Below are 72,089 nucleotides of genomic sequence, written 5' to 3' on the forward strand. Positions count from 1 at the left end.
TCATGTCCACATCTGCTGGTGGCATCCAGCCGGCCCAAGCATGCGTCCTGCTCGACAACCGTGTCTTGTGGAGTGTGTGCCGCAGGACTTACACCGCGTCATGTGGAACAGAGCTCACATGGGTGACATGACAGTCAGCTCGCCCGCTGCGTGTTTTGATCTGATGGTCTATTTCAACCTGGGGGCAGCCTGTCCATGGGCTGCAGCGTGCACGTGCTCGCTCTCTGCAGCCTGTCACCACAGCAATATATTTATGTCCACATGACGACAGAAAACACACACACATCGCAGTGGCCAGTTGTTAGTCCATGTCCGTCCAAACACAGTACGTGTTGTCCAGCTGGGATGTCCAGATCAACAGTTCTCCACAGCCATTTCTGTCAGCGGCCACACCTACTGTCAGTTTAGCGCACACACCAAAGCCACACTCGTGGGACACTTAGACTGCCAGCACAACAGTGATTGTGTGCTGACTGTTGCCATGTTAATAGTACGAATGGCCACACATTTTCTAAATGCCAAACGAGTGGCATCATGCGTGTCACCTGGAATTTGGCCGACACCTGCCACGACAGGGATCAATGGGTTCGCACAGCTCACACTCTGTCTTTTAGCCGCTGGTGTGCACAATAGTTGTAGCAACAGGTGTACAGCTACGATTTTACATGCTTTGCACACAATTCCTGCTTCATGCGCACTTTATGTGCAGATCAACCAAATTCAGACTATGCATGAAGGGAGCCTTAATAATGTTTGCATTGTTGCTTAGGTTTTGCTTATGAATGAAAACACTGCAATCCTTGTTCATTCACTGGTGCTGTATTCTGTTTCAACACCAGAAGATGCAAATCAACTGAAATATTTCAAAGCAAACCATTGCTGATGAGACTCATTTAACTCATTGGCCAAACAAGTAGCTTTTTTCAATTAAGCTGGTCCATTAAAGTTAAGCACTGCCTAATGATGCCATCCTTTAATCTGATGAATTACAACATAGTATAATCACCAGTGTTAAATTAATACTGCCAGTGAACATATGGTCCCACTCTGACCAGAGTGTCTGACCAGAGTGGGACCATATGTACACTGGCAGTGTTAATTTAACATTGTCAGTGTCAGTTTTACGCTGGTGATTTTACTGTGAACTTGACAGCATTTTTTGTTTTTGACTTATTTACACAAAGCTGGAATGGCCTAAATTCACTGTACGCTATTGAAGACCTATTCTATCACCAGCACAGAGAAAGCAAGGACAGTTTAATGTTTTCTCTTTTATTAAGTGTATTTAAATACGTAAAGACACGCTTGTATATAGTAAAAATGGTTTTACACAAACTTAAAAAACAGCAAACAATCTTACCAAACAAGCACTATTTACATCAGAAAAATACTGTAATTCTCGTATGAAACAAGAACAAATACAAAATAAATCTGTAGGATTTCCAAAGGGAAACTTTAAAATCACAAATCATTGAAAGGCAATAAAGTATGAATGGTCATGGCATTAGCTTAATGCAAGTCCGATTCACTGATCGGGGCACTTGTGTAAAGCCTGCAAGGTTAAAACGTCTTTTCAATGTTTAGCAATTGCCCATCAATTGGCACAAATGACGATTTACTCCCTCTGAGAATATGTGAAAGCATAAATGTTCATGGTACAAATCCAGAGTCACTCAGATTCCCGTTTAAAAAAGAAAAAATCAAATCAGGAAAACTATGACATTATTCAAACCATTTTGATCCAATTTAAAACAGCAGTTAAAATGCTGTTTTACAGATAAATTTTAAAGACCATATACTTTATTCTTTATACATATTTGTACAGTATTATACAGTGTATGGCTTGGCAGAAACATCTATTTTCATATTGGGGAAAAAAAATAGAATGCAACCTGACAACCTGAACAAATTTGTTCCTTAAAGATGCACAGTACAACTCCAACACAAACATAGTTGTAGTATTTGTTTCCACATATTCATTTATGTGCCACTAAAAATATATATTTGATAGTTACAGTATTTTCTGGACACATTTAAAGCTTTCCTCTGAGAACTACAAGGCACTGTTGCAATTTAATGTTACAGTTTTTGGCAGTGATTTGTAACATTTTATCCCTTTGGACAGGGTTGGCTTCATATGAGGAGGTGAGATTATGTCATAACTGGTTTCTCAGTGACTTTTGTCCCATCAGAATGCACCATGTCAGTCATTTTTACAGACTGTGCATTCCTGTGTTTGTAAAGATTCCAGTAAATTTTACCTTCTGTAAAACAATCCATAGAGGATACTGAGTAACAACTCCTATTTCTGTCATTTATACCAAGATGTCTGAAACCGCGCAAATCTGTCATAAGTATACAGACGTTCTATGATAAAGTTACATTATTCCACTTCCCCATGTACAGTGCATCCCGAAGGTATTCACAGCGCTTCATTTTTTCCAGCAATCACATGTTCATAAGTATTCATAGCCTTTGCCATGAAACTCAGCATTGATTTAAGGTGCATCCTGTTACCGCTGATCATCCTTGAGATGTTTCTACAACTTCACTGGAGTCCACCTGAGGTAGACTGGACATGATTTGGAAAGGCACACACCTGTCTACATATAAGGTCCCGCAGTTGACAGTGCATCTCAGAGCACAAACCAAGCATGAAGTCAAAGGAATTGTCTGTAGACCTCAAGACAAATCTGAGGAAGTGTACAGAAACATTTCTGCTGCTTTGAAGGTCCCAGTGAGCACAGTGGTGCCCCATAATCTATAAATGGAAGAAGTTCAGATCCACCAGGACTCTATCTAGAGCTGGCCGCACATCTGAGTGATCAGGGGAGAAGGGCCTTAGTCAGGGAGGTGACCAAGAACATGATGGTCACTCTGTCAGAGCTCCAGCATTCCTCTGTGGAAGAGGAGACCTTCCATCATATTCAAGAAGTCTTGAGACTGTAATTGCTGCCAAAGGTGCATCAACAAGGTATTGAGCAAAGGATGTGAATACTCATGTACACGTGATTTCTTAGTTTTTTTTTATTTTGAATAAATTTGCAAAAATAAAAAAATAAAACATTTTTCATGTTGTCATTATGGGGTGTTTGTGAGTCAAATTTAGAGGGAAAAAATAAAATGAATTTACTCCATTTTGGAATAAGGCTGTAACATAAAATGTGGAAAAAGTGAAGTGGTGTGAATACTTTCCGGATGCACTGTAAAACTAATCCCATCTGAATACAGCTGTAGATGCACTGCAATAAGGCAAGTTTTCATATTTTGGCACATGTACTAATGAAAGATGTTTCATTTTAAAAGTCCAAATTCTTACAGTGCAAACAGTGTCTATATTTGTATTACCTATTTGTATGGCACAATAGAAAAAACAACAGAATATATTTTGTGAAGATTGGACAAAACCAACATGTTTCCAGTCAAACCTCTAAAGCAAAATGCTCTAAACACCACACAGATTTTACAGTGATCCTGAGGCACTACTTTTCAGGTTGTCTTCAGTCTTTTTTTTTCATTTGTTTTCTTGCTTAACTGGCTGCATGAGTCTCTTTCTCCAAGAGTAGTGGCACCTCTGATCCTTCCATCGACCCGGCTGCATTGTGACTTTCATCAGCTGGGGACGGGACTCTGGATTTCTGATCCTTAGGTTCCAGCTGTGCTTCATGACCCAGCGCTGTTTCTTGGGCTGCTGTCCTCATCCTCTCCTCTTCCTCTATCTTCATTCTTCGCTCCTCAGCCTCTATTTGCTCTGTGGTGGGAATGGAGTTCTTTTTGGGTCTCCCCTTGGGCTTGGTAGGAGCCTCGTGACCTCCTTTCAGCACCTATAATAATGCACACACAGAATGTTATGAATGGTGTCGGCTATTATAGTAATTAAGAGGAGAAATATCACCCTTGGCTGCTCTTTTTGCTCTCATTTATCTTCAGAGTTAACAATTTCAGGTCTCTCTCTCTCTCTCTCTCTCTCTGTCTCTCTCTTTTTTCTTTCTTTCTCTCTCTCTTTTCTTTTTCTTTTTTGTTCTCTAAGTTGTTGACCTGATGACAAAAGTGTTTCGTCTTGTTGACACCACCATCAGTCACACCTCACACTGACGTAGCTGACAGTGACAATATCAAAGTCACGCTACGGCTGTATTCCTTTGGCCCAATTTTATTTAACCATGACAGCAAAAGATAAAAGAAACGATAAAGGAAATGTGTTTTTCCTGTCCCTCTGTTCGATGATCATTGAACAAAGATACTATTGTAAGTATTTTTAATAAGCATTTAGGGCACATCATTCCACAGAGATTGTATTCACTAAAGTGGTGAACAGATTGTTGCAGCCTTTGATGCATCTGATCACTTGAGAATGACTTTAGATCTTACTTGTCAGATCAATCGCAGTGTGTGTTTTTATGACAACACTATAACTGAATACTCAATGACAAAATATGGGGTGCCTCAAGGTTCTCTTCCAGGTTTAGTGTTATTCTCTCTTTATGTAGCACCTCTTGTTCAGGTTATACATAGCTGTGGGATTGATTTTGTCTGTTATGCTGATGAGATACAGCTGTACATGCCTGTTTATGGAGGTAGTGCTTTTCATATTGCAAAAGTGAAAGTACAGTATTTTGTGCCTGAAATATACTCATCTTTTACTGTTGAACTAAGAGAAGAGTGGCTGGTTATTACTGGCCCTACTAGACAGAGACATTTGTATGGCAAATTAACAAAGTCACCGGGTGACTGTGTGATTCATCACAGTGAAAAAGTGAAAAATCTTTATCTAGGGAAGTCACCAAAATAAGATGTAAACTTCGTTTGGCAACTTCCTTTCTCTCAGCATAGCAAATCCACTATGATTATGCGTCTTGATTTGGCACAGGTTTCATACCCAGTGCCTCCAGATGTGTTTATATTCTGTAATTAGTGTTTTAATGATTGTTTTAATGACACTCTTATTATTATTATTATTATTATTATTATTATTATTATTATTATTATTATTATTATTATTATGTGGCATCCTTTGTATCAACACTTACCATTTTCTTCCATTTCATGCGTCGGTTTTGGTACCATGTCTTCACCTGAAGCTGTGTGAGTCCCAGTGACTGGGCCAGGTCTAACCTGCAAAATAACACAACACATTGTATGTCAGACTGTTTGCACCTTCTGCACTCAGGTTCTGTGAGTTCATAATGCACAACCATGGACCAAGACAACAAACACATCCCACCAAAATGAATGTACGAGGGCTGTCCATAAAGTATAGGTCCTTTTTATTTTTTTCAAAAACTATATGGATTTCATTCATATGTTTTTACGTCAGACATGCATGAACCCTCGTGCGCATGCGTGAGTTTTTCCACGCCTGTCGGTGACGTCATTCGCCTGTGAGCACTCCTTGTGGGAGGAGTCGTCCAGCCCCTCATCGGAATTCCTTTGTCTGAGAAGTTGCTGAGAGACTGGCGCTTTGTTTGATCAAAATTTTTTCTAAACCTGTGAGACACATCGAAGTGGACATGGTTCGAAAAATTAAGCTGGTTTTCAGTGAAAATTTTAACGGCTGATGAGAGATTTTGAGGTGATACTGTCGCTTTAAGGAGAGAACAGAGAAGTTTCAGAAGAAGTCGGTTTCAGCATTTTATCCGGATATTCCACTGTTAAAGGAGATTTTTTTAATGAAAGACGTGCGGACGGGTCCGCGCGTCGGCTCGCAGCCGCCGCGACGCTCCGCCACAGGAAAAACACCTCTGTTGGAAGCCTTAAGGACAAGTTGGAACATGTCCAGCTGTTAAACAATTTCTCATATACTCACTCCACTGAAAGCCATCAAAAGCCGCCTGGATTTTACAAATGGTTATCAACACGGAGGTGTTTTTCCTGTGCCGCCGCACCGCGCCGGCTGCGTCCCGACGCGCGGACCCGTCCGCACGACTTTCATTAAAAAAATCTCCTTTAACAGTGGAATATCCGGATAAAATGCTGAAACCGACTTCTTCTGAAACTTCTCTGTTCTCTCACGACGTCCTGGATCAATAGAGCCTGAAATGTGGAGGTTTTCAGCTTGAAACAGGCTGATGACGGCGCCTGAGAGCGCTGAGCGATGTCTCGCACTGTGGGAAGTCCTTAAAGCGACAGTATCACCTCAAAATCTCTCATCAGCCGTTAAAATTTTCACTGAAAACCAGCTTAATTTTTCGAACCATGTCCACTTCGATGTGTCTCACAGGTTTAGAAAAAATTTTGATCAAACAAAGCTCCAGTCTCTCAGCAACTTCTCAGACAAAGGAATTCCGACGAGGGGCTGGACGACTCCTCCCACAAGGAGTGCTCACAGGCGAATGACGTCACCGACAGGCGTGGAAAAACTCACGCATGCGCACGAGGGTTCAAGCATGTCTGACATAAAAACATATGAATGAAATCCATATAGTTTTTGAAAAAAATAAAAAGGACCTATACTTTATGGACAGACCTCGTATGTTGTAATTTGTCCATCCATGTGTGTTTCCATGCATGTTATACTGTATCTCAATAATGATTTGTTCAACTGTTAGAATTTTGATTATTTGCAAGATAAATGTTTGTATTGACTAAATTGAACATTTTGGCAGAAAATGTCTTGTCACCATGGTAACATCCAAAATATTCAAAGAATGCTCAGAACTCAGTAACCCATTAAGCTCACAAGACCCCAGATTTGAAATTGATTCAAAAGAAAAAAAAAAAATCCTGAAAATGACAGAAAATTCTGGTTTTATGTTTCAGTAACCATTAAGAGTAGAGAAGAAACTTTAGTGTAAATTACTTTGGAACTTCATCTTTCAAATCCAAATGAAATTTCCTGAAAATTACTGTGAATTTGTGCTTTGCCCTTTGACCCAGGTGAAATGACCCCATGATCCCATGTTTTTTTTAGGTCTGGGTCATTGAACTTGTTTCCCTGAAGGTATCACAATGCAGATTTGTTATTTATTCATTAAATGTTAGGATCAGTTTGATAGCAAATACAAAAATAGCAGCAGCTTGTGACACTTGGCAACTTGTGTGGGTTCTGTGCCACAGAAAAATGTTTTGACTTGTTTCTCAGTGCTCTTAAAGTAGCAGGAACAGCACTTTTCTTGAAAGCTAATCATTCAATCAACTTGTCATATTTTTTCTACTTTACAATAAAGCATCCATGAATAAAAAAATCAGTATGAAACAGTGCTGGCACTGACTCTTCTCATTTGTGCATTCACAACTGTTTATGTAAGTTACATAAATGGCCCAAGTTATAGTAGTTCAAATGTTTTCAGGAAAACAACTTTAATTTGATCTACAAAAACATGTGAATACAAATTACTTCATACAGTTACAATTAGGGGAGAACATTTGGGTACCCCAGGCAAATTTCATATTTACTTTTATGATGTCAAATGAGAGACTTTAATAAGCATACAGTTTGAATGCCAGTCCCCAGGCTAAAAAACTAAATGAAAAAAAAACAAAAACTGAGCAGGTAACCTCTTATTGAGCTCCTGTTATTTTAGGTGCTGACTTTACACTGTCAAACTCAAATGCTGTTTTAAGCTAAACTGAAAAACTGCTTATTTTCTTTCTGTTGTGATTAGTTATTTAAAGTCTTCCACACTACTGGTAAAATTACTATTATAATGCCACTTCCAGATTTATAGAGTTTGCTTGTTTGTTTATTTTCATGCAGGTTTAATTGTGTTTTCTTGCATTTTTATTTATTGCTACTGTTGTAGAGCTCTGACAGACATTCACTGTTACTGAGCCTTCCACAATATAGTTCAGTTTTATTTAATGCATTCAAAAAAAATCAGGCTTTGATTTCATAAATAATTAATAATAATTCTGTTCTTTAATCTCAATGTGAAATTAAATCTCTACAACATTATCTAAATATAAATTAAAAAAATAATAAAAATAATAGGTTATATAGGTAAACACTCATATAGCACAACCACACAAATAATCACTTTTGCAGCCAGCAGGTACTGGACAGATCATTTTTGACTTCAGTTAAATCAACCAATCAGAAAAGCACTTTGTTTTTATTTCATTCAGGTCATATCACAGCATTTGCCATAATGCCCCTGGCGGTTGCCTGTGTTTCCCAGAATGCACCACGGTGCCAGCAGAGTTCCACTGTCTCACAGTGCATGTAAACAATGACAAAGTGAGAATGTGGATGGTGTTAATTTAGTGAGTTCACGATTATGATGATCATACGCTCTCCCAAGTTGAGAGGGTTATCGAGAGGAGGTGGCACCTCTGCTGCTGCCTCCTGCTCTGCTCCACCCAGCGGTTGTGCTGGGGGACCGTACAGGGATTACTTCACCGTGGATGAGGTGAGGGCGGAGCTTCGAAAGGTGCATCCTTTTAAATCAGCTGGCCCTGATGGCATAGCGCCAGGGGTCCTGAAGGACTGTGCTGCAGAGCTGGCAGTGCCTCTGCAGGTGCTCTTCAACTGGAGCCTGCAGACGGGGCAGGTGCCGAGGCAGTTGAAGAACTCATGCATTGTGCCAGTGCCCAAGGTCGGGAGGCCGTCAGGGGTCAAAGACTACAGACCTGTGGTCCTGATGTCTGTAGTTATGAAGACCCTTGAGAGGCTCCTCCTTTGGCTTCTATCGGCCCCAACTACAGCCTGCACTAGACCCTTTACAGTTCGCCTATTGAGCGCACATAAGTGTAGAGGACGCCATACTGTACATGCTGCACGGGGTACTCTCCTTTCTTAATGGCTCAGGAGGGACAGGGGGTATGTGCGGCTTATGTTCTATGACTTCTCAAGTGCATTTAATGCCATCCATCCCTCTATTCTGAGGGATAAGCTTGAGAAGTTGATTGTGGAGCAAGCATTTATCTCCTGGATCAACAGCTACCTGACAGAGAGGCCACAGTACGTCAGGCTGGGGCAGGCAGTCTCTAGAAATGTGCTAACAAGCATTGGCATGCCCCATGGAATGGTCTTCTCCCCTTTTCTCTTCAAACTGTGTACATCTGACTTTGCCTACAGGATGAGAAGGAGTATAGGGCGGTTATTAGGGAGTTCACCAACTGAAGCAGGTGTAATGGACTGAGCTGAACACCAGCAAAACAAAGGAAATGATCGTGGACTTTGGCAGGAGGAAAGCACAACACCTACCAGTCAATATAGTAGACAATGTGTGCACTGAGGTGGTCCCCAAGTACTTCGGAGTCCACATTGACAATAGACTGGAATAGTCGGTGCAGGCAAATGCAGCATATAAAAAAGAAGAAAGCAGACTGTTCTTCCTCAGAAGACTGAAATCCTTTGATGTTTGTAACAATATGCTTTTCCTTTTTTGTCAGTCTGTTGTGGCCAGCGCTATACTGTTTGCTGTTGTGTGTTGGGGGGACAGCATATCTGTCAGGGACAGTAACACACCATTTTGTCAGGAAGTGTGTGTCAGTGATGGGGAGGAGGCGGTCTCTGTGGGTGAACTGATTATTAACAACAAATATCCTCTACACGACACTGTGGTTGCTCAGAAAAGCAACTGTAGTGACAGACTCCTCTCCATGAGATGCAGGACTGAGAGGTATAGAAGATCATTTGTCCCGGCTGCCATGAGATTGTTTAACCCCTCTTGTTAATGTATTTTTACTTCTAATGTGTTTTTATATTTGTCTTATTTATTGGTATTTTATTCAATGGATGCATTGTGTATGTTTGCTCACGGGCAGATGAATTTCCCCTAAGTGATGAACGAAGTATCTATCTATCTATCTGTCTGTCTGTCTGTCTGTCTATTTAGTAACATCCAAAAATAAATTAATATATGTTGTGATTGCTGTGTGGGCCGCCAGAAGAGGAGGTACTGCTGGCCCACCACCAGAGGGCGCCCTGTCTGGAGTGCGGGCTCCAGGCACCAGAGGGCGCAGCCGCCTCACAGGAGCAGCCAGGGTGACAGCTGTCACGCATCACCTGCAACAGCTGTTACCAATCATCTGATCGGCAGGAGTATATCAGCAGGACGACGTCTCCACCTCTTTGCCGAGATATCGTTCTACCTGGAAGGTAACGTGCTCAGCTGACTGGTTAACAGTGATCTTTTGTGACTTTTGTGAGTTGTTTAGCTGACTCCTTTTCCAACGAGCGGTGGAGGTAGTTTTCCTGCCGTGCGGATTCCTGGGTGCAGACGCACCCACATTTAATTGTTCTTTTGTTCCTCGCCAGCAGTACCAGGTCCGACACGCGAAGGCAGTGGCCACCTGGGAGTTCGGGACTTGGCGGCTCCAGTATTCCCGGGGTCTGGTGGCGGAGGAAATCGTGTGTGGTTCCGGTTCTGCTTTCGACAGGCATCTCCTATCTTCGAGCCTGCCCACACGACACCTTTATGAATTGACACCTGTCTATTGTTGTAATCTGTTGTATTTGTTGTGCACATTCACAACAGTAAAGTGTTGTTATTTGACCTACTCCATTGTCCGTTCATTTGCGCCCCCTGTTGTGGGTCCGTGTACCTACACTTTCCCAACAGGATATCTCGGCCATCGTCATGGATCCCGAGGGGCGTCAACCGGCTGTTGAACGGCCAATGGAAGAACAGGGCGCCAGGCATCCGCAGGAGGAATGATCGGTGAGTTGCAGCGGATCCTCACCGCTTTCACGGCTCGGTTGGATTTAATGACCGAGCAGAACGTCCTCCTTAACCGCAGGGTGGAGGCTCTCGCCGCGCAGGTGGAAGCGCGCCCTCAGGGCGCTGCTGCGGCTCTCCCTCCTGTCGACCCTGTGCGTAACAGTGACGTTCCACAGGTCGTTCAACGACCCCTCCCACCTTCCCCGGAAGCATACATAAGCCCTCCAGAGCCGTACGGAGGTTGTGTGGAGACGTGCGCGGACTTCCTTATGCAGTGTTCGCTCGTCTTCGCACAACGTCCTGTCATGTACGCAACTGATGCCAGCAAGATAGCTTATGTAATAAACCTGCTTCGCGGTGAGGCACGCGCTTGGGCTACAGCGCTCTGGGAGCAGAATTCATGGCTCCTTCAGACATATGATGGGTTTGTGAGGGAGTTCAGAACAGTGTTCGATCACCCAAATAGAGGAGAGACCGCTTCAGCCGTGCTGCTGTCAATGAGACAGGGGCGCCGGAGCGCAGCTGCCTATGCAGTCGACTTCCGCATCGCGGCTGCGAGGTCCGGCTGGAATAGCACTGCCCTCCGCGCTGCCTTTGTAAACGGACTGTCATTGGTTCTAAAGGAGCACCTGGTGGCTAAGGACGAACCGCGGGATTTAGATGGGCTTATTGATCTCGTCATATGATTAGACAATCGGTTAGAAGAACGCCGTCGGGAACGAGACGAAGGGCGTGGCCGGGCACGCGCCGTCCCTCTCCCTTCTGGTTCCGACCGCGTTCCGCCCTCCCCACGCTCCACGGCCCCTGCGCTCCGTGTGGTTACAGCTCCCCCTGCTGACGAAGCTATGGACACGAGCAGGGCCACATTTAGGGCACCAGATAGACAGAGGAGGCTGGCCCGCGGAGCGTGTTTTGTTTGTGGCTCGATAGAGCATCAGGTAAGAGACTGCCCCGAGCGGTTAAACACCAACGCCGCCCCTAGAAACTGGGCTAGGGGTGGGCCGAGACATTCACGTGGGACACACCCACATTGCCACACGACTCCCAGTTACAATCCTTTATGAGGATTTAACCCTGAAGGCCCCAGCACTGGTGGACACGGGCTCTGAAGGGAATCTGTTAGACAGCAGATGGGCCAGGGAGATAGGGTTCCCTCTGGTGGCACTTACCTCACCTGTGCAGGTGCGGGCACTAGATGGCTCCCTACTCCCTCCAATCACACATAAGACACCACCTGTAACTCTGGTGGTGTCAGGAAATCACCGGGAGGAGATCGAGTTTTTTGTGACTCCTGCTACCTCCCGTGTGATTTTAGGGTTCCCCTGGATGTTAAAACACAATCCCCGGATCGATTGGCCGTCTGGGGTAGTGGTTCAGTGGAGCGAGACCTGCCATCGGGTATGTTTAGGTTCCTCGGTTCCTCCCGGTTCCCAGGCTAAGGAGGAGGTCAGAGTCCCGCCCAATCTAGGAACGGTGCCGGTGGAGTACCACGACCTTGTAGACGTGTTCAGTAAGGATCTGGCGCTCACCCTTCCCCCCCACCGTCCGTACGATTGTGCCATTGATTTGGTTCCACGCGGTGAGTTCCCGTCCAGCAGGCTGTACAACCTCTCACGACCTGAGCGCGAATCAATGGAGACCTACATCCGGGACTCTTTAGCCGCCGGGTTGGTCCGGAATTCCACCTCCCCGATGGGTGCAGGTTTCTTTTTTGTGGGTAAAAAACATGGCGGACTTCGTCCATGCATTGATTATAGGGGACTGAACGAAATCACGGTTCGTAATCGATACCCGTTGCCCCTGTTGGATTCAGTGTTCACGCCCCTGCATGGAGCCCGAATATTCACTAAGCTAGATCTTAGAAATGCGTATCACCTGGTTCGGATCCGGAAGGGAGACGAGTGGAAGACGGCATTTAACACCCCCTTAGGTCACTTTGAGTACCTGGTCATGCCGTTCGGCCTCACAAACGCCCCCGCGACGTTCCAAGCTTTGGTTAATGATGTTTTGCGGGATTTCCTGCACCGATTCGTCTTCGTATATCTAGACGATATACTCATCTTTTCTCCGGATCCTGAGACTCATGTCCGGCATGTACATCAGGTCCTGCAGCGGTTGTTGGAGAACCGGCTGTTTGTGAAGGGCGAGAAGTGTGAGTTCCACCGCACATCTTTGTCCTTCCTGGGGTTTATCATCTCCCCCAACTCCGTCGCTCCTGATCCGGCCAAGGTTGCGGCGGTGAGAGACTGGCCCCAACCCACTAGCCGTAGGAAGCTGCAACAGTTCCTCGGCTTTGCTAATTTCTACAGGAGGTTCATTAAGGGCTACAGTCAGGTAGTTAGCCCCCTGACAGCCCTGACCTCACCAAAAGTCCCCTTCACCTGGTCGGATCGTTGTGATGCCGCGTTCAAGGAGTTGAAACGGCACTTCTCGTCTGCACCCGTTCTGGTGCAGCCCGATCCTAGTCGCCAGTTAGTGGTTGAAGTGGACGCCTCGGACTCAGGGATAGGAGCTGTGCTTTCCCAGAGCGGGAAGACCGATAAGGTCCTTCACCCGTGTGCCTATTTTTCCCGCAGGTTGACCCCGGCCGAACGGAACTATGACGTCGGCAATCGAGAACTCCTTGCGGTGAAAGAGTTTCTTGAAGAGTGGAGACATCTGTTGGAGGGAATGTCCGTGCCATTCACGGTTTTCACTGACCACCGGAACCTGGAGTATATCAGGACCGCCAAGCGGCTGAACCCCAGGCAAGCCCGCTGGTCACTGTTCTTCGGCCGTTTTGACTTCCGGATCACCTACCGTCCCGGGACCAAAAACCAGAGATCGGATGCCTTGTCCCGGGTACATGAAGATGAAGTCAAAACGGAGTTGTCGGATCCACCGGAACCCATCATCCCGGAGTCCACTATCGTGGCCACCCTCATCTGGGACGTAGAGAGAACCGTCCAGGAGGCCCTGGCACGAAGCCCGGACCCCGGAACTGGGCCGAAGAACAGACTCTACGTCCCACCAGAAGCTAGGGCTGCAGTCCTGGACTTCTGTCACGGCTCTAAGCTCTCCTGTCATCCAGGGGTGCGAAGAACCGTGGCAGTTGTCCGGCAGCGCTTCTGGTGGGCGTCCCTAGAGGCCGACGTCTGGGATTATATCCAGGCCTGCACCACCTGCGCCAGGGGCAAGGCTGACCATCGCAGGGCTTCGGGACTGCTCCAGCCGCTGCCCGTGCCCCATCGCCCCTGGTCCCACATCGGCCTGGATTTTGTCATGGGCCTCCCGCCGTCCCAGGGCAACACCACCATCCTCATGATAGTGGACCGATTCTCCAAGGCGGCCCACTTCGTGGCCCTCCCGAAGCTCCCGACGGCCCAGGAGACAGCGGACCTCCTGGTCCACAACGTCATCCGGTTGCATGGGATCCCAACAGACATCATCTCCGATCGCGGTCCCCAGTTCTCCTCGCAAGTCTGGAGGAGCTTCTGCCGGGAACTGGGGGCCACGGTGAGTCTCTCATCCGGGTATCATCCCCAGACCAACGGGCAAGCAGAACGGGCCAATCAGGAGGTGGAGCAGGCCCTGCGTTGCGTGACAGCCACGCACCCGGCGGCCTGGAGTACCCATCTGGCCTGGATCGAATATGCCCATAACAGCCAGGTGTCGTCAGCCACCGGCCTCTCCCCTTTCGAGGTGTGTCTGGGGTACCAACCTCCTTTGTTTCCGGTGGTTGAGGGAGAGGTCAGTGTGCCCTCGGTCCAGGCCCACCTACGGAAGTGCCGTTGGGTGTGGCGTGCCGCCCGTTCTGCCTTGCTGAGGGCCCGGATGAGGACGAAGGCCCATGCAGACCGTCAGCGGAACCCGGCCCCTACATACCGGCCAGGGCAGGCAGTGTGGTTGTCTACTAAGGACATACCCCTTCAAGTGGACTCCCCTAAACTGCAGGACCGGTATATCGGTCCGTTCAAGATCATCAAGGTCATCAGTCCAGCCGCAGTGAGGCTTCAGCTTCCGGCCTCACTGCGGATCCATCCCGTTTTCCACGTGTCCCGGATCAAGCCCCATCACACCTCACCCCTCTGTACTCCCGGTCCGGCACCACCTCCTGCCCGGATCATCGATGGCGAGCCGGCTTGGACTGTGCGCCGGCTCTTAGATGTCCGTAGGATGGGCCGGGGCTTCCAGTATTTGGTGGACTGGGAGGGGTACGGCCCTGAAGAACGCTCCTGGGTGAAGAGGAGCTTCATCCTGGATCCGGCCCTCCTGGCCGATTTCTACCACCGCCACCCGGACAAGCCTGGTCGGGCGCCAGGAGGCGCCCGTTGAGGGGGGGGTCCTGTTGTGTGGGCCGCCAGAAGAGGAGGTACTGCTGGCCCACCACCAGAGGGCGCCCTGTCTGGAGTGCGGGCTCCAGGCATCAGAGGGCGCAGCCGCCTCACAGGAGCAGCCAGGGTGACAGCTGTCACGCATCACCTGCAACAGCTGTTACCAATCATCTGATCGGCAGGAGTATATCAGCAGGACGACGTCTCCACCTCTTTGCCGAGATATCGTTCTACCTGGAAGGTAACGTACTCAGCTGACTGGTTAACAGTGATCTTTTGTGACTTTTGTGAGTTGTTTAGCTGACTCCTTTTCCAACGAGCGGTGGAGGTAGTTTTCCTGCCGTGCGGATTCCTGGGTGCAGACGCACCCACATTTAATTGTTCTTTTGTTCCTCGCCAGCAGTACCAGGTCCGACACGCGAAGGCAGTGGCCACCTGGGAGTTCGGGACTTGGCGGCTCCAGTATTCCCGGGGTCTGGTGGCGGAGGAAATCGTGTGTGGTTCCGGTTCTGCTTTGGACAGGCGTCTCCTATCTTCGAGCCTGCCCACACGACACCTTTGTGAATTGACACCTGTCTATTGTTGTAATCTGTTGTATTTGTTGTGCACATTCACAACAGTAAAGTGTTGTTATTTGACCTACTCCATTGTCCGTTCATTTGCGCCCCCTGTTGTGGGTCCGTGTACCTACACTTTCCCAACAGTGATTTTCACAATGGTATCAAACATTTGTACACAAATGTTCTGCTATTGCAACCACTCCCCACCCCCCTACCCCATTTCTTCTTGTTCATCAGATTTTACAAATGAATGGCTCATGAACATTGGATTAGTTCAATTATATCTTTGTTGTGGGATTGTTGCTAAATTCAGTTGAGTCATTATTCAGGCTTCTACCTCAGAACTACAAGTTGCATTATCAAAAGAAAGTCAGTCACCTCACAAAGAAAATTTCTGTACATAAAGAGCATAATGTTTGGCATCAAGGTTAAAACTGCATCAATTCAGTGGCGGCGCCAAGGGGGGGCTTAAGCCCCTCAATAATGAGCCAAGCCCCCCTCAGCCCCTCCAATAATTCTGACAATAATGTGAATAGTGACTGACATATTTGTGGATCTCAACTGCAGTTTTGTGCTTGGGCTAGATTGTATACAAACTTCATAAATAATCACTTTTTTGTATATTGTTTACTAACTACTAACTAAGTTTCTCAGGCTATATCTTTTGCTTACTTTCATCGAATGGTTATGACCTTGGTATTAAATTGGCAATAAATCTTTGATATAGATGATTTGTGTAAGGTTGATTCCATGCATTGTCTTGAGCACCATTTCAATGAATTCAGTTTGTATACCTATGTGCAAGTTTACTGAACTTGCAATCATTCTAAGTGATGTGTGTGTGCATTGATACCACATTTTAGAGGAGCACTGGTGACTAAAACATATACCTTGGTATTTATAAAGCATTCATTCATTCATCTTCTACCGCTTAGTCCAATTAAGAGTCGCGGGTGGCTGGAGCCTATGTCAACAGTCATAGAGCGCGAGGTGGGGTACACCCAGGACAGGACGCCAGTCTGTCGCAGGGCCACAAACAGACAAACAAACACAAACACACCCACACACACCCACACATGCCCACACACACACACCTATGGACAATTTGAAAGATTCCAATCCACCTGACCCACATGTCTTTGGATGTGGGAGGAAACCGGAGCACCCGGAGGAAACCCACGCAAACACGGGGAGAAGATGCAAACTCCACACAGAAAGGCCACAGGAATTGAACCCACGACCTTCTCGCTGTGAGGCAACAGTGCTAACCACTAATCCACCGTGCTGCCCAATTTATAAAGCAGTTTACTATATATTGTTCATTTTGATGACATTTTGTGGAGAGAACTTTTACCCCAGCCCCCCCTCAGCTCCCCCAACAAAAAGTTCCTGGCACCGCCACTGCATCAATTATCATGCAAAAGATGGTTGATGAGTGATGACACATTTCTTCATCCTGAATGACACCATCTGAGTAGGTGGGGCAGATTAAACATTATTGCTCAAGATAATTGCACTGAAGGAACTGTGCCAAATAAATGGCAACTAGGATGAAAATGTATCAGCTGTGAGAGATCACAAACATTGGATATGTGTAGGCTAAAGGTGGGTGGGGTACATCATATGAATGTAGTGAATTGGTGGGTGCAAAAGGTGACAAAGGTCAAGCTGATTCCATTTGCTTTCGGTTGTGTCCTGCCAACATATCCAGGATGGGGCCTGCATCTAAAACAGCCTCAGTTTACACTTATTGGATGTACTTTTAATGCTGACTGACTAAGCCAAATAATAATAATAATGCACCCCCACGGTGGCCCCGATGTGACTATGTGGTAGGGATAATTATGTTTATGAGAATTATTGAAATTATTATTATTATTATTAGATTTTTCTGGTGCACACTGTATGAACATGCATTTATGCCTAGTGGTTCACATCTTAATGTAGCGTAAGAAATTACTGTAATTTATTTTCATTCTGCTTTAAATGTCACATCACAGATGCCGTGCACCTGCAGCCAAAGCAGACAGTGTATAAAACATCTGCACCTAAATGGACAGTAATCCAATCACTGCATTTGTGACTGCATGAATGAGTCTGCCTCAGAAGGAAAAAAAAGTGAATGCGTCCACCACATGTGGTGATCCATGACAAATCGAAATATCGGTCTTTGCGTAATGTGACACCTCAGGAAGGGCCAGATGAAACGAACAAGGCATCCTTTTGGAAAGGAAAAGAGTAGTTATCATGTTTTTCTCTTCTGTTCTTTAAAAGCAGGGAAAAAGTGAGTCTCCACTGTCTGACTTTCATCTGGAGAGGAAAGTGGAGGCCGAGATGTGAAAAAGAGTGCAAAGAATGTAAAAAGCAGAGGAGCACAACACAAACTGTGCAGGCAATCAGGCTGTCTGTCAGATTTCACCATCATAAGCATGTTCCACTCACTTGCACAGCACTGACTGGAGGCAAGAAATAGTAATTGCATCAAAGTCAACACCCAAATTATTCACAGCCATTAATTCTGAATAGCAAAGAAGCTGCACACTTGCAGCAATAGAAACAATTTCGATTGATTCACAAAACTTCAACGTGGGTGTGACTAACGGCATTTTAATAATCAGAATGATGACAGCAAGGTTAATTGTTGAAGTAATTATTATAATTGCAAGGTGTGTATATATAATCATTACACTATATGATAGAAGTAATTGGAAGTCTTTTATTTTTCAGAACTTTACTCTTTGGTTCCTCCAGCACTGGTACATAATTATATTTGAAGACTGCGGACTCCAAGCCAAGAAATGGAATCAAATTATCTTTTGCTCACAACAAGCTAAGTGCATCTCACACCAATACTTTGATAATAGTTTTTAAAAAGGGATTTTCTTTGTTGATATTTTAAATTAATTTCAACATTCACTGTAAAGTTTGTTGGCCAGGACACTGTTTGTTGGCACTGACAGCTTCGGCTGGTTTCCATCGTGGAAATGGGCTTTACCTCCAGGTTTCTGCTTTATGATGAGATACAGCATGTTTCCAGGCACTTCTGGAGCACCAACATGTGATGTATTTAATGTTGCATTGTTGGATCATTTATCCAAGCATGAGACTGGCAAGAACTTGTTTCTTCAAAACATGTTAACATCCTTTTGGATGACTTTTGGAACAAATATATGAGAAAAGGGATTAAGTCAAGTCAAGTCTGGGAGCATGGGCTGGTACCGTGCTTCACTGCATTTGCAACACTACGGAACCGGTCCTCCCTATCCTATCTATAAAATAACCATCTATCTGCCACAAGCAGGTGAAACATGGAGGAGATGCAGAGCACTATCTTCATGATCTATGGTGCACAATCTAAAGTGCATCATGTAAGTGTGTCTGGGACATGTCCAACTACACTGTGCCATTTAAAGGGCATGTAATCTGTATGCACTATCCAGTGACCTAATGGTGCAAGGTCTCTTGTGTACCGCTTGATTGACTTTGTGTCAAGTGAAACTTTATATTAAAGAGACTTAAGAAGTATCACTTCTATGGTGAGGGACCATCACCTATGACATTATGACTATGTGGCACTATTCTCTGGGCATGATCCAGCACGCAGGTGCTTCAGTGATGAAGTCACCAGCGGCTGGTGAAGTCCAAGGGGAAACCCACATTTCACCTGGTTGCAGCAGATAAATGGTTACTTTGGGGAGATGGTGATGGATTGTTATGTGTCAAGAAAGTTTCCATCTGGGGCCCGGTGTGTGGTGGATGTGGCAGCACGCAACACCAGTGCATGCTTGGAGATTTTACCAGACTGAATGTGAGTACACAGTGGGGTGCAGAGTGAAATGTGGTTGGATTTACGCACTTAATTAATCATGGGTGTGTTTTAAGCAAAATATGAGATCAGTCACATAGTCATCTGTCTATGAAAGTTTCCAATAAGTTAATGGACCTGGGTGCAAGATGTTAAAAAGGGTGCACCAGAAAGCAGCCACCAAAGCTCCCTGGGGTGAAACAGTTAGCAGTAAGATGGTGTTTTATATTTTTTCCACAGTTGTTTACATTTATGTTGTGACTGACTTCAGGACAACTCTGTGAATGTCCATGAGTGGCCCAGCCAGAGCCCAGACCTGAATCCGATTGAACATCTCTAGAGAGATCTGAAAATGGCTGTGCACAGACGCTCCACATCCAACCTGATGGAGCTTTAGAGGTGCTGCAAAGAGGAATGGGCAAAACTGTACAAAGACAGTTGCACCAAGATAGTGGCATCATATTCAAGAAGACTTGAGGCTGTAATTGCTGCCAAAGGTGCATCAACAAAGTACTGAGCAAAGGGTGTGAATATTTATGAACATGTGATTTCTTAGTTTTTTATTTTTAATAAATTTGAAAAAATTTCTAAAAATGTTCTTCATGTTGTCATTATGGGGTGTTGTGAGTAAAATTTTGATGGGAAAAATGAATTTAGTCCATTCTGGAATGAGGCTGTAACATAAAATGTGGAAAAGTGAAGCGCTGTGAATACTTTCTGAACGCACTGTACAAAACTGCTGGTTTTGATGGAAGTGATTTGAGTGGAAAAACCATTGGTGTTTCTACCATGTAAGTTTTCTAGCTGCTGCAGACTTGGTGGGTTGATGTTAGTTTGAACTTCTAAACTTTCTTTTATTTCCATTCCTTCAAGTATTGTGAATCCTCTTGTTTCTAAGCATTGTATCCTTGGGAAAAAAAAAACATAGTAGTTCACATGTTTATCCTTGAGATGGTTACTGAAGCATCCAGGGACACAACAAGTATTTCCTGGCATTCTGAGCCTTTTGTTTACTTTCTGAGCGTGTCTGTGCATCCCCAGGCAAGCACACATTTCCCACAATCCCCTGCATGTCCAAAATCCAACATGGAGAGTGTGCAATCCCCCTATTCAGTTTTGTTGTGTTTACAGGCAACTGTGAACCCGCTTATTTAAGAAGTATCTGAATAGAGAATGGTATCGTCAGGAAATATTTCTGTCCTCGAGTTTCGCTTCGGTTTTTGGTTGTCTATGGCACAGTTATTTTAAGCTGCCCCGCAATAGCTGTTTTGAACAGTGCGCTGAAGCAGCCTTCATTGTTAGACCAGCATATCCATGGGTGCATAAATAAATGTTCTGCTTATTACATAAACAATGACTAATCAACAGATGACTTGTATTGACTGAGTAGAGAGCAGGCCGCCGAGCACACAGAAGGCTAAAGTTGTTTTAAAAACTCTCTTTACACTTTGTCAGGTAAACATGCAGGTGTTTATCTTTATAGGGATCTTTTCAGTGCCACCAGACACTTTTAATGACATTTTCACCTGTTCACTGGCAACAAGAAGTGTTTTTTTGTGATTGATGTTAGCTTGTACTGTAAAATCACGCTATTTAGCTAATTAACCTGTGACAGTGTTTGCTTTCTCTGTCAATATTACACTAATTAAAACTGTTTTTGTCCTGAGTGAAAAGAAGAACCTAAAGTTTTCTAAAAACAATAGTGCCCAGGATGAAAAATGAAGGAGTTTCCCAATTTTTAAATCAACTTAACTTGGCTTATTAGCCTTGGTTAACTTGCTAAGATCAAGATAGTTGGGTGTGTTTGAGCTTCATTCGTCCTGTCAGTGTCACACCATTCTTGTCCATGCTTCACTGCTTTACTCATTTATGGGTTGGCTGGGAATTAGGCAGGATCGGGCACTGCCAAGGTGGCGACATCCATAGCCAGCACACTTAAGCTTCAAACCTGGTTTTCACAAAATCTTTCATCCATTATTTTTTAAAGTCCATGTTAATAACGTACCTCCAATATTAACACATGAGGACAAAAATCATATGCCACTTGTGTGAGATAGAGAATGACTTGAATCAAAGATTTACATCTGTCTGGAATCCTTACTGCACATGTGAATAAAATTTATTGTGACATTTATGGTTCAATACATTCTGAGTTATCATGGAAAAAATACCATATGGCCCAAATATAAAAGTGTTCAAAGTACACCAAAAAAAAAACACATAAAATACATACGAAACTTAGGGACAGATATGAGCATATATATTACATTATTACTTCATCCTACTGAAGAAAATTAAGCATATTTAATATACACTTGCTCATGTGTGTATTACTGGCAGTAAATCACTTCAGTAATTTGCATTTTGCTTATGTTGGCTGTTTTCCCTGTTTTCTTGAATAACAGTGTTTCTTTTGTTGGAGCTTTTATGAGCTGTGCTATAAAATGTTACTCCTGTCTAAACTACAATGCTGAGGTAATCCGCTGGCTAAAACAGATTCATATCATGTGAGATATGACAGAATCTGAGACATATATTCCATAGGAGACATTTAAAAATGTAAAATTAACCACTGCTTGACACCAGTTGCATTTGTGAGCATGTTTTCAAAATGCCACTGATAAGTAATACATACAAAATGTCTTGGTGTCAATTTTAGTGGCAGTGGAACTATTTATCTGAACAAATTGATTTCTTTGAACTCACAAGTAATACAACTAAATTACTCTTTTATGGCTGTGAGGTTACTGCTGTAATGATGTGCTATGTTTCAATTACTGAACATGTCAACCAATGCTATACACAGGTATTTTGAAATTTGTTTTGAGGTTGATGAGATGACAACCATATCATATTATATCATATGATGACATGCAACCCCAATTCCAATGAAGTTGGGACGTTGTATGAAATGTAAATAAAAACAGAATGCAATGATTTGCAAATCCTCTTCAACCTATATATCCTATATTCAATTGAATACACCACAAAGACAAGATATTTAATTGTCAAACTGATACACTTTATTGTGTTTGTGCAAATATTTGCTCATTTTGAAATGGATGCCTGCAACACATTTCAAAAAAGCTGGGACAGTGGTATGTTTACCACAGTGTTACATCACCTTTCGTTCTAACAACTAAGGATGAGTGAGTACACCACTATCTGTATCTGTATTTGTATCTGTTCAACCATCTAAATTATCTGTATCCGTAGCTGTACTCGTAGTGGGTGTAGCCTAAACCGGAAGTGGGAGTGGTTTAACATGAAGTGGCTAGGGCTTAAATCAGTACATTATTTTAAGCCTGAAATTGATATGGGTTGATCAGAAGTTGCTATAGTTATTGTTTATTTGAAAACTATTTACAGAATAGCCTCAGAATTGAGATTCAATGTTTTTGATCACAATAGTAAAAGAACAATTTATAGAACAAGTTTTTTTTATAAACTCAGAACATCAATATTCTTAAGTGTATGAATGAATAACAGAACAGCATCAGAATTGACATTCAATGTAGTAGGAAATTATGAACTACTAAGTATGCATGAACAAGAGTTGTCATACTCAACACAACTTCCTTTTTTATTTTATGATCAAACTGTGATTTTTTTCAATTATTTATTTATTTATACTACCTAACATTCTTTGCATTTTTTTCCACACAAAGTTAAACAATATTGATTAAGGTGTGTGTCTGTGTGTACATGTGTGTATGTGTGTGAGACTGAGTGACTGTGTGAGAGGGAGAGAGAGAGGTTGTTCGACTGACCAGTTTGTTTTTATGAACTGCAGTGAAAAGTGTCAGATGCTGCATGCAGCCATATTCAATAAAAATATTAATATAGGCTACTTTGTGTGTTCAGCTATATGTGTGTTTGTGTGTAAGTGGTCTGAAAGACTATTTTTAATGATCTGTGTGAACTTGGTGATTCATGCAAACATCCAGTGGTGGCAAACAGGGAAATAATATGTCAGCCTTGTTCACTGTATTCTTCTCAATAGCACTGCGTTCAGCAGGAGCAAAGTTTTCCAACTGACTTTATATCACCAGCCAAACTTAGAGCAAACAAACAGTTAAAAAACTAAAACCCGACCGGAGTGGAGGCAGTGACCGAAGTAACATGAGTCATTTTCACCTCTGTCTTGTCAAATGCACCGCGTATGATACAAAACAAGTTCACCAAGTAACTTTAAATATCATACAAACTGAAAAAGAGGCGAGCTGAAGAAAACTTAGGTAGAATTAAGCCAAGCACAGAGAGAGAGATCCTGTTTGTGTGTGTGTGTGTGTGTGTGTGTGTGTGTGTGTGTGTGTGTGTGTGTGTGTGTGTGTGTGTGTGTGTGTGTGTGTGTGTGTGTGTGTGTGTGTGAGAGAGAGAGAGAGAGAAGCTGCAGAAAGACATATTTGTGTAGGGAGGGGCAGGTGCTGTGTGTGACTGGCCAATCACAGAACGTGAAGACAGTCAGTTAGCCATTGAGAATTTTCCTTCAGCACGAGTACAGATATTGATGAGTATTATTCGTATCATGCTTGTACTCATCAAAAATGCTTTATCAGTACCGGATACTCTTCTGAAACGAGTATCCGGCTCAACCCTACTAGTAGCACTAAATAAGCATTTGGGAACTGAGGACACTAATTGTGAGTGTCATGATTAGGTATAAAAGAAGCATCCTCAAAAGGCTCAGCCATTCACAAGCAAAGATGGGGCGAGGATCATGACTTTGTGAACAACTGCGTGAAAAAATAGTCCAACAGTTTAAGAACAATGTTTCTCAATGTTCAATTGCAAGGAATTTAGAGATTCCATCATCTCCAGTCCAAAATATAATCAGAAGATTCAGAGAATCTGGAGAACTTTCTACACGTAAGCAGCAAGGCTGAAAACCAACATTGGATGCCATTTGAAATGGACAGACGCAAAGTGGAAAAGTTTGCTGTCGTCTGATGAGTTCACATTTCAAATTGATTTTGGAAATCATGGACGTTGCGTCCTCTCGACAAAAGAGGAAAAAGACCATCCAGATTGTTACCAGTGCAAAGTTCAAAGCCAGCCTCTGTGATGGTATGGGGGTGTGTTAGTGCTCATGGCACGGGCAACTTACACATCTGTGATGGCACCATCAATACTCAAAGGTACATCCAGGTTTTGGAGCAACACATGCTGCCATCCAAGCAACGTCTTTTTCAGGGACGTCCCTGCTTATTCCAGCAAGACAATGCCAAGCTACATTCTGCAGGTGTTACAACAGCGTGGCTTCATAGTAAAAGAGTGCGGGTACTAGACTGGCCTGCCTGCAGTCCAGACCTGTCGCCCATTGAAAATGTGTGGCGCATTATGAAGTGCAAAATACGACAGTGAAAACCCTGGACTGTTGAACAACTGAAGTCGTACAACCCCTGGCAATAATTATGGAATCACTGGCCTTGGAGGATGTTCATTCAATTGTTTAATTTTGTAGAAAAAAAGCAGATCACAGACATGACACAAAACTAAAGTCATTTCAAATGGTAACTTTCTGGCTTTAAGAAACACTATAAGAAATCAAGAAAAACAGATTGTGGTAGTCAGTAACGGTTACTTTTTTAGGCCAAGCAGAGGAAAAAAATATGGACTCACTCAATTCTGAGCAATAAATTATGGAATCACCCTGTAAATTTTCATCCCAAAAACTAACACCTGCATCAAATCAGATCTGCTCGTTAGTCTGCATCTAAAAAGGAGTGATCACACCTTGGAGAGCTGTTGCACCAAGTGGACTGACATGAATCATGGCTCCAACATGAGAGATGTCAATTGAAACAAAGGAGAGGATTATCAAACTCTTAAAAGAGGGTAAATCATCACGCAGTGTTGCAAAAGATGTTGGTTGTTCACAGTCAGCTGTGTCTAAACTCTGGACCAAATACAAACAACATGGGAAGGTTGTTAAAGGCAAACATACTGGTAGACCAAGGAAGACATCAAAGCATCAAGACAGAAAACTTAAAGCAATATGTCTCAAAAATCGAAAAATGCACAACAAAACAAATGAGGAACGAATGGGAGGAAACTGGAGTCAATGTCTGTGACCAAACTGTAAGAAACCGCCTAAAGGAAATGGGATTTACATACAGAAAAGCTAAACGAAAAGCCATCATTAACACCTAAACAGAAAAAAAACAAGGTTACAATGGGCTAAGGAAAAGCAATCATGGACTGTGGATGACTGGATGAAAGTCATATTCAGGGATGAATCTCAAATCTGCATTGGACAAGGTGATGATGCTGGAACTTTTGTTTGGTGCCGTTCCAATGGGATTTATAAAGATGACTGCCTGAAGAGAACATGTAAATTTCCATAGTCATTGATGATATGGGGCTGCATGTCAGGTAAAGGCACTGGGGCGATGGCTGTCATTACATCATCAATAAATGCACAAGTTTATGTTGATATTTTGGACAATTGAAAGGATGTTTGGGGATGATGAAATCATTTTTCAAGATGATAATGCATCTTGCCATAGAGCAAAAACTGTGAAAACATTCCTTTCAAAAAGACACATAGGGTCAATGTCATGGCATAGGGTCAATGTCAACGAGCAGATCTGATTTGATGTAGGTGTTAGTTTTGGGGATGAAAATTTACAGGGTGATTCCATAATTTATTCCTCAGAATTGAGTGATTCCATATTTTTTTCCTCTGCTTGGTCTAAAAAAGTAACCATTACTGACTGCCACAATCTTTTTTTCTTGATTTCTTATAATGTTTCTTAAAGCCAGAAAGTTGCCATTTGAAATGACTTTAGTTTTGTGTCATGTCTGTGATCTGCTTTTTTTCTACAAAATTAAACAACTGAATGAACATCCTCCGAGGCCGGTGATTCCATAATTATTGCCAGGGGTTGTACATCAAGCAAGAATGGGAAAGAATTCAACCTCCAAAGCTTCAACGCTTAGCGTCCTCAGTTACCAAACGCTTATTGAGTGTTGTCAGAAGTAAAGGTGATGTAACACAGTGGTAAACATACCACTGTCCCAGCTTTTTTGAAACATGTTGCAGGTATACATTTCAAAATGAGCAAATATTTGCACAAAAACAATAAACTCTATCAGTTTTAATATTAAATATCTTGTCTTTGTGGTGTATTCAGTTGAATATAGGTTGAAGAGGATTTCCAAATCATTGTATTCTGTTTTTACTTACATTTAACACAACGTCCAAACTTCACTGGAATTGGGGTTGTAAAAACAACCTCTGCATTGACTATAGCTTCTGTTTGTTTTGTTTTTATTGGTTAGTTTTGTTGTTTTAAGTATCAGAATATTGCATGTCTTTTAATAATGAGAACATACACATGCTTTTGTAGTTTTTTTTTTTTTTTCCAAATTCCTTCTTTCAAGTGACCCACCAGATGGGTGTAAATTAAACTTCATTAATGTGCAATGCAAAACTTTAATTCTGATACAGTTCACATGCTGGTGCAGCCAGATTGAGACTGGAATACTTGCTGGTACATTTTAACAACAAAATCCATAAAGGTGTGATGAACTGAAGAGAGATGTCACACGAGTGCCACACTTCAGAATGCAAACAAAACTTCCATCCTCGGCCACTCCTCCCTAACTCTACATCTTTCATATTTTGCAAAAAGAACGGCAGATGAAGCCTTTCGCAGGTCTAACAGCACTTTATGTAGGAAAAGCCAACTGTATGTAGATTGTAGCCCTACCATGTTCTTGGTCAGATGCATTTTGGTGTCTAAATGTGATTTTTTTTATGTGATTTTTTTTTCTTGAAAATCACTGCTGTAGGCCATCTTAGAAAAAAAAATGAACACTCCTGTCACACCAGTGTATTCTCCACATTTTTCATACGTCGGCACATGCTGACTGAATCGTCAAGGTGTGACAGGACCTTAAGCAGCTATGTTTTGAGCAGTGAGTCCTTCTGTGTCTTTATAAACATGGGGAAGGCCAACAGTTTCATAGGCCAATACTCACATGTATTAAATGTGAGAATGAAAATGTAAACAGGGACAGAAAAGCTGAGACCGCAAAGGGAGTGTTGCTTCATTTTGTGCACAGAACATCACTGCTCCACTAAATCTTTAATCAGAAAAATGTCATTGGCTGTGACATTAATGTGTAAGATCTGTGACACATGGAACCAAAAAGTCTGACTTTGTGATTTTTACAGGTAAAACAAGATTTTGCATGTGATTGTGTGTGGGCTCTAACTTGAATGGACAGTTTAGAAGTGAATGGTACTTGAATGTGGAGATTTGAGGATGAATACAACAGTGTCTTGAATCATGAAGTAGCATTAACTGCCCCCCCCCCCCCCCCCACCCACTATCCCCACCCACACACCTCATCCATCCAGGAAAAAGAAATAATCATTATGAGCAGTGATATCCAAGCAAACACCTAGTACATACTTGTACAAGCTCCTACAACCAGATTAGTAAACAAATGGCCATGGTTTTATATGATGGGAGGAGTTGGCTAATCCACAAATAAAGATCAAATGTGTTCAGAGAGCACAGCAGTGCAACACCCACATTTAAGTTCATGCATCACAAAATATCTGAACTCATTTCCATAAAATTAGCCATTTTCTCATATATTAACATGGGGCCATAAATATGGATATCTATGGCCTTGATCGTCCTTAATTTTTAACCAAAAATCAAATCATTCTTCCCACCCCTTGGGGCAAATTGCCTGCCAAACTTGATCAGAATTGGATTACTTGTTCTTACGTTACCTACTTGTTCTTATGTTACCTAGTTACAAAAAGAGTGTATCCCTCCAGTGCTGCTGCTAACAATAAGATAAAATAATGTGTACACATCATTGTAGGAAAAAACACATCAAAATATTTAGCTATTTTCAAAAAGATTTAAAGTCCGTTTAAACTGATAAACTGCATCATGAGAACTTACAAATCTATCCAATCATCTACACTGACCTATCAGGTGTGGACAGGTACTTCTGCTTCTGGAACTTCTTCTCCAAACCCATCAGCTGCAGTTCGGTGAAGATGGTACGGCTGCGTCGTGGTTTTTTCAGGCGGGGGGTGCTTCGCTCTGTTTCCGACTCACTGCTGATGCTGAGGGGCGTCTGGTTGGGGGACGGCTCAGAGCCACGCGGGTGCTGTGGCGACAACAAGGACAGGCGCGATGGGACCACGCCAGGGGATGAAGGCTGGGGGAGGTGGGGGTGTGACTGTTGCGTGATCACTGACAGGAGAGGATAGGCACGTAGTGAACTGGAGCCTGTGAGAGAGCAGACGGCGCGTCACATGGCAGAAATAAGGAGAAGGTAATAAAGAGAAGTGGAAGAGAAATGTTGTGTGGAGCAGATATTCTTTTGAATCATTGCAGGTTGTTAGTATCGCTCTTGTTTCTCACAGCACCTTGGCTGTACCGTTATTGATCGGCGGTAATTGCTTGGACAGGTTCATTTTTAATTGCTCTGTGTTTGGTGTGAAAAGTGTTTTGCTTTTGACCTTATCCATGTAGTGGGTCATAATCCTGATGACGCAGGCTCTGTTTTACACTGTTCCTGTGACCCCCTTCAGACGAATGGTTATTTTTTATGGTGAATAGCACCATAGCACACACACACACACAAATTATTTATACTCCCAGTACATAAATCCGCCAAGGTCCAGCATTGCTTGCATGTCTATAGATCTTTGTGACATCACAAAGTTGTTTCTTAACAAACGCCTATCTTATAATGTTAAAGGTACTCATCCACTTGAAACTATATGCAGTATAGTATCTTCTGCTATCAGTTTGTTTTGGCTTAATATAAATGTTTCCCAGTAAAACCATCCCAAATTACATGTTTTGTATCTCTTAATAACCTATTTTGCATACTGTTTCGGTTCCATGTTGAAGTAAACAAAAACACTGATTGGAAGCTCTATAGAAAAGCAGGAAAGTCCCAAATTAAGTGTTACAAAACAAAAAGCATTCAATTCCAAGAGGGATCAAATTTTACGAGCACTTAGAGGGAAATATGAATGGAAGTGTGAGTACATGTGAAATCTGTGTGTTGGCCTTTTAACCACTCAAAACATTTCTTAGCCTCCAGTCTACCCATGACCATAAGTTGGTTGTATTGTAATTTTAACTCATTTAGCAAGCATAAAACAATTACAAAATGCAAATCATAACCAGTACCAAGGCAATGCTAGAGATTAGTGTTTCCACCAAATGTCATGCTTGCATTGTTTATGTTCTCATTCACTGTAAAACCAAATGTTCAAATTAATGAAAAAGATTTATTGTAAACTCAGTGTTTCTACAACCCCATTTCAATGAAGTTGGGACGTTGTGTAAAATGTAAATTAAAAACAGAATACAATAATTTGTGAATCCTCTTCAACCAATATTCAATTGAATACACCAGAAATACAAGATATTTAATGTTCAAACTAATAAACTTTATTGTTTTTGTGCAAATATTTTCTCATTTTGAAATGGATGCCTGTGGCAACAAAAGACTGGGAAAGTTGATGAATGCTCAAAGAATACCTGTTTGGAACATTCCACAGGTGAACAGATTAATTGGAAACAGGTGAGTGTCATGTGTGGGTATAAAAGGAGCATCCCCAAAAGGCTCAGCCATTCACAAGCAAAGATGGCGTGAGGATCACCACTTTGTGAACAACTGCATGATTAAGAACAATGTTTCTCAAGGTTCAGTTGCAAGGAATTTAGGGATTCCATCATCTACAGTCCATAATATAATCAGAAAATTCAGAGAATCTGGAGAACTTTCTATACGTAAGTGGCAAAGCCGAAAACCAACATTGAATGCCCATGACCTTTGATCCCTCAGGCGGTACTGCATTAAAAACTGACATCATTGTGTAAAGGATCTTACCGCGTGGGCTCAGGAACACTTCAGAAAACCATTTAACACAGTTCATCGCTACATCTACAAGTGCAAGTTAAGACTCTGCCATACATCAACGACATCCAGAAACGCTGCCGCCTTCTCTGGACCCGAGCTCATTTGAAAAGGACAGACGCGAAGTGGAAAAGTGTGCTGTGGTCTGATGAGTCCATGTTTCAAATTGTTTTTAGAAATCAAGGACATTGTGTACTCCGGACAAAAGAAGAAAAAGACCATCCAGATTGTTACCAGCACAAAGTTCAAAAGCCAAGATCTGTGATGGTATGGGGGTGTGTTAGTGCCCATGGCATGGGCAACTTACACATCGGTGATGGCACCATCAATGCTGAAAGGTACATCCAGGTTTTGGAGCAACACATGCTGTCGTCCAAGCAACGCCTTTTTCGTCTTTTTCCCTGCTTATTTCAGCAAGACAGTGCCAAGCCACATTCTGCACATGTTACAACAGCATGGCTTCATAGTAAAAGAGTGCGGGTACTAGAGTGGCCTGCCTGCAGTCCAGACCTGTCACCCATTGAAAATGTGTGGTGCATTATGAAGTGCCAAATACAACAACGGAGACCCCAGACTGTTGAACAACTGAAGTCATACATCAAGCAAGAATGAGAAAGAATTACACCTACAAAGCTTCAACAGTTACTGTGCTCAGTTCCCAAATGCTTATTGAGTGTTGTTAGAAGGAAAGGTGATGTAACACAGTAGTAAACATACCACTGTCCAGGCTTTTTTGAAACATGTTGCAGACATCCATTTCAAAATGAGCAAATATTTGCACAAAAACAATAACGTTTATCAGTTTGAACATTAAATATCTTGTCTTTGTGGTGTATTCAATTGAATATAGGTAGAAGAGGATTTGCAAATCATTGTATTCTGTTTTTATTTACATTTTACACAACATCCCAACTTCATTGGAATTGGGGTTGTACTACTACTGTGTTCTACTTAATTTTTTCAAGTTTCTGTAACATGGTCTTGCTTTTTGAGTACATTAATCTCAGAATTTTTGATTAACTTGAAAAATTGTGTATTAAGTAAGCCAAACTTCAAAGCATAATTGAAGCACAGCTTAAAAGAATGAAGTAATTATATATTTGAATTCCACTCATTTCTATTGCTTCAGCATTACTGAATGTGTCTGATGTCAGCAACATATGGTGGGTGTGGTGAGGGATATATGAAAGCACACAACATGTCTATGTAAATATGAAAATATTTGACTTGACTTCATGGACACTTTAGCAGGGGTGGTGGCCAAGTGGTTAGCGTGCTTAATTTCACTGCAAAAGGTTCCCGGTCAAACCCCACCCCTGCCACATTTCTCCATGTAATGTGGAGTTGTGTCACAAAGGGCATCCAGCATAAAACCTGTGCCAAATAAACATGCAGGCCCACCTTGGCTTCGCTGTGGTGACCCTGAGTGAAAAACAATGCAGGAGCTGAAGGGACTGACTTTTACTTAATTAACACTTTAATTTAATTGTAATCATGAGGTACAACTAGAATGTTTTGATTACATTCTAGTTGTACCTCATGACTTTTACATTCTGGGAACAACTGACTTTTAACTTTATGAATTCAAAAATTTTATGGCAATTAATTTCCTCAATATTTTTGAGTTATGCTAACTTCTTCGGGTTTACAGTGTTGGTACCACTGATTTTGTCCAGTGCAAATTTTTCCCCATTGTCTCAGAATTAAATCATGGCATACTTAATATACCTAGAAACAAAGTGAGCACCTTTCAGTCCTTTGTAGGGTGCCACACATCAATTGGATGTCACATAGAAATAATAAACATCTAAAACACCTGGAGACATCCAATGAAAATTCACTGCCACTTGATGACAATACTTCCATCACTTCAAAATCAAAGTAGCAAAGCACTGGCCATGCAAAAGAACAAGAATCTAAATATCACGAAGTGCATTTTGTAGTTTACATTTCTGGTGTCCCAAAACCAATCAGCTGACATCAACTTTCTAGGGTAGACAGAAACATTGGTCACACAGCAAGAGGTTGACCAGCCCATGTACAGGAATTCTGGGACAACTTTGGCTTTGCATTGGCGCCCGTCTACCTGATTATGGATTTTTGTTTTACTGATGCAAATGATGTTAAATTTATGAAAAGCAGCACAATGGAATTTTCAATGACATCTAGCGGTACATTGTCAGATTCCACCCCATGGCTGTACCTGTGTTCTGAAAAACGATACAGGTCCAATCTCCTGGGAAAATCCATATGCTTATGTAACTGTATGGTACAGCAAGCGAGGTTTGTGCAGTTAATAACATGGACCCAGATGTTACTCCTCCACCCCACTCTATTGTATTGTTTATAACAGGCATTAGAAGGGAAGTAGCAGTGGATAGTTCACTGCGTGTGCATGGTATCAATCAGCAACTTTGTTGACCTCTGTGAAAACAAAACAGCGAAACTCATCAGCTTGCGATCCCAGGTGTTTCAAAGTCTGACAAAGTTGATAGTGTAATGGTATAACTTCAGTTGTTTCATCTATATTCATGATGACATCAGCGCTGTCGTAAGAACATGAATGCACACTAGGTAAGGGATGTGCAAGGTTTAGTTTTTGGCTTGGTTGCAATTTGAAATCAAATCACCAAGATAGCGTAGATCATAAATGTTTGAGAGCAAAGGGATGTGTCACAACATGCCCTAATCATCTACCACGTATAACAGGTTAGATGTGTCCACTTACATTTGCTCCAGAAGATGCAAGCAAGCTACACTTAGATGGGTCTGACTGAAGACCAGGCCCACCTGCCCGGAGAGCAGCCAACTCATTCAGTTCTCCTTACAACTATTCCACCGAACACAATTAACGTCGTAAATTACAGATCTCAGGGACGCGTTTTTTGTCAGTGAGTGAAACATTATAACTTCATCTGAAGTCATCATCAACATCCAGGTTGTACATCAGTACAGTACATGTTCTGTTTTCTCTAAATTATGTTTGTACAAAATCTACTTCCAGATTTTTATACTGCCATGCCAGTGGGAGTGCAGTGTATTGCAATTGTTAATTTTTGCACAAAATAACTTTATTAGTAAGACCCTTTGGCTACTCCCTTGTTTTTCCACTCAGGGTCAACACAGCAGATCCAATGAAGATCTGCATTTTGATTTGGCCCAAGTTTTACACTGGATGCCGTTCCTGACGCAACTCCACATTACATGGAGAAATGTGGCAGGGGTAGGGTTTGAACCGGTCTCGCAGACTGAACGGTTCTCCCTACAGTCCCCCCCCCCCCCACACACACACACACACACCTTCACTGTGCATGGATCATTTCTGAGCGCCAGCAGCGATTCACCGATTATCGCCTCATTTCTGCTTAAAACTGCACTCCAGTCATCATCTATCTCAGCGACAGATCTCTAAAGCTTTTGTACAACATTATTTCCACATAAATTCAGCATTATTTCATAAAACAATCAGAGCACGGCAGAAGCATGTCTGAGACTGACTCTCTGAGACTGACTCTCTGAGTCTGACTCTCTTCTCCCAAAGCGATCAAAGGGAATAATGTGATAATTAACCATCAGATGACTAAGCAAAACCTCTTAAATCATTCTAAAGTCGGTTTTAAGCAGAAACAAGGCTGTTTAAGTAGAAACAAGATGATAATCGGTGAATCACTACTGATGCTCTGAAATGACGCATGTGCAGTGAAGGCGGGGGGACCGATTTTTAGGGGGGACTGTTCAGTGTGTGACACTGGGAATTTTTCACACTGAAACCAAGCACACTAACCACTTGGCCACCACCCCTACTCAAAATAACTTTACTTTTGGAGTTTATTTAGTGCAAATTATTTGTTTAGTGTTATTATTATTATTATTAGGAACAAATGATTCTTTTTTTTTTTTTGTATATATAAGTGGGAATGGAAAAGTTGCAGAACATCCCAGACTAGTTAATGAAAAAAATATATATACTCCAGAAAACACGGTAATTAGAGACTCATGGATCACCACTGCATACAATGTTATCAAAAATCCATTAGTTAATTTTTAAAATGTTTGGTGCCATATGTCCCACTTTATTGTGATCACTCCCACTTGTTCATATACATGTCACCGTATGCTGTGACACATACCTGATCAGGATGGACAGCAAGATGCCAGCATCAGTTAAAAAAAGGTAACCCTTGTGTGGAGCTGAGGCAAGAGGAGGCTGTGACAGTGAGAGGATGTGGCCGGGACAAGCACAGTAAAAATGAATTCAACCAGAATAATCCTTATGGCTTCCAATTTAAAAACAATCCCATAACTGGCTCCTTATCGGCTCAAGAGTGAGCCGATAAGGAGCCACAAAGAGGACACGAGGGTGGAAGGGGGGCTGTAAGGAGATACTTTACAAGGAGATTATGGGCAGCAATGGAGAAAAAACAGACAACCCATAGAGCATGTGTGCTCCCTTCAGGGCCTCCTTTATCCAACCCAATCTCACGCCATTTTGTGATGGCAAAATGTAAATTAATCTATGGTTTGTGATACTACCACAAAAAGTGCTGCATTTTTATGACGGGAGCATGAAATTTGGGGTGACATCTGGGGGGCTCATGGTTAGGGTTAGGGGAAAAGGTAGAATTACAAATAGTAAATAAAAAAACAATGTTGAAAATATGACTCTTTTTGTGATGGGATCACAAAAAAACAGCATGAGTCTGGGCTGCCTTTATCTCCTCGCCAGTCTAAACACATGCACACACCTATGTGCACATGCAGACAGAGCCCCCGCTTTGAATTTTTATTGCTGTTTCTGGAACATTTCTAATTTTGTTCCTTTTTATGTGCAGTCAGTACACAGAGGACACAGTAAAACCCAAAGAAAGACTCTTAATATTGATTCTCACTGTTAGGAATAAGTGTGCATGTAAGCACATATACACCATCATACAGACACACACACACACACACACACACACAGTAGACACTGCCGTAGGCTCATCATGACATCATTGTAAGGTGGTGAGGTCATCACTAATCCAACATGAGGGTACTGCTCTTACGACAAGTCTAGACAAGAAGAGCTGTTTTATTCTGCAGCTACCCTCCTTTTATATACATCACACTTTATGGCAAACCTTTTATCTGTTATTACATAGACACATCATAGATCCTATTTATGATGAATCAAAAATTAAACCATCTCTAATTAAATTTTAACTTGCATGGAGAGCGGAACTGGAGATATCTACAAATCACTTTCATCTTCCAAATTGTGAATGCCATGTATTACAGTTTAGTCTAAATTCTACTTCATATCTTTACTGCAGCTCTGCTATATTGTAGTATCAGCTCAAATTAGATATATCTTTAATTCTTGCTGAATATTTTCCACACACTCTGCAATTAATTGCTATATTTACTTAATGTAGTTATGTCATCCAATCTCACATAACTTGGTTGTTTAAATGGGGGGGGGGGGGGGGGGGTACAATTAACTGGAAAAACTTGTTCCAATTAATTTTATCTTCTTTATCCATTAATTATAACAAGCTGTTCTAAGTTGTTCCAATTACTTCGGTATTCAATTTGTCATTTAAACAACCAAGTTACATCATACACTGAAAATTAATAGAATACCTTTATTGTCATTGTACAGAATGCAGTAGTGAGGTACAGGAGATGAGGTGAAGGTGTGGATGCACAAGGTAAAGGCAGAGTTAAAGGAAAGCAAATTGCAAAAAGGTGCAGGAAATAAAGTATATAGACCTAAGTGTCACACAAGTCAGCCTTTATGACAAGAATTTCTGCGTTTGCAGTGACAATAGTCAGGACATTTCTGGAAACACTGAATTTGAAGTTGTCTCTCAACACTGACAGCAAAGACGGAAATGTCAGCAAAGCCAGCTCTCGGAGCTCAGCTCTGACAAGTGCCAGTGTCCTGTCCATAGCCTACAAATTAACTGCTTGAAGAGCTGCAAAAACAGTGATACTCTTGATAATCACAACTGGAATGTGAAGCCAACCACAAGAGCTTCTGGTAAGACATGCCTGCTAAGAATAGATCAACAACAGATATTAAGCATTCTTTTACATTCCAACAGTATGGCCTAATGATGGATTACTATTGTTACTGTCAAATGAAATGTATAATACACTTTTGAAATCTGTGGACATAAGGGTTTTCATCTATTTTCACCATCCATCCATTTTCTATACAGCCCAGTCTCACGTTTTTGCCGTGTCCCCATCACAAACCCATACATTAATGTACTTTTCATAATGCCACCATGAACTGCCGTGAGACTGGGCTGTTTCTATACCCTCTTACTCCAGGTATGGCTCACGGGGGGGCTGGGGCCTATCCCAGCAATCCATCTATTTTCTAATACAGAAAAAAATGTGTGTCTGAGACATTGATTTCCAGAGTGCAACTTCACACCTGTTTTCACATCTACTTTCAATTTTGAGAGCTTCACCTCCTTGAAGGCTAGGGCATACCAGGCATCATAATCTGAATCTATATTAAACTTAATAGGGTTAAATGGGTTTGATGGATCTCCACAGAATTTGGCACATGGTTCTCCCTCCCTATTGGTCAGTATATATTTAATTTTCATTACAATCTGACCAGAATTCTTAAGGTTATCAGGTTGCAAAATAATATTTTTGCTATAAAATATTATTTAAGGGTGTGGTGTGCAACATTGGTAGTGCTTGATGCATCTCTGTAAAATTTGGGACACAATTTTATTGCGATTTTGGCCAGTTCATACTGAATTTTTATTACAATCTAACCAGAATCTTTAAAGTTATTTGGTTTCAAAATAATTACAATTTCCAGGATAGGATATATAAGTGTATGGTGTGCATCTTTGCTCCTCTGTAATGCATCTTCATGAAATTTGGCACACAATTTTATCTTCCCGTTGATCAATTTATATTTAATTTTCACCGCAATCTGATCAAAATCCTTAAATTTATTAGGTTTCAAAATAGTCACCTTTTTCACGTGATATTGACAACTTCACTCCTGTTTGATGCATCTCCATGAAATTTGCCACAGATTTAACTATTTAACTATGATTGCACAACAACCCAAAAGGTTATTGGGATTAAAATAAAACACCTTTCCTCCCCTAAATTTGACTTCACATTATCACTTTGGGCTGTTGTAATTATTGCATGAAAAATATTTAGAAGATAATTTTTCAGGGTGCATACATTACTTTCTACACCCACCTCCTCCCGGTCTTAACCATTTTTCCTAATGGGATGCCACAAACAGTAATTCATAATCAAGCTGTGACTAGTGAGCGTGAACTTTTGCCATGTTTCAGGTATAAACTAGTGACAACCTGAGAGCTGCTCTTAGACTGTTTTTCTTCCTCCTTGGCAGAGCCTTCAGTGTAAATCAAACCCTGCTGGGGTGAGAACACCAACAGCGTGTCACGTATTTATCTGTCCCAACTCATCATATCTTTAAGTAGTAATTTTCACTTCTGAGTACATGACAGACTAAAGCGATTCAGTTCTCAAGATAGAAAATATGAAGAGCATCATATTTCCTCTTGTGCACGTAAAAGCCAATGGAAGAACCCAGTGATATCTAAAATATGAACTAAATATTTAACCTGATCCTCACACTTCCCTGTGGCAACTCTAATCAATGAAGCACACCCTGATTTTATTACTCATTCTTTGCCTTGGTAGGAAAATCTTGATTGCAGAGTTTGTGCACAAATGGTGAGGAGATGACAACTCAATGTCAAACATGACCTTTTCACTCTTTAACAGAGATGGATGCCCATGTTGGGTGGTTAGTCAATGCCTCAGCACTCACTCCAGTCATGGTGAGCCTTCTTAAGGCTCATTTATGCAACACTTACATATGTATTCAATTCACTTTAATTATACAGTGCCAAATCCCAACGTAAGTCACCCCAAGGCACTTCACAAGGGTAATGTCTAACCTTACCCACCCCCCGAGGGCACACGTAGGCAACAGTGGAACACAGTTTGTGTGGATCTGTCCGTGCACTTCAAACTATGTAAATGTGGCTGCCACATACGTCAACACATCCTTTACATTGGCACTGATGCTAAGAAAAATCTGCAGTGCCCAAATGTACAAAGTGTGGACAACGGGTTCCATCTGTGTCCTTATTTAACCTTGAGCATAGATGAGCCTTAGGGTGCAGGATGTGGGTGTGGCTCTTCTGCCAGCATCTCCTGTTCCCTGCTCATGAGGTGCTTGCACCTCAGGAGTGGAACTGGGCCCCGCCTTTGGGCGTAGGTAGGCACACCTCACCATGCGAGCCCTGTCTGTGGTTGCTTTCTGCATCTGGGTGCAGTATGATAGAAGAGTCTCCTTTGTGTACTCCTATAGGCTGGCCTGGGTGGCCTAGGAGTTCCAGTGGGCATCCACTTAGGTCTCAGCACCAGCCTGTAGTACTGGGGCTTCTTTATGGCTGTGGAATCTTGCTACCTGGTTATGCATGCAGCTTGATAGTGTTCCAGATTCTTGCTGGGCTGCAAAACCCTTTTATTTCTTTCAGGCCAACAGGTCACAGTTCTATTGTTCTAATTCTTCAAACTATATATTTTTTTACTTGTTTCCATGTGAAGCTTTTCCCCAGGTATGTTGGGGAAAAGTATGTATTGTATTTCTGCATTACAGTCATCCAAAGAGGGAGTGGAGTTGCACACACACACACACTCACTGAAAGGCATCAGAGGGCTGATGCATATCCTACGCACTCTCTAGACCATGATATAAATGTATAAGTAAATATACATATGTCTGTTATGGTGTTTTGACTATGTATAACTTCATAATATGACTTTTGTGTGACTTCATTATAAAGTCATTCATACAAATCAATCACAAATATTTTGCTGATCTTTATCTGTTTTAGATCACCCATCTTCAGACCCCCCTTTATTGTCATTGCACAGAAAAACAGCACCACGAAATTTACTTGTGCATCCTCAAAAACAATGCTCACACTCACGCATAACTTACCTACACACACCCTCACATGCACACACATCCACACCCTCACATGCACACACATCCACACCCACACACGCACACACATCAGTAAATATTAAGAGGGTCAGGAGATTGGGGGGGAAATGATGTGTGTTAAGAGCTGCCCAGATCACAAACATGTATGTTGAGCGCTGTCCAGATCGCTTCTATGAACTCAGAGACTTCTAAGTTGCACCATCCCAAACAGACATAAGCCTCGTATTGCACTGGTCCCACATTATCTTAGTCTCATATTGCACATGTCCCCTATTGTTCTGATTAGAGCAATGCAGTTGTTCTGACTGGAGCTTGGGCATGTCTGATCAGGCAATAAAGTTAAAGTTGACATATTTTTATCTTGGCTTATTGGTTGTTGAGACATACAAAAAAAAAAAAAAATTTAAACGTGTTTTTTGGACCATGTTTTCCATGACCTTGACCTTTGACCAAACTTTCCAAAATCTAATCACTTCTACATATCTCATCAAGTAACTGTCGCATTAAGTTTGATCCATCTAGATATCTTGGTTGTTGCGATCTCGACAAAACAATGTGTTTGGGACAATGTTTTCCTTGAACTTGAGCTTTGACAAGACTACTGTGTGTGTGTGGGGGGGGGGGGGGGGGTGCTCATGTGCGTACATGCCGACATGCTGACATGAGTGTAATCCACCTTTATGTTTAATATTAGGCTTTGTTGTCTGCAGCAGATTAGGGTTTGAGGTGTAATGAAAAACATTTTGCTCACTTGGATTTCTTCTATAAACCCTCAGCCAGCACCAAACCAAAACCCAGTGGTGCTCTGGGTGTACACAATCCATTTTTTCATCATTCTGTCAAGCTCGATTATACCTCAGTTGATCTTAATCTCTCTCACCTTTTTCCCAATGAAAGCTCAGTGCCGACTCCTGCTGAGAGGCGGCACTCTTAATGAAATATTGTAACCAGCCATTATGCCAGCCACAGAGCGCCTCAACAAAGCACAGGTCTGCACCGGGTCATGACTCACAATTAAAAAACAACACCTAAGGATGAATCACAATAAAACATCAGTGACAGCGACAAACTGGATATGCAATTTGTCATCCAAACACGACAGACCTGCCCACCGCGGTCTGTTGGCGGCCTTGCTGGCAGCGGGAGGGCATAGCAACTCTCCGTTTGCAGGGCCGAAAAAGTCAACTTTCATCGTTCAGGGATCACACAGGGGTCAGTCACCTCACTTTGGTCCAGGAGGACCTGTAAGCCTGCCGGCTTCTATATCGAGCACTAAAAGCCATTGATGTCGGGGAATATAGTGTGTCTCACACCCCCGCTGCTACAAATAAACGGTGGGCACAGTGTTCCGAACTACAGGCCCGGTTACTCTATCCATCCAAACAGAGGGGTGCCAAAGCCCAGTCATAGTGGCCTCTGGGACACTGCAATCCATATCACAGGGATGAGAGAATCGCATGCTCTATTTATATCCAGCCTCCGCTGTCATCATCAAATTGCAGCGGTTATTATTTCAGACTTTAGAGCAATTATCCTAATGGTTACTAGAGTGTGCAGTAGCCTCAGAGTTGTCTGGGTTTATGTGGAATTATAATTAAGAATTAGTTGATAATTATAGGCTTGTTTTCACAACACAAAGCATAACACAAGCTGACTTTTATCACAAACATTTTTAAAGAAGAAACAAACTGAATGCTGATTTGATTTTCACTGCAACAACTACAATATTTAAAGCACAGAAGAAAAAGTACTACTTACTGCTTAATCTAATCTACTTAATTTACATGCAACGTTTTTTATGTTTTGAGGTTTAAGTCATCAAGACGCATCAGAGTGAATCCTTTTTTGGCCCCAAGGCTGGCACACCTGTGGATCCACACTGATATGGGTTGTTTTTTCTTTTGTTTTGTTTTTTGGTGTGTATTTGCTTTAAAATGTATTTCTTAATTAAGACATATCACCTGTAAATGTGCAGCAGTGACACAAACTAAACGTTTACGCAGAATAAATCAGCCATCTAATATTTCATCAAATATCACAAATAATCACAACATATAATCACAATGTTAAGTACTTGTATCCAACACAAAACACTTTTATTTTTATACATTTTGCAGTAAAAATAAATCATGCAAGTGCCAAAAATGGTATGAATCATCATATTATTATCTGCAATCTGGCCTGTTATGATCAGAAACATGTCGGGGATTGTAAATAAATCAGGATCGTGTACATGTACAGCATGTGAAACTCACTTTTAAATCATAAATAACTTTTTTTTTAAACGTGAGTGTCATTGCATTTTTATCAGCTTTTGCCCATTTAAAATGCAAAAGTTTGAAAAATGAAACTGGTTTCATGCGCAAAGTTGACATTTCCGTGCGTAAAAGCCATGGTCCCGTGCGCTCATAAATCACGCGCTAATGGGATTCCACCTCCCTTACTTTATTATTATTATTATTATTATTATTATTATTGCTTGGTTTATTGTTGAGACCATTTCTGAGATTTCTTACCCGAGCACGAATGCAGAGGCTTGGGGCGCACGATGAGTGACGGACACACGGAGTACAGAGAAAGTTTCTCAAAGTAATCACACGTCTCCTTGGAGAGGATCTCGTCGATCATGAAAGTCTTGTAGCGCCGCCTGGCAGCTTTCAGCTGTCCGGGGGAGGAGAGCCTCAGCTCGGCTTGGCAGTGCATGGTGTCTCGGTGATGTGCGCCGTGCGCGCTCTTCTCTGCGCAGCGCTTTTGGTGTCTCCGGGCGTCTACCCGATTCTGATGCCGGTTCGGACTTGACGACGAGGGAGCCGACTGGACGTCACTTGTTGAAATCATGCATTGTTTGAGTGAGAAGAGGAGGTGCTGTGCCACAGTGCCGATGAATTGAAGGATCTGCGCTCACACCACTGCTATATAAACCAAACGTGAACGCATCTTTACTGCTCTCTCTCTCTCTCTCTCTCTCTCTCTCTCTCTCTCTCTCTCTCTCTCTCTCTCTCTCTCTCTCTCGCTCGCTCTCTTCTCTCTCTCTCTCTCAACGCCTTCCTTGCAACGTCTTTTTTGTCCTTCCCACGTCAAACAGATTGATTTGGCTCCAAAACTCTTAATACATTTAAATAATAATAATAATCTGTAATCTATAAATCATATGTTACAAAAATTAATTTGCACCATTTGCTCGTATGCCGTTTCAAGCAATTTATTTATTGCGTTTAGTCCAAATTTAAGTTTGCTTCATAATACACAAAACTCTTGCAGTTGTTTACATTATGTAGATTTTGTGGTAAAACTGAGTTTCTCTCAAAGGCAAAAACCCCGGAGTCATGCTTTTAATTACATTTCGAAAAGGCGTGTTGAAAGCATCAGGGAATGGTTATTACTATAAATGATGTTCTTACTTTTTAAAAATGAAAACAAATTATATTATTATTCATAATAATAATAATAATAATAATAATAATAATAATAATAATGTCGGGTTTTAATTGGATAATTATAAGATGTTAAGAAAATGAAGGGGGAACTGAATTAATAATTCACTTCATTTTTCACTAAACAAACCATCACCGCAGCATGTATTTGTCCTACACAGCCACAGTGCACTGATCAGTATTTTGCCAACGTGTTTCTAAAATATCAGTTTATCTGGCTTGCACGAACTTGTAAAAATAGACTTTTAAATGAGTCTTTCCACCTCGCCGATTTTTAAACATCAGATTAGAGGAAACAACAGCAAAACCTGATGTACGGCTTTCTTTAGTCAAAAACATGTCGATATGCACACATGAGGATTAGGATTTTTTTTATTTATTCATTTATTGTGTCCACATTTGCTGTTTGATTGTTGGAAGGACGCAAATTGAATTAAGATAATTAACTAGTAATTTATTTGTTATATTTCAGGCTCATTAAAGTGGAAGTTTTCTCTGCGATCGCGTGTGTGTGTGTGTGTGTGTGTGTGTGTGTGTGTGTGTGTGTGTGTGTGTGTGTGTGTGTGTGTGTGTGTGTGTGTGTGTGTGTGTGTGTGTGTGTGTGTGTAAAATAGTTTAAAGGCGGCGGCTGCGTGGGTTTAGTCCACTGCGCGTGCAGCTGCGGAAGGACAAAAAATAAAAGGAAAAAAAATCGCTGCTTGTTTTTAAACAGGTTTGATGACTTAATCAGAGAAGCGAAAACGTCACTCTGAGGGGATCTTTCTTTAACTATTTCCTATTTTAAAATTAAGTGTTCGGGAGAAAATTCACACAGCTATAAAATCTCAGTTTAAGACATAAGAAATCTTTATTAAAGAGCTTGACTTCTGATTGGCCAACTGAGCTTATTTAATTTCGTGCATTCATGCATAAATGTCATATTGTGCAAAAATGATTTTCAATGTCTTTACTGGTTCGTGTTAAACGTGCTTCTTTTCCTCTGCTGCGTGGAATTGTGTAGAAAAGTCACCCTGCAAGATTTCAGCGTGACACTCTCAGTCTGGAGAGTGGGTGTGACACGCCCACAAAGTAACACGTCATCAGCACAGGCACTTTGTGATAAAAATGACGTGATGCTCTCACACACAGACTCCATTACACTTGATAGAGCGCATTAAAAGAGCCTTTTGTTATATCGATAAAGAATCTTTTTTATTACACTGGTCAACTGCAATAACAACAACAGCAACAAAAATTATTGCATGGACCCTGAGAACTGATTTGGGGTAATTTTGGGGTGCTGAATCCGAATCTGCATGTTCCGTATTGATGGATTACTCAAAAGTTGCTAATTCACTCACGCGTTTTACGTCACTAATCATGCACAAAAGCAGCTTCAAAAGCATCGTTTTTAATCCAGGTTTGCAAAATGTCAACAATCATCATTATCAATCATTTATGGCACAGAAGAGGTGTGCGAGACTGCAGCTTTTGCTTCAATGCTTGATACAAGAAATATGTTTTCATATCTCAAAAACATGATGTGATTGGCAAAAAGTAACACCAGATTCAGATTAAGCATCTGAAAATGACCCAAAATCTGTTGAAAAATTCCATCCAAGAAAAATCTTGTTGACCAGAGTTTTGTAAGGCCTCACCTTGAGTATTGTGTAGAAGCCTGGGCACCATATCTTGAGAAAAACATAATTGTATTGGAAAAGGTTCAAAGAAGAGCCACTAAGCTGGTACCCGCGTTATAGACAGACTTGCCGGACTCGGTTTAACTGCTTTAGAAGATAGACACACTAGAGGCGATTTAACTGTAATGTGCAAAATCTTACATGGATATGAAAATATGAATTTTGAAATTTTGTTTGAAAGGAGAAGATATGTTGGCCTTAGAGGCCATGGACTGAGCCGTGAGGTTGAAAGGTTTAGATTAAATATAAAAGATTACTTCAGCAATTAAGCAATTGTGTTATGGAACAGTTTGCCTTGGTGGTTTCCTCGCCAAGTGTGAGAACTTTAAAAAGAAATTATGATTTGTTTTGTAGTAACACCACCAGGTTTTAATATACTCTTATATTATACACATACATAAATTTGTACTTATTTTTACATAGTAAAGTGAATCATGATGATTCAGTGATTCATCTACAGTGCAAACATAAGTATGAACTATAAGCATCAAATATAATTGTAAATTATACATTTTGTAGATTTGCTTCAGCACACAAAGGTCCTGGGATCACTTCCCGCCTGATCTTTTTAGTGTGGAGCTTGCATGGTCTCCCTGTGTTGACGTGGGTTCCTTCCAGGTGCTCCAGCTTCCTCCCACTTCCAAAGCTATGCAGCTTGCAGTGAACTGGTGAGTCTAAATTGACTGTAGGTGTGGATGTGAATGTATTTGTCTGTCTATATGGCCTTGTTTACACTGCCAGTTCAAATCAGATTTATTGCAAATCTGATTCAAATCAGATATCACTGACTGACAGCCCATATTATAAATAGAAAGTGACCAGATCTGATCTTTGTGTCCACACTGACATAGTCTTATCCATGCTGATTGCTATGGTAACAGGTTACATGATGATGAAGGAAGTGACAGAAACAGGAGACTGCTGAGTTGTGCCGCCTTGCTCCATTATTCTTGACAGTTTTTGTTTGACTTTTTTTTTTTTTGCATTCATTCCAACACCACAGTTAAGACACCTCAAATCAACTTCCATCTCTCAGGCACTAGATTATTGTTCGTGTCATGTTGCGAGTGATGCAGAGGATACTTTGAAATCCTATTTGAATGACGAGATGCTCAGATTGAAAAGGATCTGCAAAAATGTGATTTTAATTGTATTTCAAACCAACTCGATGTGCTTTGAATCCGGGCTGGAAAAAATCAGATCTCACTTTTTTTTCTTTTTTTTTTTTTTTTGTGGTCCAGACAGCAAATAAAAGCAACATCAACAAAAACCAGCTAGATACGCTAAAAATCCCATTTTGAGTGACAATATCAACACGGCTTTTGTGGCCCTGTGATAGACTGACATCCTGTCCAGGGTGCACTCTGCCTCTCACCCTATGATTGCTGGGACAGACTTGATTGGACTCAGCAGGTACAGAAAATGAATGACATTTCATGTATTTATGGTTGGGTGAATAATCGGTTCTGTAGTGTGGTGGATGGAGCAACACTGAATAATCAGCAGTTCAGTTTTAAACAAAATAATAAAAAAATAAATAGGAATTAGAAATAACTCAGCCACATGAGGTGTGCAGCCGGTACATTCTGAGAGCTGAGCGCAAACCCAGATAAATGAGTAGGGTTGTGTCAGGAAGGGAATCCGGTGTAAAACAGGCTAAAATCAATATCCATACCAGATCAGTCAAAGCCCAGGTTAACAACGACTGTCACCGATGCCATTGTCTAACAGGGTGCTGGCGGAAATTGGGCTACTGTTGGGAAAAGAAGAGGATGAGAATGGGTCCAGGAGAAGAGGAAAAGTAAAAGGCTGTAACTGAGATTCAGGACTTTGAATGTTGGCAGTATGACTGATAAAGGGAGAGAGCTGGTTAATATGATAGAGGGGAGAAAAGTAGACATATTGTGTGTGCAAGAGACCAAGTGGAAGGGAAGTAAGAGCAGGAGCATCGGTGGTGGGTTCAAGTTGTTGTATTACAGTGAGGATAGGAAGAAAAATGGTGTTGGGGCTATTTTAAAGGAAGAGTATGTTAAGAGTGTTTTGGAGGTCAAGTGAGTGTCTGACAGAGTGATGAGTGTGAAGTTGGAAATTTAAGGTGTGATGATGAATATTATCAGTGCATATGCCCCACAGGTAGGTTGTGAGACGAAGGAGAAGGAAGATTTCTTGAGTGAGTTAGATGAGGGGGTGGAGAGTGTGCCCAAGCATGAAAGAGTGGTGATAGGAGCAGACTTCAATGGGCATATTGGCAAAAGGAACAGAGGTGCTGAGGAAGTAATGGGTAGATAAGGTATCAAGGACAGGAATGTGGAAGGGCAAATAGTAGTCGATTTTGCAAAATGGATGGAAGTGGCTGCTGTGAATACATACTTTAGGAAAAGAGAGAAGCACAGGGTGACATATAACATTGGTGTCAACCTGACTCCAGAAAGGGCAAAGTAGCCACCAACTCCACCAGGTAATTTCACTGATTAACAGCAGTTCATCAATGAAATCACCTGTGGAGTTGGTGCTTACAAAGAAACATGCACCCTCTTTGCCATTTCTGGAGTCAGGTTGACACCTATGATATAAGAATGGAGGAAGGTGCACACAGATGGACTATATTGTTTGTAGGAGATGGTAACTAAAATAAATTGGAGACTGTAAGGTAGTGGCAGGGGAGAGTATAGCTAGACAGCATCGGATGGTGGTTTGTGGGATGACTTTAGACGTGAAGAAGAAGAAGAGAGCGAGAGCTCTATCTGTCTTAATCAAGAGACAGCTAGGAACGTACTGGGTGTGACATCTGACAGTGAAAAAAAAGACAAGTAGACTTGGTGGTAGAATGAAGATTCCAGGAAAGCATAAGGAGAAAGAGGTTGGCAAAAATCATTTGGATAGTCTGAGAGCTGAAGAAAGTAGACAGGAATACAAGGCGAAAAGAAAAGTTGCGAAAGCTAAGGAAAAGGCATATAGCGAGCTGTACAAGAAATTGAACCATAAATAAGGAGACAAGGACTTGTACTGATTAGCCAGACAAAAGGACAGAGCTGGGAAGGATGTGCAGCAGGTTAGGGTGGTAAAGGATACAGATGGTAATGTGCTGACAAATGAGGAGAATGTGTTGAGAAGGTGGAGGGAATATTTTGAGGAGCTGATGAATGAAGGAGGGAGAAAAGGCTTGATGATGTACAGAGAGTAAATCACAGAGTGCAAGAGATTAGTGAGGATTAAGTGAGGACAGAAGAGGATGAAGAGTGGAAAGACACTTGGCCCAGATGACATCCAGTGGAGGTATGAGAATGTTTAGGAGAGATGACAGTGGAGTTTCTCACCAGATTGTTTAATAAAACCTTGGACAGTGAGAGGGTTGCTGAGGAGTTTAGATTAAGTATGCTGGTTCCTATTTTTAAGAACAATGTGTGCGATGTGCAGAGCTGTGGTCACTGCAGAGGCATAACATTGATCAGCTACAGCATGAAGTTATGAGAAAGAATACTCGAAGCTAGGCTTAGAAAACAGGTGAAAATCTGTGAGCAGTAATATGGTTTCATGCAGCAAAAGAGCACTACAGATGCAATATTTGCTCTGAGAGTACTGATGGAGAAGTACAGAGAAGCCCAGAAGGAGTTACTTTGTGTGTTTGTGGATTTAGAGAAAGTTTATGACAGGGTGTCAAGAGAAGAGTTGTTGGATTATATGAGGAAGTCTGGAGTGGCAGAAAAATATATGAGGAGAATGCAGGACATGTACAAGGATAGTGTGACAGTCATGAGATGCACAGTAGGAATGGCAGATTCATTCAGGTGTAGGTGGGATTACACCAAGGATCAGCTCTGCGTCTTTTCTTGTTCGCAATGGTGATGGACAGGTTGACGGATGAGATCAGACAGGAGTCTCCATGGACTATGATGTTTGCAGTGTTGGGAAAGTGTAGTGACACGGCCCCACAACAGGGGGCGCAAATGGACGGTCAATAGATGAGCCAAAATATAACAATTTAATGTTGTGAATGTGCACAACGAACATACAGACAATCTCAGAATATCATAACAGTCAATACACAAAGGTGACGTGTGGGCAGGCTCGAGGATAGAAGACGTCTGTCCTAAGAAGAGCCGGAACCACACGATTTCCGCCGCCCCAGAACCTGGTGAATACTGGAGCCGCCAAGTCCCGAATTCCCAGGTGATCACCGTCCCCGACTGTTGGATCTGGTACTGCTGGCGAAGAACAAAGACAGTCAAGTGTGGGTGTGTGTACACCCAGTAACAACAATGGTGGGAATGCCACCTCTCACTCAATAACTTGCAGAGTACTGTGGATTCCTCAGGGGAAAAGAGTGCCTTCAGCGCTCTCACAGCTTCCACCGACGGAGGAACTGGTACTCCTGCAAACACTCACAATATACAAATATTACAATTACAAAACGGCTGAGGATATTACCTCCAATGAAGTATGATATCTCGGCAACGAGGTGGAGATGACGTCTGGTCTTTATGGAGTGAGATGATCTTGAGTAGATGGGTGACAGCTGTCAAGAGGTAATGAGTGACAGCTGTCACCCCCGGCTGTGTCCATGGTGGCAGCACCCTCTCGTGCCTGAAGCCCGCACTTCAGGCAGGGCACCCTCTGGTGGTGGGCCAGCAGTACCTCCTCTTCTGGCGGCCCACACAACATGCAGATGACATTGTGATCTGTAGTGAGAGTAGTAAGCAGGTTGAGTCTAGCATGGAAATGTGGAGATATGCTCTGGAGAGATGGGGAATGAAAGTCAGTAGACGTAAGGCTGAGTACATGTGTGTAAATGAGAGGGAGCCTAGTGAAATAGTGTGGTTACAAGGAGTAGAGGTGGTGAAAGTAGATAAGTTTAAATACTTGGGGGCAACTGTCCAAAGTAATGAGAGTGTGGTAGAGAGGTGAAGAGGAGAGTGCAGGCAGGGTGGAGGAGATGGAGCAAGGTGGCAGGAGTGATTTGTGACTGCAGAATATCTGCACGGGTGAAGGGAAAAGTTTACAAGACAGTAGTGAGACCAACTATGTTGTATGGCTTAGAGCAGGGGTGGGCAACGTGTTCCAGAAAGGGCCAAGAGTGTGCAGGTTTTCTTTGCAGCCACTGATTCCACCAGGTGATTTCACTGATTAACTGATTCCATCTGCTCAAAGTGATATTAATCAGTGAAATCACCTGGTGGAATCAGTGGCTGCAAAGAAAACCTGCACCCTCTTGGCCCTTTCTGGAACAAGTTGCCCACCCCTGGCTTAGAGACAATGGCACTAACAAAAAGACAGGAAGCAGAGCTGGAGGTGACAGAGCTGAAGATGTGATTCTGTTAGGAAGTGACGAGGATAGACAGGATGAGGAATGAACATATCAGAGGGACAGCTCAGGTGGGACGGTTTGGAGAGACAGTCAGAGAGCCGAGATTGAGATGGTTTGGACATGTGCAGAGAAGGGACCCAGGGTATATAGGGAGAAAGATGCTGAGGATGGAGCCAACAGGCAGGAGGAGAAGAGGGAGGCCAAAGAGGAGGTTTATGGATGTGCTGAGGGAGGACATGCAGGTGGTTGGTGTGACAGGAAGTTACAGAGGACAGGGTGAGATGGGAAAGATTGATCTGCTGCGAAGACAACTAACGACAGCAGCTGAAAAAAGAAGAAATACGAAATGTTGCATTTTTGTGACCTTGTGTGCCGAATTCAACGTGTTTATCAATCAATCAATCAATCAACTTTTTTCTTATATAGCGCCAAATCACAACAAACAGTTGCCCCAAGGCGCTCTATATTGTAAGGCAAGGCCATACAATAATTATGAAAAACCCCAACGGTCAAAACGACCCCCTATGAGCAAGCACTTGGCTACAGTGGGAAGGAAAAACTCCCTTTTAACAGGAAGAAACCTCCAGCAGAACCAGGCTCAGGGAGGGGCAGTCTTCTGCTGAGACTGATTGGGGCTGAGGGAGAGAACCAGGAAAAAGACATGCTGTGAAGGGGGGCAGAGATCGATCACTAATGATTAAATGCAGAGTGATGCATACGGAGCAAAAAGAGAAAGAAACAGTGCATCATGGGAACCCCCCCACAGTCTACGTCTAAAGCAGCATAACCAAGGGATGGTCCAGGGTCACCTGATCCAGCCCTAACTATAAGCCTTAGCGAAAAGGAAAGTTTTAAGCCTAATCTTAAAAGTAGAGAGGGTATCTGTCTCCCTGATCTGAATTGGGAGCTGGTTCCACAGGAGAGGAGCCTGAAAGCTGAAGGCTCTGCCTCCCATTCTACACTTACAAACCCTAGGAACTACAAGTAAGCCTGCAGTCTGAGAGCGAAGCGCTCTAATGGGGTAATATGGTACTACGAGGTCCCTAAGATAAGATGGGACCTGATTATTCAAAACCTTATAAGTAAGAAGAAGAATTTTAAATTCTATTCTAGAATTAACAGGAAGCCAATGAATAGAGGCCAACACGGGTGAGATATGCTCTCTCCTGCTAGTCCCCATCAGTACTCTAGCTGCAGCATTCTGAACCAACTGAAGGCTTTTTAGGGAACTTTTAGGACAACCTGATAATAATGAATTACAATAGTCCAGCCTAGAGGAAATAAATGCATGAATTAATTTTTCAGCATCACTCTGCGACAAGACCTTTCTGATTTTAGAGATATTGCGTAAATGCAAAAAGGCAGTCCTACATATTTGTTTAATATGCGCTTTGAATGACATATCCTGATCAAAAATGACTCCAAGATTTCTCACAGTATTACTAGAGATCAGGGAAATGCCATCCAGAGTAACGATCTGGTTAGACACCATGCTTCTAAGATTTGTGGGGCCAAGTACAATAACTTCAGTTTTATCTGAGTTTAAAAGCAGGAAATTAGAGGTCATCCATGTCTTTATGTCTGTAAGACAATCCTGCAGTTTAGCTAATTGGTGTGTATCCTCTGGCTTCATGGATAGATAAAGCTGGGTATCATCTGCGTAACAATGAAAATTTAAGCAATACCGTCTAATAATACTGCCTAAGGGAAGCATGTATAAAGTGAATAAAATTGGTCCTAGCACAGAACCTTGTGGAACTCCATAATTAACTTTAGTCTGTGAAGAAGATTCCCCATTTACATGAACAAACTGTAATCTATTAGACAAATATGATTCAAACCACTGCAGCGCAGTGCCTTTAATACCTATGACATGCTCTAATCTCTGTAATAAAATTTTATGGTCAACAGTATCAAAAGCAGCACTGAGGTCCAACAAAACAAGCACAGAGATAAGTCCACTGTCCGAAGCCATAAGAAGATCATTTGTAACCTTCACTAATGCTGTTTCTGTACTATGATGAATTCTAAAACCTGACTGAAACTCTTCAAATAGACCATTCCTCTGCAGGTGATCAGTTAGCTGTTTTACAACTACCCTCTCAAGAATCTTTGAGAGAAAAGGAAGGTTGGAGATTGGCCTATAATTAGCTAAGATAGCTGGGTCAAGTGATGGCTTTTTAAGTAATGGTTTAATTACTGCCACCTTAAAGGCCTGTGGTACATAACCAACTAACAAAGATAGATTGATCATATTTAAGATTGAAGCATTGAATAATGGTAGGACTTCCTTGAGCAGCCTGGCAGGAATGGGGTCTAATAAACATGTTGATGGTTTGGATGAAGTAACTAATGAAAATAACTCCGACAGAACAATCGGAGAGAAAGAGTCTAACCAAATACCGGCATCACTGAAAGCAGCCAAAGATAACGATACATCTTTGGGATGGTTATGAGTAATTTTTTCTCTAATAGTCAAAATTTTGTTAGCAAAGAAAGTCATGAAGTCATTACTAGTTAAAGTTAATGGAATACTCAGCTCAATAGAGCTCTGACTCTTTGTCAGCCTGGCTACAGTGCTGAAAAGAAACCTGGGGTTGTTCTTATTTTCTTCAATTAGTGATGAGTAGAAAGATGTCCTAGCTTTACGGAGGGCTTTTTTATAGAGCAACAGACTCTTTTTCCAACCTAAGTGAAGATCTTCTAAATTAGTGAGACGCCATTTCCTCCCCAACTTACGGGTTATCTGCTTTAAGCTACGAGTTTGTGAGTTATACCACGGAGTCAGACACTTCTGATTTAAAGCTCTCTTTTTCAGAGGAGCTACAGCATCCAAGGTTGTCTTCAATGAGGATGTAAAACTATTGACGAGATACTCTAACTCCCTTACAGAGTTTAGGTAGCTACTCTGCACTGTGTTGGTATATGACATTAGAGAACATAAAGAAGGAATCATATCCTTAAACCTAGTTACAGCGCTTTCTGAAAGACTTCTAGTGTAATGAAACTTATTCCCCACTGCTGGGTAGTCCATCAGGGTAAATGTAAATGTTATTAAAAATGATCAGACAGAAGGGAGTTTTCAGGGAATACTGTTAAGTCTTCTATTTCCATACCATAAGTCAGAACAAGATCTAAGATATGATTAAAGTGGTGGGTGGACTCATTTACTTTTTGAGCAAAGCCAATAGAGTCTAATAATAGATTAATAGATTTATCAAAACTACTTATCAAAACCTGTGCAGAAACATGTACTTTTCACAGAGACCTTTCCGGTATGCATTTCCAATTGAATAAAAAAAAAAAACCCTACTTTGGTAAAATTTCAACGCTGAATAACACTTTTAAAGTTAAACACCATTTAATTAAATTGGTTACAAAAATACAGTATATAAAATTTTATTCAGGTGAGAATTTTTTCATATGAGTCCTTCACAATATGACCACAAATTCTCTGCACTTAATCCAATGCAATGAATGTAGAGCGCCAGGGACTTCGATGATCTAGTCCAGGGGTGGGCAATCATGTGCCATGAAGGGCAGAGACACTGCAGGTTTTCCTTGCAACCAGTCACCTCAGCAGGTGATTTTTAATGATCAGGTGTTTATGTTCAAGGGAGAAGCTCATCAGCAAACCCACCTGCTGAGGTTATTGGTTGCAAGGAAAACCTGCAGTGTCTCGGCCCTCGTTGCCCACCCTTGATGTAGTCAAAAGCCTGATGTCACGAACAGCAGAGATGAATTTTGCTGATTTCTTGCTTACTATCCTGACATACACATTTACCCATACATGCTGAAAAAAATCAGAAAAAAATCAGACTTTCATCATGCCTAAAATTTGAGATGTTTCTTACATTTCTGCAGGGGAGCGCGATGGATACTGAAAAATATTGGGTCGATAGTGATGCTTCTTGTTTCCAAACACTGACGTCACATGCATGCACATTGATGTGGTTGTCAAGAATGTGTGTAAATTGATACCATGAAAGAGAAAAGGTATGGCATCTGCAAGTTTAGGAAACAATTTGGCGGTCTCTGAATAAGTTCAAAACTGAAATAATACCGCAAAAACAAGGTATTTCTCTAAGCTAACCTAGAATGAAGCCAACCATGCTAGTCAACAAACCCACATGACCAGATTTATGATGTTATGGGAAGTATTGCTATACATGTCTGGATCCTCCCGGAGCAGAGGCACCTCCCTGTGGAATGATTATTCTTAATCTTGAAAGTTCAAGAACATGATTACACAGGTAAGGATGTTGGAAGTTAGGGAGCATGTCCAAAAGTTAATACAAAAAAACAGGATCTCTTGTACCAGGACTCATACATGGTAGTGCTATGTGACTAAAAAGATTAATCCAGGTTTTGAGTATATTTCTTATTGTTACATGGGAAACAAGGTACCAGTAGATTCAGTAGATTCTCACAAATCCAACAAGACCAAGCATTCATGATATGCACACTCTTAAGGCTATAAAATTGGGCTATTAGTAAAAAAAAGTAGAAAAGTGGGTGTTCACAATAATAGTACTGTGGCATTCAGTCAGTGAGTTCATCAATTTTGTGGAACAAACAGGTGTGAATCAGGTGTCCCCTATTTAAGGATGAAGCCAGCACCTGTTGAACATGCTTTTCTCTTTGAAAGCCTGAGGAAAATGGGACGTTCAAGACATTGTTCAGAAGAACAGCGTAGTTTGATTAAAAAGTTGATTGGAGAGGGCAAAACTTCTACGCAGGTGCAAAAAATTATAGGCTGTTCATCTACAGTGATCTCCAATGCTTTAAAATGGACAAAAAACAGAGACGCATGGAAGAAAATGGAAAACAACCATCAAAATGGATAGAAGAATAACCAGAAAGGCAAAGGCTCACCCATTGATCAGCTCCAGGATGATCAAAGACAGTCTGGAGTTACCTGTAAGTGCTGTGACAGTTAGAAGACGCCTGTGTGAAGCTAATTATTTGCAAGAATCCCCCGCAAAGTCCCACTGTTAAATAAAAGATGTGCAGAAGAGGTTACAATTTGCCAAAGAACACATCAACTGGCCTAAAGAGAAACAGAGGAATATTTTGTGGATTGATGAGAGTAAAATTGTTCTTTTTGGGTCCAAGGGCCGCAGATAGTTTGTGAGACAACCCTCAAACTCTGAATTCAAGCCACAGTTCAGAGTGAAGACAGTGAAGCATGGTGGTGCAAGCATCATGATATGGCCATGTTTCTCCTACTAAGGTGTTGGGCCTATATATCACATAACAGGTATCATGGATCAGTTTGGATATGTCAAAATACTTGAAGAGGTCATGTTGCCTTATGCTGAAGAGGACATGCCCTTGAAATGGGTGTTTCAACAAGACAATGACCCCAAGCACACTAGTAAACGAGCAAAATCTTGGTTCCAAACCAACAAAATTAATGCCTCGCAGATGTGAAGAAATCATGAAAAACTGTGGTTATACAACTAAATACTAGTTTAGTGATTCACAGGATTGCTAAAAAAGCAGTTTGAACATAATAGTTTCGTGTTTGTAGCATCAACAGCAGGTGCTACTATATTATTGTGAACACCCCCTTTTCTACTTTTTTTTTTACTAATAGCCCAATTTCATAGCCTTAAGAGTGTGCATATCATGAATGCTTGGTCTTGTTCGATTTGTGAGAATCTACTGAATCTACTGGTACCTTGTTTCCCATGTAACAATAAGAAATATACTCAAAACCTGGATTAATCTTTTTAGTCACATAGCACTACTATTATTCTGAACACTACTGTAAATATATCTGGTTACACACTGAAGAGGTGATAAACAAAAATTCTGGATCATGGGACCACACAGGAAGAGTGCTCTGGCTAAACAAACTGTCCAAATCGTCAGACTGGGGCGGGGGGAGACTGACAGTTTCTGATCATTATCAAATAAGGACCATGCATCTTCCAGGAACGTAGCATCCAATTTAGGGTTAAGCTCCTTTCACATCGGGCCTGCGTAGAGTTGAATTGTGCTGCATACCTATTACGCAGGAATAGCTACATATGTTGCGCACAGAGGGGATCTTTGGCCTGCCTCTTCTTCTTCTGTGGTTTTAATGCTTCACTGCCAGTTCAGCAGATTCCAGCAGGATGAATAAAATCTAGCAATGCATGTATGTATTGATTAAAAAAAAAAGGATTTTTCGACGGACTGGCATAGGGTAGAGTACAATTGCGGAGGCATGGTGTACAGTAACGCAGTATTATGTGGACTTGCATACAGTAGTGGAGAGCTGCATAGACTTGCGTAGAGCACTGGACGAATGTCCGTGACATAATTAAACACGTTTAATTTAAATTAAACACGTTAAATTTTTTAAAGAATTTTTAATAAATTTTGTGCATCCATTTCACGGACCCCTTTGCATCCCTCAGCGTATTGCCATGTTGGGCTGCATAAGTTTGGCGTAGTCGGTACACCGCATTACGCAACTCTACGGTGGCCCGGTGTGAAAGGGGCTTTACAGTTGCATGTGCACTAGCAAGTGTAAAAGGATCTCAGTTTACAGAAAATCCTTTTAATTCTGGAGAAGTCTAAGGTTGCACTGGCAAAAATCAAAAACACACACTGGGGAACAAGGTTCGGCAAAGAGAAGATATTTGTGAGAAAACATAAGAATCAACAGCAAGAATAGGGCAATAAAACGCAGCATTCAGGTGTGGTCTGAGAGGAAGACAAGGGTTTAAATGCAGTGGGGAGGAAATCACACAAATGGGAAACAGCTCAGGGGAGACAAAAGAAGAAAGCTAACAAAATACACAAGGAAACTGACAATCAAAATAAAACAGGAAGTGCAGAAGAAAGAACAGTGACAACATAAGGAACCAAGCCCAAGAATGGTCAGAAGGGGGAGCCAGAGGACAAGCACAGACACAGACAGGAATCAAAGCAACCCCTTGTCGCCTGTCCTGTTCATGATATTCATGGATGGGATTCCAAGGCACAGTCAGGCACAAGTTTGGTGACCTCAGAGTTGCATCTCTGCTTTTTGCAGATGATGTGGTTGTGTTGGTTTCATTGGGCAGTGTCCTCCAATGTGCACTGAGCAGGTTTGAGTCTGAGTGTGAAGTGACTGGGATGAGGATCAGCACCTCCATATCTGAGACCATGGTCTTCTGTCAGAAAAGGGTGGATTGACCCCTCTGAGTCATAGGAGAATTTTTGCCACAAGTGGAAGAGTTTAAGTGTCTCCAGGTCTTGTTTATGAGTGGGCATAAGTTGGAGTGTGAGATTGACAGATGAATTAGGGCAGCGTCTGATGTTTTATGAACACTGACTGTCGTGTTGAAGACAGAACTGAGACAGAAGGCGCAATGGTCATGAATGCTGGATAATGACTGAAAGAATAAGGTCGTGGATACAAGTGGTGGACATGAGATTCCCCTGTCGGGTCGGTATCTGGGCTTACATTTGGGGACAGGGTGAGAAGCTTATCTGGGGGCAACTTGGAGTAGAGCTTCTAATTCTTTGCACTGAAAGGAGCCAGCTGAGGTGGCTTGGACATCTGGTAAGGATGCCCCTGGTCATCTCCCTAGAGAAGTCTTCCAGGCACATCCCAGCTGCCTTAGTAATACCTTGAGATCCCCCAGGAAGAGTTAGAGTACTTGGCCGAGGATAGGGAAGTGTGGGATGAGCTGCTTGCTCTACTGCCATTGTAATCCGGACTTGGATAAGTGGCAGAAATGAATGAATGAAATGTCTACAGATAAATGCTAACATTAGCTTGTTTCTAACATTTGAATTCAGTTACAGTTTTTACTAATGTTGGCTAACCAAAGCTATGACATGCCTTATCTGAGATTAGCTAGCTGTCATTGTATTATTCTGCTAAAGTGCAATGCTGTGCAGAGCAGTGACCAAAACTTCTCATTAAAACACATTTATCATATTATATAAAACATGATGAATTTGGTCACATTAAAAATGTTGTCCATACAAATCATTTTTACAGCCCATTTTTGTTAGATGATTGCTGCATCTGTTAAAAAACTATTAAAATAAAAAAAGTGAAATTTCAGCAGCTGTATATGAACATGCAGGACATTCAAGCTGAGATTTGTCCTGTGTTTTAAAGTCCTCCGTCCAGGTTCTTGTCCTAACCATTTCTTGTCATTTTTTAAATGCATTCCCAAAAAGACAAAGAGCGCATAATTATGTCACATGTAAAATCTCACTTTGACACAATAACAAACACGAGTTGAGTCCACAGCGTGCCATAATTTCTGATGTTCAGTTGTTCGCCTTACCTGTAACTCCTTGTTCAGTGATGTGAGACTCTTTTTAAAGGCAAAAAATATTCAGGCCTAGGATCCTAGGCCTTTGAGATTGAGAGATGCCTGGGAAAAGCTTATGGAGAATGATACAAGAGAATGAAGGTCCAAGTCTTATAACAAGAAAGGACTCAGAGCTGATCCTCTTGCTTGCCTCTACTGGTGGTTGGCTCTCACTGCGGTATTGTATCACTTCCTGTTCCGGAGCACAGCGGTGTTTTTCTGTATCTGTTAGCTGTTTAATCTGTGCAGTTAGATTGATCTAGTTATCTAGATTACGATTTGTTTCCCAGTGTAATCTTTACGTGCCTTAACTAAAGCACTCCTTCTGCTGAATCACCTCTAAATTATTTACACATTATTCACTTTGCGTGTTTTTAGGAATCCGCTAGCTTAGCGTAGCTACTAGCTCTTAGCCGATTTAGCATGGCGGCTTCTCCTGTCTCTCCCGCACTTTTCTGCTCTGGGTGTGAAATGTTTAGTTATTCCTCGGCCTCCTTTAGCAGTAACGGTACTTGTAATAAGTGTAGCTTATTCGTAGCTTTGGAGGCCAGGCTGGGCGAATTGGAGACTCGGCTCCGCACCGTGGAAAATTCTACAGCTAGCCAGGCCCCTGTAGTCGGTGCGGACCAAGGTAGCTTAGCCGCCGTTAGTTACCCCCTGGCAGATCCCGAGCAGCCGGGAAAGCAGGCCGACTGGGTGACTGTGAGGAGGAAGCGTAGTTCTAAACAGAAGCCCCGTGTACACCGCCAACCCGTTCACATTTCTAACCGATTTTCCCCACTCGACGACACACCCGCCGAGGATCAAACTCTGGTTATTGGCGACTCTGTTTTGCGAAATGTGAAGTTAGCGACACCAGCAACCATAGTCAGTTGTCTTCCGGGGGCCAGAGCAGGCGACATTGAAGGAAATTTGAAACTGCTGGCTAAGGCTAAGCATAAATTTGGTAAGATTGTAATTCACGTCGGCAGTAATGACACCCGGTTACGCCAATCGGAGGTCACTAAAATTAACATTAAATCGGTGTGTAACTTTGCAAAAACAATGTCGGACTCTGTAGTTTTCTCTGGGCCCCTCCCCAATCAGACCGGGAGTGACATGTTTAGCCGCATGTTCTCCTTGAATTGCTGGCTGTCTGAGTGGTGTCCAAAAAATGAGGTGGGCTTCATAGATAATTGGCAAAGCTTCTGGGGAAAACCTGGTCTTGTTAGGAGAGACGGCATCCATCCCACTTTGGATGGAGCAGCTCTCATTTCTAGAAATCTGGCCAATTTTCTTAAATCCTCCAAACCGTGACTATCCAGGGTTGGGACCAGGAAGCAGAGTTGTAGTCTTACACACCTCTCTGCAGCTTCTCTCCCCCTGCCATCCCCTCATTACCCCATCCCCGTAGAGACGGTGCCTGCTCCCAGACAACCAATAACCAGCAAAAATCTATTTAAGCATAAAAATTCAAAAAGAAAAAATAATATAGCACCTTCAACTGCACCACAGACTAAAACAGTTAAATGTGGTCTATTAAACATTAGGTCTCTCTCTTCTAAGTCCCTGTTGTTAAATGATATAATAATTGATCAACATATTGATTTATTCTGCCTTACAGAAACCTGGTTACAGCAGGATGAATATGTTAGTTTAAACGAGTCAACACCCCCGAGTCACACTAACTGTCAGAATGCTCGTAGCACGGGCCAGGGCGGAGGATTAGCAGCAATCTTCCATTCCAGCTTATTAATTAATCAAAAACCCAGACAGAGCTTTAATTCATTTGAAAGCTTGACTCTTAGTCTTGTCCATCCAAATTGGAAGTCCCAAAAACCAGTTTTATTTGTTATTATCTATCGTCCACCTGGTCGTTACTGTGAGTTTCTCTGTGAATTTTCAGACCTTTTGTCTGACTTAGTGCTTAGCTCAGATAAGATAATTATAGTGGGCGATTTTAACAGCCACACAGATGCTGAGAATGACAGCCTCAACACTGCATTTAATCTATTATTAGACTCTATCGGCTTTGCTCAAAAAGTAAATGAGTCCACCCACCACTTTAATCATATCTTAGATCTTGTTCTGACTTATGGTATGGAAATAGAAGACTTAACAGTATTCCCTGAAAACTCCCTTCTGTCTGATCATTTCTTAATAACATTTACATTTACTCTGATGGACTACCCAGCAGTGGGGAATAAGTTTAATTACACTAGAAGTCTTTCAGAAAGCGCTGTAACTAGGTTTAAGGATATGATTCCTTCTTTATGTTCTCTAATGCCATATACCAACACAGTGCAGAGTAGCTACCTAAACTCTGTAAGTGAGATAGAGTATCTCGTCAATAGTTTTACATCCTCATTGAAGACAACTTTGGATGCTGTAGCTCCTCTGAAAAAGAGAGCTTTAAATCAGAAGTGCCTGACTCCGTGGTATAACTCACAAACTCGTAGCTTAAAGCAGATAACCCGTAAGTTGGAGAGGAAATGGCGTCTCACTAATTTAGAAGATCTTCACTTAGCCTGGAAAAAGAGTCTGTTGCTCTATAAAAAAGCCCTCCGTAAAGCTAGGACATCTTTCTACTCATCACTAATTGAAGAAAATTAGAACAACCCCAGGTTTCTTCTCAGCACTGTAGCCAGGCTGACAAAGAGTCAGAGCTCTATTGAGCTGAGTATTCCATTAACTTTAACTAGTAATGACTTCATGACTTTCTTTGCTAACAAAATTTTAACTATTAGAGAAAAAATTACTCATAACCATCCCAAAGACGTATCGTTATCTTTGGCTGCTTTCAGTGATGCGGGTATTTGGTTAGACTCTTTCTCTCCGATTGTTCTGTCTGAGTTATTTTCATTAGTTACTTCATCCAAACCATCAACATGTTTATTAGACCCCATTCCTACCAGGCTGCTCAAGGAAGCCCTACCATTATTTAATGCTTCGATCTTAAATATGATCAATCTATCTTTGTTAGTTGGCTATGTACCACAGGCTTTTAAGGTGGCAGTAATTAAACCATTACTTAAAAAGCCATCACTTGACCCAGGTATCTTAGCTAATTATAGGCCAATCTCCAACCTTCCTTTTCTCTCAAAAATTCTTGAAAGGGTAGTTGTAAAACAGCTAACTGATCATCTGCAGAGGAATGGTCTATTTGAAGAGTTTCAGTCAGGTTTTAGAATTCATCATAGTACAGAAACAGCATTAGTGAAGGTTACAAATGATCTTCTTATGGTCTCGGACAGTGGACTCATCTCTGTGCTTGTTCTGTTAGACCTCAGTGCTGCTTTTGATACTGTTGACCATAAAATTTTATTACAGAGATTAGAGCATGCCATAGGTATTAAAGGCACTGCGCTGCGGTGGTTTGAATCATATTTGTCTAATAGATTACAATTTGTTCATGTAAATGGGGAATCTTCTTCACAGACTAAAGTTAATTATGGAGTTCCACGAGGTTCTGTGCTAGGACCAATTTTATTCACTTTATACATGCTTCCCTTAGGCAGTATTATTAGACGGTATTGCTTAAATTTTCATTGTTACGCAGATGATACCCAGCTTTATCTATCCATGAAGACAGAGGACACACACCAATTAGCTAAACTGCAGGATTGTCTTACAGACATAAAGACATGGATGACCTCTAATTTCCTGCTTTTAAACTCAGATAAAACTGAAGTTATTGTACTTGGCCCCACAAATCTTAGAAACATGGTGTCTAACCAGATCCTTACTCTGGATGGCATTACCCTGACCTCTAGTAATACTGTGAGAAATCTTGGAGTCATTTTTGATCAGGATATGTCATTCAAAGCGCATATTAAACAAATATGTAGGACTGCTTTTTTGCATTTACGCAATATCTCTAAAATCAGAAAGGTCTTGTCTCAGAGTGATGCTGAAAAACTAATTCATGCATTTATTTCCTCTAGGCTGGACTATTGTAATTCATTATTATCAGGTTGTCCTAAAAGTTCCCTAAAAAGCCTTCAGTTAATTCAAAATGCTGCAGCTAGAGTACTGACGGGGACTAGAAGGAGAGAGCATATCTCACCCATATTGGCCTCTCTTCATTGGCTTCCTGTTAATTCTAGAATAGAATTTAAAATTCTTCTTCTTACTTATAAGGTTTTGAATAATCAGGTCCCATCTTATCTTAGGGACCTCGTAGTACCATATCACCCCAATAGAGCGCTTCGCTCTCAGACTGCAGGCTTACTTGTAGTTCCTAGGGTTTGTAAGAGTAGAATGGGAGGCAGAGCCTTCAGCTTTCAGGCTCCTCTCCTGTGGAACCAGCTCCCAATTCAGATCAGGGAGACAGACACCCTCTCTACTTTTAAGATTAGGCTTAAAACTTTCCTTTTTGCTAAAGCTTATAGTTAGGGCTGGATCAGGTGACCCTGAACCATCCCTTAGTTATGCTGCTATAGACGTAGACTGCTGGGGGGTTCCCTTGATGCACTGTTTCTTTCTCTTTTTGCTCTGTATGCACCACTCTGCATTTAATCATTAGTGATCGATCTCTGCTCCCCTCCACAGCATGTCTTTTTCCTGGTTCTCTCCCTCAGCCACAACCAGTCCCAGCAGAAGACTGCCCCTCCCTGAGCCTGGTTCTGCTGGAGGTTTCTTCCTGTTAAAAGGGAGTTTTTCCTTCCCACTGTAGCCAAGTGCTTGCTCACAGGGGGTCGTTTTGACCGTTGGGGTTTTACATAATTATTGTATGGCCTTGCCTTACAATATAAAGCGCCTTGGGGCAACTGTTTGTTGTGATTTGGCGCTATATAAAAAAATTGATTGATTGATTGAAGTCTTCTGGGTTCTGCTGTTACCTGTCTTAGTGCATGCTTGTGATAGTTGGGACAGCTACCAGTGACCTAAGGTCATAACTGAATGTCTTTGCCACTTCAGAGGATCCTTGGATACTGCTAGAATGACTGTCAACTTCATACAAAAAATATCAAGATGAAGAGTATCACATGCATTGTGAGGGAGCATCAGCTTTGACATTTTGGTACATTTCTTTATGTATGAGTGTTGAGGACACTGGTGGGTGGAGAAGGCCAATGAGACGCCCACGCTTCAACTGGTTGCAGCAGATAGATGGTTATTTTAGAGATGTGGAGATGGAACGGTTGTTTGCCTGGGTGGTTGCCATCCAGGACCCAAGGCAGTTCCATGTTGTCAGTAAAGTGCAGCACAAACACATGCTCCCAGATTTAAGTCCCTTCTGAGAACCTTCCGCCCTGAAAACAAGCACATTTAACCGATTGGTCACCCCCCACTTGACTTGACTTACTTATAATGTAGAGAATTTAACCAGATGAAACATTTAGACAGAATGTGACCAAAATCTAACATTTTACAGTAGTTAATATACTTAGTTAACTGTTGTTTTCTTAGTTGTTTAGTTAGATGTTAAACATAATTTAAATTCTGGTCTGATTTACTGGCCCAGGCTTTCTTTGTCTAGCAAATTCAGTGAACATTGATGATGTTCACTTTTGGAAACTTGCAAACAGCTGGTGTAGAACGTTGCCACTGCTAGATCGTAAACAATGGAGCAGTCGTAAGTACAACGTGAAAGTGATTGTGCAAGTAACCCATTCAATATAACACTAGTGCCTTGCCCGTGGGGATCCATAGGCTCTAGCTTCACCCAAAATACATAAGCATACCAAATGACAAATGTCAGCTCTCCCCAGTTTGTCCGTAATTGAAGTTACACAGACGCAGATGCACACAGAGGCCACTTGGATTTTAATATATAGATGATTTACTGTCCCCTGCTGGAATGGCGTGCGAGTCCAGAATTTAATTATCAACATCCATTGTTTACCGTTTCCTAATATCACTAATTTCTCTAAAAATATTAGTTCCGTCAACATTCAGTTTCCGCAGCATTCATCCTTGACCCAAAATACAAGCACACCAAATGGAAAATGCTAGCTCTCCACAGTTTCTCCGCGATCGAAGTTATAAGCACACACACGCATGTATACACATACAGAAAGGTCACTTTAATATATAGATAATGTTATGATTAGAGGTCCAAATGGGACCAAACCGTTACAGGTGATGAACTCAAATGCTGGGAGCAAGGAACAGAACTGGTTGTGAACGAAAAGATATTTATTTACAATAAATAAATAAATAATATTGCTGTGCTGGGGGTGCCTGCAGAGTGGAGAGTCAGCCGCTTGTAGTGGTGGAAATTAGGGAGCTACAGGTTCCCGAGCCAGTCTTGTAAGAGAACTGAAATGCTAGAGTATATGGGACTGCAGCCAGGGCCAGGTGGGACGCACAGAGCCGAGGACGAGGAACTAGGAGAACAGTGGAGAGCAGAGGTGAGTGACTGCCCTCGTAACACTGAAGGCTTAAAAGAGGAATGTTCAGTTCTGGAAATAAGGTTCACTGTTGAGGAAATGAGGTTCACTGTTCAGAAATCGTTCGCAGTTGATGAATTTCTTTTTTGATCAATATGAATAATTTACCGAGCCTTAGATTTTGTAGCTGACCTGATTATCGCTCACAAAGTCACGCTGCTCTCAAAATCAATCAATCAGTCAATTTTTTTATATAGCGCCAAATCACAACAAACAGTTGCCCCAAGGCGCTTTAAATTGTAAGGCAAGGCCATACAATAATTATGTAAAACCCCAACGGTCAAAACGACCCCCTGTGAGCAAGCACTTGGCTACAGTGGGAAGGAAAAACTCCCTTTTAACAGGAAGAAACCTCCAGCAGAACCAGGCTCAGGGAGGGGCAGTCTTCTGCTGGGACTGGTTAGGGCTGAGGGAGAGAACCAGGAAAAAGACATGCTGTGGAGGGGAGCAGAGATCGATCACTAATGATTAAATGCAGAGTGGTGCATACAGAGCAAAAAGAGAAAGAAACAGTGCATCATGGGAACCCCCCAGCAGTCTACGTCTATAGCAGCATAACTAACCTCCCGGTCCTTCAAACCCAGCAGCAGCACTTCCTCCATCAGGGTGAGGCGCGTCTCCTTGGAGTCTCCGGCCTCCTCCTGCTGCTCTCCTCGCCGGGACTCCTGCTCCTCGCGCGCCACAAACTATAAGCTTTAGCAAAAAGGAGAGTTTTAAGCCTAATCTTAAAAGTAGAGAGGGTGTCTGTCTCCCTGATCTGAATTGGGAGCTGGTTCCACAGGAGAGGAGCGTGAAAGCTGAAGGCTCTGCCTCCCATTCTACTCTTACAAACCCTAGGAACTACAAGTAAGCCTGCAGTCTGAGAGCGAAGCGCTCTATTGGGGTGATATGGTACTACGAGGTCCCTAAGATAAGATGGGACCTGATTATTCAAAACCTTATAAGTAAGAAGAAGAATTTTAAATTCTATTCTAGAATTAACAGGAAGCCAATGAAGAGAGGCCAATATGGGTGAGATATGCTCTCTCCTTCTAGTCCCCGTCAGTACTCTAGCTGCAGCATTTTGAATTAACTGAAGGCTTTTTAGGGAACTTTTAGGACAACCTGATAATAATGAATTACAATAGTCCATCCTAGAGGAAATAAATGCATGAATTAGTTTTTCAGCATCACTCTGAGACAAGACCTTTCTGATTTTAGAGATATTGCATAAATGCAAAAAAGCAGTCCTACATATTTGTTTAATATGCGCTTTGAATGACATATCCTGATCAAAAATGACTCCAAGATTTCTCACAGTATTACTAGAGGTCAGGGTAATGCCATCCAGAGTAAGGATCTGGTTAGACACCATGTTTCTAAGATTTGTGGGGCCAAGTACAATAACTTCAGTTTTATCTGAGTTTAAAAGCAGGAAATTAGAGGTCATCCATGTCTTTATGTCTGTAAGACAATCCTGCAGTTTAGCTAATTGGTGTGTGTCCTCTGGCTTCATGGATAGATAAAGCTGGGTATCATCTGCGTAAAATGAAAATTTAAGCAATACCGTCTAATAATACTACCTAAGGGAAGCATGTATAAAGTGAATAAAATTGGTCCTAGCACAGAACCTTGTGGAACTCCATAATTAACTTTAGTCTGTGAAGAAGATTCCCCATTTACATGAACAAATTGTAATCTATTAGACAAATATGATTCAAACCACTGCAGCGCAGTGCCTTTAATACCTATGGCATGCTCTAATCTCTGTAATAAAATTTTATGGTCAACAGTATCAAAAGCAGCACTGAGGTCTAACAGAACAAGCACAGAGATGAGTCCACTGTCCGAGACCATAAGAAGATCATTTGTAACCTTCACTAATGCTGTTTCTGTACTATGATGAATTCTAAAACCTGACTGAAACTCTTCAAATAGACCATTCCTCTGCAGATGATCAGTTAGCTGTTTTACAACTACCCTTTCAAGAATTTTTGAGAGAAAAGGAACGTTGGAGATTGGCCTATAATTAGCTAAGATAGCTGGGTCAAGTGATGGCTTTTTAAGTAATGGTTTAATTACTGCCACCTTAAAAGCCTGTGGTACATAGCCAACTAACAAAGATAGATTGATCATATTTAAGATCGAAGCATTAAATAATGGTAGGGCTTCCTTGAGCAGCCTGGTAGGAATGGGGTCTAATAAACATGTTGATGGTTTGGATGAAGTAACTAATGAAAATAACTCAGACAGAACAATCGGAGAGAAAGAGTCTAACCAAATACCGGCATCACTGAAAGCAGCCAAAGATAACGATACGTCTTTGGGATGGTTATGAGTAATTTTTTCTCTAATAGTTAAAATTTTGTTAGCAAAGAAAGTCATGAAGTCATTACTAGTTAAAGTTAATGGAATACTCAGCTCAATAGAGCTCTGACTCTTTGTCAGCCTGGCTACAGTGCGGAAAAGAAACCTGGGGTTGTTCTTATTTTCTTCAATTAGTGATGAGTAGAAAGATGTCCTAGCTTTACGGAGGGCTTTTTTATAGAGCAACAGACTCTCTTTCCAGGCTAAGTGAAGATCTTCTAAATTAGTGAGACGCCATTTCCTCTCCAACTTACGGGTTATCTGCTTTAAGCTACGAGTTTGTGAGTTATACCACGGAGTCAGGCACTTCTGATTTAAAGCTCTCTTTTTCAGAGGAGCTACAGCATCCAAAGTTGTCTTCAATGAGGATGTAAAACTATTGACGAGATACTCTATCTCACTTACAGAGTTTAGGTAGCTACTCTGCACTGTGTTGGTATATGGCATTAGAGAACATAAAGAAGGAATCATATCCTTAAATCTAGTTACAGCGCTTTCTGAAAGACTTCTAGTGTAATGAAACTTATTCCCCACTGCTGGGTAGTCCATCAGAGTAAATGTAAATGTTATTAAGAAATGATCAGACAGAAGGGAGTTTTCAGGGAATACTGTTAAGTCTTCTATTTCCATACCATAAGTCAGAACAAGATCTAAGATATGATTAAAGTGGTGGGTGGACTCATTTACTTTTGAGCAAAGCCAATAGAGTCTAATAATAGATTAAATGCAGTGTTGAGGCTGTCATTCTCAGCATCTGTGTGGATGTTAAAATCGCCCACTATAATTATCTTATCTGAGCTAAGCACTAAGTCAGACAAAAGGTCTGAAAATTCACAGAGAAACTCACAGTAACGACCAGGTGGACGATAGATAATAACAAATAAAACTGGTTTTTGGGACTTCCAATTTGGATGGACAAGACTAAGAGTCAAGCTTTCAAATGAATTAAAGCTCTGTCTGGGTTTTTGATTAATTAATAAGCTGGAATGGAAGATTGCTGCTAATCCTCCGCCCCGGCCCGTGCTACGAGCATTCTGACAGTTAGTGTGACTCGGGGGTGTTGACTCATTTAAACTAACATATTCATCCTGCTGTAACCAGGTTTCTGTAAGGCAGAATAAATCAATATGTTGATCAATTATTATATCATTTACCAACAGGGACTTAGAAGAGAGAGACCTAATGTTTAATAGACCACATTTAACTGTTTTAGTCTGTGGTGCAGTTGAAGGTGCTATATTATTTTTTCTTTTTGAATTTTTATGCTTAAATAGATTTTTGCTGGTTATTGGTGGTCTAGGAGCAGGCACCGTCTCACGGGGATGGGGTAATGAGGGGATGGCAGGGGGAGAGAAGCTGCAGAGAGGTGTGTAAGACTTCAACTCTGCTTCCTGGTCCCAACCCTGGATAGTCACGGTTTGGAGGATTTAAGAAAATTGGCCAGATTTCTAGAAATGAGAGCTGCTCCATCCAAAGTGGGATGGATGCCGTCTCTCCTAACAAGACCAGGTTTTCCCCAGAAGCTTTGCCAATTATCTATGAAGCCCACCTCATTTTTTTGGACACCACTCAGACAGCCAGCAATTCAAGGAGAACATGCGGCTAAACATGTCACTCCCGGTCCGATTGGGGAGGGGCCCAGAGAAAACTACAGAGTCCGACATTGTTTTTGCAAAGTTACACACCGATTTAATGTTAATTTTAGTGACCTCCGATTGGCGTAACCGGGTGTCATTACTGCCGATGTGAATTACAATCTTACCAAATTTACGCTTAGCCTTAGCCAGCAGTTTCAAATTTCCTTCAATGTCGCCTGCTCTGGCCCCCGGAAGACATTTGACTATGGCTGCTGGTGTCGCTAACTTCACATTTCTCAAAACAGAGTCACCAATAACCAGAGTTTGATCCTCGGCGGGTGTGTCGTCGAGTGGGGAAAAACGGTTAGAAATGTGAACGGGTTGGCGGTGTACACGGGGCTTCTGTTTAGAACTACGCTTCCTCCTCACAGTCACCCAGTCGGCCTGCTTTCCCGGCTGCTCGGGATCTGCCAGGGGGTAACTAACGGCGGCTAAGCTACCTTGGTCCGCACCGACTACAGGGGCCTGGCTAGCTGTAGAATTTTCCACGGTGCGGAGCCGAGTCTCCAATTCGCCCAGCCTGGCCTCCAAAGCTACGAATAAGCTACACTTATTACAAGTACCGTTACTGCTAAAGGAGGCCGAGGAATAACTAAACATTTCACACCCAGAGCAGAAAAGTGCGGGAGAGACAGGAGAAGCCGCCATGCTAAATCGGCTAAGAGCTAGTAGCTACGCTAAGCTAGCGGATTCCTAAAAACACGCAAAGTGAATAATGTGTAAATAATTTAGAGGTGATTCAGCAGAAGGAGTGCTTATAAATAATAAATAAAGATGCTTCATCGGTGCTGCACTGTTATTGCTGCGAAGGTTTGCAAACAACCGGTTAGGTTGAAAGATCAAGATACGAGGTCTATTAGAAAAGTATCCGACCTTATTTTTTTTTTTTTTCAAAAACCATATGGATTTGAATCACGTGTGATTGCATCAGACAAGCTTGAACCCTCGTGCGCATGCATGAGTTTTTCCACGCCTGTCAGTTGCGTCATTCGCCTGTGAGCAGGCTTTGAGTGAGGAGTGGTCCAGCCCCCTCGTCAGATTTTCATTGTCAGGAAATGGCAAAATGATTTGGGCTTTTTTTCCATCAGAATTTTTTCAGAAAGTGTTAGAGACTGGCAGCTGGAAACCATTAGAAAAATTTATCTGGCTTTCAGTGAAAATGTTACGGGCTTGGTAGAGAATAAGGAGTGTTACTGTCACTTTAAGGATGGCCCCCAGCGGCTGTGGGGCGCGCCGTGCTCCGAAGCCACCATTGACAGGCTGAACGACCATTTCATTTCTAAACGGATGGCTGTCTGGAACCGTGACCATCGTGTGCCATTTCTCTGGTTATCACAAGAGCTGGACATCAACCATTTTCCAGCAGATTTCACTTTTAACAAGAGATTTTGTCATGGAAAGCCTCCGCTCCTCTTTCCATGACAAAAACTCCTGTAACAGTGGAATGTGCCGTTCATTTCCAAACTGGACGCTGTGTTTTATCCGGGACGTCGTCTGGAATTGTGAAAAGACGTGGACATCAGCACTTTTTCGGCACATTGAGACAGACGTTCGGAGGAATTCCGCGCGTCGCGGCGGTGCCACATGGCGCACAGCAACGCCATGATGAAGCCTCACGGGACATGTTCTGCAATGTCCAGGCACATCCACAATTTCTCGGATAATCACTCGATGGAAAAACCACCGACAGCTGTCTGAACGCCATCTCAAAGCCGTCCTGTGAGACCAAAACGTAGGTGGTTTTGTCTCGCTCCAGTAGCGAAGCCAGCCCCCCGCGACCTTCAATTGGACTAAGCAGTTGAAGGTGTGTGTGTGTGAGATGTTATTCTTCTCTGTTCAATTTGTACTTATTTATTTTAATGATATCCCAGTGTAAATTGTATAAGCTACACATTTATTGCTACTTACAGCTGTATGCAAAAGTTTGGGCACCCATGATGATTTTCCTTTATAATTCAATGGTTGTTTGGATCCACAGTTTCAGTTAAATATATCATATAGCAGACACACACAGTGATATTTGAGAAGTGAAATGAAGTTTATAGTATTTACAGAAAGTGTACAATAATTCTTTAAACAAAATTAGGCAGGTGCATAAATTTGGGCACCCCAACAGAAAAAAATACATAAATATTTAGTAGATCCTCCTTTTGCAGAAATAACAGCCTCTAAATGCTTCCTATAGCTTCCAATGAGAGTCTGGATTCTAGCTGAAGGAATTTTGGAATTTGCAAAATATCTCAGGTTTATTGGTTTCTGAGCATGGACAGCCCACTTAAAATCACACCACAGATTTTTAATAATATTCAGGTCTGGGTACTGAGATGGCCATTCCAGAACATTGTACTTGTTCCTCTGCATGAATACCTTAGCAGGTTTTGAGCAGTGTTTAGGGTCGTTGTCTTGTTGAAAGATGCAGCTCGGGTGCAAATTCAACTTTGTCACTGATTTATGAACATTGTTCTCAACAATCTGCTGATATTAACTGGAATCCATGTGACCATCAACTTTAACAAGATTTCCAGTACCTGCACTGGCCACACAGCCCCACAGCATGATGGAACCACCTCCAAATTTTACTGTAGGTAGCAAGTGTTTTTCTTGGAATGCTGTATTCTCTTTCACTCATGCATACTGCCCCTTGTTATGTCCAAATAACTCAATTTTAGTTTCATCAGTCCACAGCACCTTATTCCAAAATGAAGCTGGTTTGTCCAAATGTGCTTTAGCATACCTCAAGGGACTCTGTGGCGTGTACGCAGAAAAGGCTTCCTCTGCATTACAGCATCATACAGCATCTCCTTGTGCAAAGTGCACTGTATAGTTGAACAATACACAGAGATGCTATCTGCAGCAAGATCATGTTGTAGGTCTTTGGAGCAGGTCTGTGGGTTGACTATGACTGTTCTCATCATCCCTCGCTTCAGCTTATGAGATTTTTCTTGGCCTGCCACTTTGGGCCTTAACTAGTACTGTGCCTGTGGTCTTCCATTTTCTCACTACGTTCCTCACAGTGGAAACTGACAGCTGAAATCTCTGCGATAGCTTTTTGTATCTTTCCCCTAAACCATGATGTTGAACAATCTGTTTTCAGGTCATTTGAGAGTTGTTTAGAGGCTCCCATGTTGCCACTCATTAGAAGAGATGCAAAGAGGAGAAACATTTCCAAATGGCCACCATAAATACCCTTTCTCATGATTTGATTCACCTGTGTGAGGAGGTCAAGGGGCAATGAGTTTACCAAACCAATTTTGAGTTCCAATAATTAGTGCCAAATGTATTCAAATCAATAAAATGACAAGGGTGCCCAAATTTATGCACCTGCCTAATTTTGTTGAAATAATTATTGCACACTTTCTGTAAATACTCTAAACTTCATTTCACTTCTCAAATATCAGTGTGTTCATCTGCTATATATTTAACTGAAATTTCTGATCCAGACAACCAATGAAAGGAAAATCATGAAAATTATCAGGGGTGTCCAGATTTTTGCATACAACTGTACATTAATTGATGAGATTATAATGTCTTTGCAATCTTTACGTTTAATCGAGCTCCTGAGTGTTGTCACATGGACCACAATGGAAATGTTTGTTTTCTTGTGTCATCTGTGTATCATTGGTATATTCACCTTTCTGTGTTTATATTGATTTTACAAAATTAACTCAACCAATTCTGTAAATACTGATGATTTTTGTTTTACTCTAAATACTGTTTTGTCTGAGGGAACAAGGCTCGACTCAGCATCCAAGTCAGCTGGTGGTTTCCTGTCACCTGCGTCATCCTGTCAGCCATTGTAGAG

General features: G+C 41.9%; 1 protein-coding gene across 1 annotated transcript; it reads right to left on the reverse strand.

Annotated features, from left to right (window-relative positions):
• Nucleotides 1-3,521: 3,521 nt before the first annotated feature.
• Nucleotides 3,522-42,140, reverse strand: barx2 (BARX homeobox 2). The gene is made up of 4 exons (XM_034168024.1): nucleotides 41,723-42,140; nucleotides 28,239-28,545; nucleotides 5,031-5,115; nucleotides 3,522-3,824 (listed from the first exon to the last, which is right to left on the reverse strand). Exons 1-4 carry the CDS (start codon nucleotides 42,042-42,044, stop codon nucleotides 3,531-3,533), a joined length of 1,008 nt encoding a protein of 335 aa, XP_034023915.1. The 5' UTR covers nucleotides 42,045-42,140; the 3' UTR covers nucleotides 3,522-3,530.
• Between the last annotated feature and the right edge of the window lie 29,949 nt (nucleotides 42,141-72,089).

The sequence above is a fragment of the Thalassophryne amazonica genome, chromosome 4 (assembly GCF_902500255.1).
Source record: "Thalassophryne amazonica chromosome 4, fThaAma1.1, whole genome shotgun sequence".
NCBI lineage: Eukaryota > Metazoa > Chordata > Actinopteri > Batrachoidiformes > Batrachoididae > Thalassophryne > Thalassophryne amazonica.

Coding starts and splice junctions, on each gene's coding strand:
- barx2 (XM_034168024.1), bottom strand. CDS start 42,044: ATGATTTCAACAAGTGACGTCCAGTCGGCTCCCTCGTCGTCAAGTCCG. Junction 28,546..41,722: donor GCCTCTGCATTCGTGCTCGG/GTAAGAAATCTC, acceptor GCTCTCTCACAG/GCTCCAGTTCACTACGTGCC. Junction 3,825..5,030: donor GCATGAAATGGAAGAAAATG/GTAAGTGTTGAT, acceptor GCATTATTATAG/GTGCTGAAAGGAGGTCACGA.